This window comes from Mytilus edulis, chromosome 5 (genome assembly GCF_963676685.1).
Source record: "Mytilus edulis chromosome 5, xbMytEdul2.2, whole genome shotgun sequence".
Lineage (NCBI taxonomy): Eukaryota > Metazoa > Mollusca > Bivalvia > Mytilida > Mytilidae > Mytilus > Mytilus edulis.
This window is the reverse complement of record NC_092348.1, coordinates 38,931,996-39,004,084: the sequence shown is the minus strand read 5'-3', so window position 1 is coordinate 39,004,084 and position 72,089 is coordinate 38,931,996. Positions and strand designations below refer to the sequence as shown.

The 72,089-nt window shown below is 31.7% G+C and overlaps 2 protein-coding genes across 17 annotated transcripts; one reads left to right on the top strand and one right to left on the bottom strand.

The window, feature by feature from the left end:
• Window positions 1-31,986: 31,986 nt before the first annotated feature.
• On the bottom strand, window positions 31,987-50,022 carry LOC139523620 (uncharacterized). 4 transcript variants are annotated; one of them, XM_071317772.1, is made up of 9 exons: window positions 49,828-50,022; window positions 46,895-47,085; window positions 45,346-45,395; window positions 44,135-44,202; window positions 42,933-43,163; window positions 39,413-39,577; window positions 38,370-38,444; window positions 37,529-37,655; window positions 31,987-36,734 (listed from the first exon to the last, which is right to left on the bottom strand). In XM_071317772.1, exons 2-9 carry the CDS (start codon window positions 47,065-47,067, stop codon window positions 36,301-36,303), a joined length of 1,323 nt encoding a protein of 440 aa, XP_071173873.1. In that variant the 5' UTR covers window positions 47,068-47,085; window positions 49,828-50,022; the 3' UTR covers window positions 31,987-36,300. The 4 variants fall into 4 exon arrangements, with proteins under 4 accessions (XP_071173873.1, XP_071173874.1, XP_071173872.1 ...); XM_071317773.1 differs by having other exon boundaries at window positions 49,895-50,003; XM_071317771.1 differs by lacking the exon at window positions 49,828-50,022 and adding an exon at window positions 49,655-49,774.
• Window positions 49,956-58,079, top strand: LOC139523622 (programmed cell death protein 6-like). 13 transcript variants are annotated; one of them, XM_071317787.1, is made up of 7 exons: window positions 49,956-50,279; window positions 51,997-52,058; window positions 53,272-53,316; window positions 53,788-53,946; window positions 54,806-54,915; window positions 55,548-56,655; window positions 57,019-58,079. In XM_071317787.1, exons 1-6 carry the CDS (start codon window positions 50,173-50,175, stop codon window positions 55,647-55,649), a joined length of 585 nt encoding a protein of 194 aa, XP_071173888.1. In that variant the 5' UTR covers window positions 49,956-50,172; the 3' UTR covers window positions 55,650-56,655; window positions 57,019-58,079. The 13 variants fall into 13 exon arrangements, with proteins under 13 accessions (XP_071173888.1, XP_071173884.1, XP_071173876.1 ...); XM_071317783.1 differs by having other exon boundaries at window positions 50,049-50,279; window positions 55,548-56,671; XM_071317775.1 differs by lacking the exon at window positions 51,997-52,058 and adding an exon at window positions 50,954-51,015 and having other exon boundaries at window positions 50,099-50,279; window positions 55,548-56,671.
• Window positions 58,080-72,089: the final 14,010 nt, after the last annotated feature.

The window sequence follows — 72,089 nt, the reverse complement described above, 5'->3', positions numbered from 1 at the left end:
AAGCTCAACACTATTGCTGCCTCTAAAATACACAAGCTGCTTTAAGAAAATTACCAAAGAGTTAGAATGTTGATGTTTGTGTTTGCACAGTACTGAAAAAAAATTGGAAAACAACATGTTTAAAAATTTCTTTCATCCGAAGCGCTTTTCTGGATTTACCTTCATCTGGAACGCTCAAAGCCAAACATATGAAGTTCGAAGATGTATAAGTACCGAAACCGTTGACGAGATATATGTCAAAAATACCTAAAATAAATAGCTAAATTCATCTAAAGCCAACTTTGCCTGAGGGAGTTGAAACCTTAGTTTCTTAATAATTTCAAAATTTATAAACGGAACTGACTAGTCAATTATTTCTATTTGAATTGCATGTTTTGGTTTATTATGTATATGTTGTCTTGTCACACCACTGTTCCTGTTTGGAGCAAGGTATATAGCTAACAAACCGGTCAAACATGGACCTATTCACAATGTAATTGTCAAGCAAGAGCAGTTCTGGTCTTTTATTTTCAATTGTTTCACGTTTTATCATGTCATGGTTTTTTATAGCTTACTATACGGTAAAGGTTCGGTTTATTGTGTAATTGTGCATAGTTTTGTGTTTATTCTGTATGCTGTAAACTAAAGAAGACATCTGTTAAGATGAAACGGGATTCAATGTAATTCTTTTCTTTAGTTGAGTACATTATATTGATTTAAAAAGTGTTATTTTTTTCTGTATTCCCCCTGCCAAATTCATTTTCTACATATACTTTCTGTATTGTCCCTTATAGTTTCTTGAAAGAAAACTGACAACGCCATGGATAGAAATGAAAAAGACAAACATACGAACAATAGTACTCTTGACACAACACGGAAAACTAAAGAATAAGAAACACGAACCCCACCAAAAACTAGGTGTGATCTCAGGTGATCCGGAAGAGTAAGAAGATCCTGCACCACATGTGGCACCCGTCGTGTTGCTCATGTTATTACAAATCCGGTAAATAGTCTAATACGGTAGGTCACATTCATGAGGTGAAAGGGGATTGTAGTTACAACGTAAGGACTTTAAACTATCTGGTTAAAATTGTGAGATTTTTTTTTTTTACCATTTACTCATTTTATCTTCCACCATAAGCATGATATGCCTTTCGAATTTACACATTCACTAAATTTTGTTAAATATCATTTAAAAATAATACAGATTCATGCAATATTGGTTAAGGGATCTTCCGTTTAGAATTTTTTTTTTTTTACATTTTACATGTTTTTTCTTCCGTTACAGTTTTTATCTGAAAGATTGTAGACTTATGATAGACTGCAGTCATGATTACTAAACTGATGTCCTGTCATCTGGAATTTGATTTCGTGTTTTGTTTTTGACAAACCAATATAGTACTGCAACTGACATCGAAAAAGACGCTTATTTAACGAGTTTAATGGTCCGGAATAACACACGGCTGCAAATTGTTTTAAATGATAGAATAATATCTATATTTTAATTTCCGTCGGGTCGTAAAAAGTTTCTATGGTCACATTTTTGTATTTTATTCCTTTAATGGGGGTACCCCTCAATTTACGGTTTTGGATAGTTACCTTAAAATCCAAAAATATATTTTTTGGTTAAATTTCCCGCTATTTTCGTAAATATTTTCTATGCACATATCATCAAAGATCATCGGAATGATGAAGACATAAATATTATACCATCTCAAAGTAAAACTTTCAAACTTAAAGTTGGCTGTTTTTTAGATAGAAATTTAACGCGTTTTTCTTTGAAAACGAGAAAACATATGATTCAAAAACAGTATTTGACATTTGAGAGGACACAACATATTATTGCGATACTGCATGCAAATTTGTTGGACAAATTCCAAACAATTTTGTCAAAAACTCAAAAATAAAAACATCATTTGTACCTTTTTTAATTACGGAAATTTCCTATCCGTCAATCAGCTCCACCATTTATTTTTTCATTCACAATCAATTTGATAGTTTCGATGTGATTATGTAGATTTTGTAGGAAAAGTTAATTTATTTTTGAGTGATTTGAATATATATAGTAGTTCTTTCGTGTATTTTCTGTAAATAAGTTATATTTTTGTTAATAAAATTTTGACTTTATATAAAAGTTAACCAAATCCTTCGGATAAGAGGTTTTTCCGGATAATGACCATAGTTGACATTGTGTGAAAATACATTGTATGTCAATGTTTAACCTCAGAGCAATTAATATGCATGCAAGTGGTCGGGGGAAAAGTACTATTGAAGTTTCGCAGAGATTTGGTGTGTGACAAGGTAATGCTAAAACCAACTTCTCTTGATATTCTGCTTTCCGTGGGCGAATCATCAGTGATGTTATGAGACTTGCACCAGAAGGCAAAATTGGTGCGTCTTTAAATTAAATTGATTGATTGATTGTTGGTTGCTTAAAGTCCAGTGGTAAATATGTCATGCATGTTCAGGACGAGAACAAGCTAACAATAAAAACAATAGGTAGGTTTTGTCATAATAGAGGCCATTCGGGATGATGATCGGGAAAATTTAGACTGCCACTGGAAAATGATGGGATATTGGATTGGGACAGAAATTTTTCATTGCAACATGCCACCTACGGACCCCATAAAGAGTTGATTCAAAGGTTTATAATGTGCAAAGAACGTGACACTCCCTTTACACGAGGCAGCGGATTTAACGTCCCCATTCTGACCGGACGTGATTGCGAACTTGATACATCCCGCACAGCCAAACGGACGCCAAACTTCGTTTTACTGCCGGTCGGGGGAAGACCAAGTGACCATATTTCGTTTCCCCATGCACCCTTGGGGAACTTTAAATTAGAAACAACAGAAATCCATATATGTGATCAAACTGATTGACATGTAACCTCACAACCTGACACTTTTATACGATCTCGCGCTCAGTTTCTTCCTTGTAGTTTGGATATGAAAACAGGGTTTTTGTGTAAAAGAAAAACCTTTAAAAAAAACCAGAAAACTACGCAAAACTGAGTCCTCTAAACGTGTAAACAGTCTTTTAAGTTGTGCTTATTAATGTGAGTAATCATTTATCCATGCATAACCAAGTACTTATTGGAGTCAACACCTGTGCAATTAAGTAAAACAGTCACTGACAAAATAGAATTTGAACTTGCTGTCAGTTCATTAATAACGATTGTTAGTGATGTGATTTGTTTTTCCATAAGAAAAAGCCTTTCTCATGCATGTAGCACTTCCTCTATATATACCGATCAATTTTACTCAAGATTGTCTCTGATGCTTACCAAACTGCCAAACTTCAGAACTAACTAGATATTGTGACACCTTACAATTCAGGCACAGTGGGGCCAAGGGATATGAATTATAGAGTTTAGCTCTGAACTCAATTTAGGGGATGCCATATCTGCTGCAGGAAAATTGAAGTCTATATTAAGATTTTCAGAATTACACCAAGGTGTGTCTGAAAATATCAAGGATACATTAAAAGAAGAACAATTACTTCATCCTGCCACCAGACTGAGTGGTCTTGTGAGCTATGTCCTCGTTTTGGTATTTCTATGGAAATGATGCCCGCATAGCTTGTTAATAGATATCGGAAGATGTGGTATGAGCGCCAATGATACAACACACCATCCAAGTCACAATTTATAAAAGTAAACCATTATAGGTCACGGTCCGGTCTTCAACACAGAGCCTAGGCTCAAAAGTTCATTTGATAGTTAATCGATGAAAAATAACACAAAGGCGCTTCTGGACCGTATATTGTCCCTAAAGATAACAAAAATTCGTAAATGTATGGCTATTAGAAAATCAATCGTTTCTGTAGCAATTTCGCCCCTTTACATTTGGGACTGGCAGTGCAGATACATCATGCATATGCATATGGGAATATGGGTCACGAACATTGATCGAAACTTTGTACTCACATTTCTTTTGTGTTTCCTATGCAAAGGGAAGACTATATCTGACGAGTTTGACCAAATCATGACGGTATTTACGCTCCAGATAGCATTTGTACTAAAAAAAAAACTGTGTTTGCTTTGAACAAACTCTGTCCTGCGCCGAATTTGTTTTTATAAAAAAGGGAAGTGTCTTGTAATGCTAATGCGCGTACTGAATCCGCATATGATGACTAAGAGATTGATTCATGTCCATATTTTATGAATACTTGAGCTATTGTGTGTCGCTTTTAAAAGTTATATAAGGATCATGACTGAATTAGAATTACAACATTAGAAAATTGGCATTGCATTGTATAATTTTTTCATCCTTCCCTTAAAAAATCAATGAGTTAACTTTTTTACCAGGATTATCCACTAAAAAATGTTCATGCACCAAACTGACTTTGTTTTACACTCAATTTTTTTTAAACCTCGCATTCGCCTCGGGTGACAATAGTATATATTGTGTTATTACTGCTCTTTCCAGACTTTACAAATGCACAATATGTATTTATCTATAACTAGATACTAATTTTCACAAAATACACAACCTTTAAGATGCAAAATTAAAAACACTGTTTCAGCGCTTGAATTTTGTTTTTTTCAAAGATAGAAAAAATATTGAAATAATTTGATAAACTGGTGTTTTATACTTTAGAAAATAATTCTGTAATATACTATAGTGAAATACTATACACAATATGAAAGTTTATGGATGTGAAAAGGTCAAGGCCACTTCTTCTTTTGCTATGTCTTGAATGGAAAAAAATCAGAAGGTTCCAAATCGACGCCATTTTGTAATGGCAGCTCTTCATATAATTAGTCAAACTTGTCGTTTTAACATCGTTTATAGCATATGCTTATGGTTGAATCGTTTTTGTAGCATTCTATTGAATAAATATCAGAATATTTGTCCTTTTTGTTCTTGTGTTTGAAATATTGATATTTTTTGGTCTGACCTTTGACCTCAATTTCACAAAATTGTGACCACTCTGGATTTTTACGACCCAACTTTTCTTATTGTACACGTTGTCCTCTTTCCATCGATATATAATTTAGGTGTGTGTTCTTCCGGACCATTAAAGATTTAAAAAATGAACTCTGGTTGCAGTACTAATAGTATATATGTTTGTAAATAAGTTTATTGTATGCTTATTAGTACGTTTATTTAATTTAAACACTAATTTGTCTAGAAACACTTCATAGAATACGCTTCATAAGATATATTCTAAAAACTTAATGTAACTTTTTCAATTGTGTCATTCTCATACTTCGACGACGAAATATAACCACCTACTTATATAAGTCAGACAAATACATTAAAGGAATGACTGTAATATTTTTCTGTCTATGAAGAAATAACATAAAAAAATTGGTGCACTCTGAATAACGAGCGTAGCGGGTTATTTAACAGTGTGCACTACATTTTTTATGTTATTTCGAATAGACAGAAAAAATATTAGTCATTTCTTATAATTTAATTCTAAATCCAATTTTAAACCGTAGAAAACCATGAAAAAACGTTGATGACATCACGGTCACATGACTTAATTATGTGTATGGGCTCATAACAAAATAACATCAGCCAATCAGAAAACGCGTTACATCCAAAATTAAATTATATAGGTTTATTATCTAGAAATAATTGGTAAACATATACACGTGTGGTATCATTAAAAGTACTCAACTTAATGCAGATATACAAACTTGTCAGTTGCAATGAAACCGAACGGACTACTGCAAGCAAGCAAATCCCATTGTCCATAACCTCATAATAAGTTATGTCCAGCAGACTCGAGATTTGTGTACAAAACATACATCGATATCAGTGATGAGTGACGTTCGAAACAAAAAAAAATCAAATGAACAAATACGAAGTTGAAAGGCAATTGAGGACCAAAAACTCTCAAAGGTTTGCCAGATACAACTGTGGTAATCTATTCCGTATTTTGTTTTTAGTTTGGTACAACTAGATAATTTACAATCAATCTATTTTTAATATATTCCGCTGCTCTATGATGGCTGGGGTGCGGGTGAGACGAGTAAATGAGTTGTTTAGGTAATCTATTTGACGGATGGTACATTTTGAGAGGTTTAGTAAATGTTGCATCTGGAATGTATATAAATTAACTCGTCATGAATATCAGGATTAAGTTTTTGTTCGCCAAACGAGCGTTTCTTCCGTCTACAAAAAGGTGAAAAGGTTAAATTATATAAAACATATTGTACTGTATTCAAAACGATGTATCGTATATAGGTAAAGTAATTTTTATGTGAAACGATATCTTAATGATCAAGGGTACATTTTGATAAAACATTACAACAGGGTTTTAAGTTAGTTTTTAAAAAGATATGTTTTAATAACAGAACCAATTTTGTTGCATCAAATGCTGTACGACAAATAATATCTCGTCACTTATGCTCGCGAGACCAAACTATATTGGAATAAATTGTAAATTATAATTTCAAATAGACATCAATCTATATCAATTTTATGTATGAAAAATTCAGAATTTGATTTGTGCATGACTAGCTCTGTCTTGTAAATAAGTTAATAAAAATTAACGAAATTGTTTATCTTGCGTCTTTTTCGTCTCTATTATAATAATATAATAATATGACTTATTTTATGAATTTCAATAACACTTAATTACTACATGTAGTCAGTGCAATCACAGTTGTGTTCAACAACAATGTTTCGATTAGCATGATATTCGATCTTTCAGAAAACGTTGACTAGATGATATTTATTTTCCAACTTAATCATTCTAATACAAAATTCAAATTCTGATTCAAAATTAAACAGATAACTACACAAGCAAACGTACCCAAATATAGTATGTCAATTGAATACTCGTTAACTTACATCATTTCTGTTTGATGAAACATATAATACGCTCTATTTATATTTGTCAGAAAAATACCAAATTTGTAATCACATTAAACAAAAGATAACAATTGTCACGTTTGAGATTTTAAAAGGTAACAAAGTTTTCAAAAATATATACAAGTATAGGAGAAAATAAAATGTAATGACACGCTCTTCACTTATCAAGCAGTACATTATCGTATTCCAGGGATTTTAAATAGATGATAGGATGGATGCAGTTGTATAACATGTATAATTTTTTGGTTTGTAAACAAATAAAATGCATATTTTATTTTTGATTTAATTTGCATTGCTTTAAGGTGTCCTCTTATGCTTTTAATGTAGAGTTAAGAATCTAATTACACTTGGTTAATAGCCAGTGTATTTTTCAACAATTTACTGTTATCAAATGAATATCGTTCATTTTTAACGCCGCCGGGGTATATGCAATAAGGATATTCCTTTTTTACCCTCTCTGCCGTGGTATTTGCCAAAAAATACTTTATCCAACTGGACACTTGTAACGGCACGATCATCAATGCGTTTTTGAACGTTAACATTCGGTGTAATTAAACAGATAAAGTATGTTCTTGAGGGGTATTGGCAAAAAAATACCCCTCCTTAACATGATATATCTGTTCAATATTCAAATCTCTACATCAGATCATGAATGAGATTTTAGATTAGAATTTTAATCTATGAGATCAAAATATACCGTTATTTTTTGTACGAAACGAACGTAATACATTGTATGTGTACGTGGATTACATTTTTGTTACGTTGGATATCTCTCTCTCGTGGGTCAGACCATTTCTAAATATACGTTGTGAATTAAGTAAATAAAAAAAACATCGAATTTGGATATGCTTTTGAAACATATAATTTTGAATCGTATTTCAAAATGGTATACAACATTAATGTTACTCTTCTGTATTCAATTTGAAAGCAATGATAAATTTTCAAGATGAAGGCAGAATATTCTCCGATATGAAAGATCAAATGATGTCCTAGGTAAAAGCCAGAAAACTATCCAGAGTGAAAGCCGGAATATTATGCACCGTGAAAACCAGATCTGTTCTGGGTTTTTTTTTTCAGAAATTGTATTCAATGTTGTAAAGCATAAAAAACAAACATATAAAAACCTAGTGTTTATGAAATAATGATAAAATGAAAATTTGTACGTTTTGCCCATCAGATGAGAATGTGGTCTATTATTGGAATTTATTATTTTCATTTTAAAAGTAGGCTTTATTAGTTGTAATCAAATATCAAGCAATATCTGAATCTAGTGAATATTTTTCTATTTTCCTGTCCTTTCATCTGGTTCCATGCCTATTAATGAGGAGCTTATAAATATCTTTTGCAAAAAAGCATATAAAATAAATAGAAATAGTTATTTTGGAGTTTGAGAAGTCTCTTTTGATGTTTTGAAATAAAACAAAAACAGTTGAAATTCCATGAACTATCCAATTAGTTTCATACCGGCATCTAGTAAATTTTCTACACTTTGACATTTCAGCTACGATTCTTACTATTGATGAGTTACAATTAATCAACTTTTGGAATAATGCATATGAAATCAGAAGAAAGCTTCGACATCTCGAATTATATCTTTATACTACAACTGAACACTATTTTTATCAAACAAAACTTTTATAATTGAATGATCTTTGATAAATCTGGGCGTTATGTATTCGGGTTTAGTTTTCTGTAATTAGTTAATACTTCAGTTTCTTTATGTATATCTCTTTCATATTCATTTGATAAAATTTACTGTTTGCAATAGCATGAATTGTTCTATATAATAAGAATGTTTTTATCCCGGGGCATAAAAACAATGCCGTATTTGGCGAAACCTTTTCAACTTTTGATCTTCAGTGTTGTACAACTTTGTACTTTTTTCACTTTCGATCTTTTATATCTGGGCGTCACTTGTAAGTCTTGTGTTTAAAAGGCGCGTTTTTGGCGTATTGAATTTTAAACCTGATGCTTTTTGTTATCTATTAATCATGTTTTTCTTTGTCTAATATGTTCTATTAATTTGTATTGTAGTCCTGTAATATTATGTTGTCATTTCAATGTTAAATTTAACTTTGCCATTAAAGTGCGAGGTTTGGCATGCCACAAAACCAGGTTCAACCCATCACTTTTATTCCCCTTTAAAAGTGTCCTGTACCAAGTCAGGAAGATGGCCATTGTTATATTATTGTTCGTTTCTGTGTGTGTTGCATTTTAACGTTGAGTCGTTTGTGTTTTCTCTTATTTTTGAGAAATTGAGATAAGACGTGGCACGGTACTTGTCTATCCCAAATTCATGTATTTGGTTTTCATGTTATATTTGTTATTCTCGTGGTGTTTTGTCTGATGCTTGGTCCGTTTCTGTGTGTGTTACGTGTCGGTGTTATGTCGTTGTTCTCCTCTTATATTTAATGCGTTTCCCTCGGTTTTAGTTTGTTACCCCGATTTTGTTTTTTGTCCATGGATTTATGAGTTTTGAACAGCGGTATACTACTGTTGCCTTTATTTGACAGAAATGATTGCTAATTTATATACTAACTCACATAAAGCCTACTTATAAAATGAAAATTTTTATGATATTATAAAATACGACTGCATATAAAGTCGTTGTTTTGTTGCGTGTCTGGTTTGTTCCTCTTTTTTATGCTTTACAACATTGTATACAATTTCTGAAAAAAAAAACAGAACAGTTTTGGCTTTCACGGTGCTTATTATTCTGGCTTTCACTCTGGATATTATTCTGGCTTTCACCTTGAATAATTTTCTAGCTTTCAACTAGGACATCACTTAATCTTTCAAACCAGAGAATATTCTGGCTTAATATTGGAAATTTGTCATTGCTTTTTACCTTGAATATTGTTTGGCTTTCACCTTAGATATTATTCTGGGTACACCTTGAAAATGTTTCTATCTTTCAACTTGGCTGTTGTACTGTCTATCATTCATAAACATTTAGGAGTTTCAATTTAAAATATTCAAGTCAGACCTCGTTAAAGAACATTAAATAAAATTCATTTTAATCAAGCCAAAATCGACAACTTGGATGTTTAGTGCATTAAGAAACTGTCTGTCCATCAAGAGCAGCTTACTCAAAGTTTTATTGCAACTTATGTATAAATAAGAAGATATTACAGCATAATTGCACATGAGCCCGCTATCAGCAAAAGACCAAAATAAAGAAAGTTTCTACAAATATAGGTAACGGCACGCCTACAACAATTGGCTAAAACCCATTATGTTCAGTAAGCTATGAAAGTCTCCGAAATTACAAAATGTAAGACAATTCAAACAACATAAAACAATGGCCTGATTTATGTACATTTCAATGAAAGAATATCAAATACGATAGACAGAAACAAATGAAGTGTATTCGAAGAATCATATTATTTGACATCAGGATTGCATGTCTAATTATTAGGTTTTAGTACACCTTTTAGTTTTGACAGGTAGGAAATAAACCAATGATACATACAAGAGTTTTTGTAGAGAAAACATTTTGTCATTTACGATAACATAGAAAAAAAATTATCTTTGTCCTCGACATAAAATTTAACAAGATTACATAAAGTCATTAAACAAATGACAAATGAAAAACTAAAATGCGCATTACTCCGTTCAATGTATTATTCTAAAAATGATGGCTTTAACCTATGATATTATTGTACCATTTATCATAGGATATTATTACTTTCATTTCGGAAAATATTGCTGCTTTTACATTTGTACATTGGAAATTATTCTGACTTTCACCTTTGATATTATTCAGGGTTTCACTTTGGTTCATTGGACAGTTGTCCTTCGTTGCTAAGCGTTTTACATTTTATATGTTAAAGTTGTTTGCTTAAATTATCACGAAGGCCAAGGCCTAGAGGAATACATTCATTGGAAGACTTATTTCTTTTAACACGAATTGACGTTTAAAGAAAAATCCTCTTCTAATTGATTTGAAGACAACTAATCTCTAAGAGACAGCTGTTATTTGTTATTTAGCAAGGCCATGAACGAAGATAAACAGTATGGCTGTTTGAATGACAGCATACTCAGTATCCCAATCTATTTTAATAAACATTTACTTTATCTTTAAAAGAAGGAATTGAAGTAATTGAAGGCACTTAAACAAATTGTGTCAATCATATCATTGTATATACCTATAGATTTGGCGTACAATTGTATCTTTAAAATAACAGCTTTTTGTTGTTGTTGTGGTTAAAAGTATTAGTCTCAATTTGATTTATGAACACTTGTTTAAAGAGTTATCCTACGAATCCTTAAGGGAGTTCGCTTCTCAGTTTCAAAGTAATTAACTTTTCAAAACACTAGTTTATAATGATAGGGAATTAATAAAGGAATCAAAAGAGGGAAAAAAATATATAGGTCACCGTGCTTGTTTTCGAGATATAAGCCATTGGAATTTTGGCGGGAAAATATTCTCTCTTGACTTTTCATAGCTTTATCAATGACAGGTTGAAGTTCTCAAAAACTGTTAAAAAGTAATTAAAATTTTATAAGACTTTTACAGATTGCTTATCATTATACATGTAAAAGATTTACAAAAAGAAAAATAGGGGTCACCGGGCAAATTTTTTCAAGGCATTCAAATGGATAAAACCAGAGGATTCCGAAAATCTGACAAAAATCCAAAACATGACAAGCCAGCTTCCTTAAGTGTTTTTCTTGACCTAACCATTTTAAAGCCATCTTTGTGCAACGTTTAGGAGTATAATGTACCTATATGAAAAAGAAAAAAAGATTTTAATCAGACCAGCCAAAGCCGTATCTTCGCTTAAGTGCCTTTAAATAATATATTTAATTAAATTTTATTTCCATCAACATAACATTTTTATCCCTTTAACCATGTTTAAGGGGATAATCGACTACTTGTGAAGAGGATTTTTTTAGAAACCGCCTTTTACCAACAAAGATTTCGACCCCGTTTTGGTAAATTGAATGTTATATGTAAATATAGGTGTTTTATTACTAATGATTCTTTTCACGATAGATACAAATTAAGGTGGTACATAACACAACACGGAGATAACTCTGTAACATCAACTGAACGTTTTAATTACGTTATCTTGTTAAGAAAATTTGAAGCTTCTCAAATATCAAAATAAGTATTTTTCAGACTGCTATTTATCCAACTATTTTTTCCGATAATATGTCTGATTTAAATTTTTAGAATTTTGAAATTTTTTTCAAAGGGTAAAAACAAATATGTTGTCAAAATTTAATGAAATTAAACGAGCCGAATTAATTAGGTATTATAATAACAGAATAATAATAATAATAAATTCTTTATTAAAAGAGGGTATCTCAATTATAACTAGTCTAATTTTTATTGAGGCCCTCAGACAAAATACATGCATACACAGTTAACATTCATACATTCATACATTAAAATACAATATATATTACAATATATATTACTAGTATATACACAATTCTATTATTCAAATATACAAATGGTAATAAATGTCAATATTTGATAAAGTTTTGTTAAAGGTTTCTTAAATAATTCCACATTACGACATTTTTTTATATCGAGTGGTAAATAAACTCATCATAGATTATAAACTCATCATAAATTATTCCATACTTTGTACCACCTTAATCAGATTTACGGAACTATAGGTAATAGTGCGGTCTAAACCAACTAGCACCAATACAGTATGGTATGGTGCTATAAAATTCGGCGACATCTTATTTTTTTTTAATTTAACTAGAAAAACATTGCTTGGTTTATAAGCAAAACAATAAATGAATAGCAAATATATGTATGATGGCGAGAAGCCAACGACAACCACCGAATTGCAGGTTCCTAAATTTTTGCCTATTCTAAGTCAGAAACCTGACCAATTAAGCCGATTAAAATTACAATACTGGTGACCTTAAATTTTAAGTTTATTTATTAAACGTAATTTAGTTGAGAGCGTCATATGCTATCAATATATTTGATTGACAGCCACTTTACTACGTTCAGTGCATCATAGGTATACTGCACAGCATGTGGAGGTACCTCAAGAATATATATTAAAAAACGGAAATTTATTAACTATTCAATGAATTCGAAAAAATATATTTCAATCATGCTCTTTGAGTTTATGAATGCAACTGACATTAAACCAAAGTTCGTTGCAAATTCTTAGATTGTGCAAGAATTACAAAGATGTTAACGCTTCAAATAATAAATGCATGTTAATTTCTATTTTGAAATAAATCTATTTATTCTCATCCTCATAATCATGAATTCTTAATCAAATACCCACATGGTAAATTTGAACTTCAAAGACATTTAGGATAAGCTATTCATCTACTTGGTAAACTATTTGATTTTCAATATATTGTGCCAAAGCAAACTTCAATTTGCCAGATAATACAACATACTTGAAACACAAGATTTAATATTGAAACTTTACATGTCTAAGGATAAATACGTAATAACATTTCTAAAACAACAAATGGTGATTGTTCAATGAGTGTCCCTTACTTTAACCATAACAACAGGTGAAGATAGATCTTCTAGTGCTCAACCTTTTCCCTTTCTATTTTAATCAGTTGACATTTTTAACATTTAAAATTTAAAAGACATGTGATAAATTTGCCATTGATCGTTTTAAGCCATTTCGTGAATGTTTTAGGTTTTTTTGGTCTTTCTAGAGTGATTGAATTGAAATACTGTACATATCAATTGATCGTACGTAAACATGATACATAGAACTTGCTCAAATAAAAATGATCTTATTCTCATTGTTTTTGTTTAAAGGCACACGACAACAACAACAGCCCGACCATGGTACATGTAAGAAATCTTGCAAACAATATTTTTTGGGCATTTGTTTGTGCTCAAATTCATTGTATATCTTTGTTTTGCCTTCGGCTAAATGACATGTGTGAACCGTGCCATGGTATATATTTTTTCCTTTAAAAATGCCCTGTACCAAGTCAGGAATATGGCCATTGTTATATTATAGTTCGTTTCTGTGTGTATTACATTATAACGTTGTGTCGTTTGTTTTCTTTAATTTTTGAGTGTAAATTTACATTGCGATAAGACGTGTCACGGTACTTGTCTATCCCAAATTCATGTATTTGGTTTTGATGTTATATATATATATGTTATATTTGTTATTCTCGTGGGATTTTGTCTATGTGTATTACATTTTAGTGTTATGTCGTTGTTCTCCTCTTATATTTAATGCGGTTACCCCGATTTTGTTTTTTGTCCATGGATTTATGAGTTTTGAACAGCGGTATACTACTGTTGCCTTTATATATTATATTCAGGTACATTCAGATGTTAAAATGCAGGTGAAAAATGTAATTGTTGACGTCATTTCTGAAACTTTTCGAAAGACAAAAATATGGATTAAATAACACCTAATGATTCTCATTAATGATTAATCATTTACTTATCGAAAGATGATAATATGAATGCATTCTTCATTATGACGATTAATAGCTGTAGATTAGATGTTTGTGTATATATCCTTTGGTAATGGAAACAGATGCTTGAACTGCAAGAGAAAACGGACTGAAAAAACATGAGATAATAGTTTTACGCAGTTTAATAAATAAGCTAGCTTTTTCCTTAATGACCATATTCACAGTGTGGGAACGGAACTGTACGGTTTTCTACTAATTTGGTCATTCGGGAGACTGTCAAGCGGGGCTCCGACATTTGCAAAATAACAAGTTGCTTGATGAAAACTTTGATGAACTCTTCTGTTGCTATAGAACGTTTTTGCTTCAAGTTTTGATAGCTAAAACAATCTTTATGTAAATATGAACCAATAAAATAATAAGAAAGATATATGCATCCAAACGTTTTCCTAAGAATGGTGGAGCTCCGTGTAAAACGGTCAAAATCGTCACACAACAGCGATCAAAAATGTCAAACAAACATCGAAAAATCAATGTTTGCTACCTGAATTTCCACATGTACCTTTTCTGATATATAGTCTTACCTGTCTGAACGTTTCAAAGCCATTGTCCCAGTAGAAATCTAAATATATTCATTTTCTCCATGTCGGATATTTTCATTGACTGTACAATCGCTTGCATGTTTACTGTAATATCACTCGGAGCCTTCCTGTACTATCGCTTGGAGCTTTTCTTTTCATCGTTTGGCCAACTAGACTACTCCGAAAGGAGGGTAACATACTTTACCTTGTTATGACTTCACGGTCCAGCTAGCAAGCAAGCTAGTCAAAGGTATTACTTTTTCCTACACACTTATTGCATTTTTCTGTAATAGTTTCTAGTGGCATATGACTAATTATAACTCTTAAGTAGATAATGCTTACTACTATCTCTTCTGCCACATTCATGATCAGTTTATGTTTTCCATGATACTTTTGTCGTATAAATATTTATTACTACTGCAATCCAATACAATTTATGTCTGGCATGATTTTTTTTTATTCTGTTACGATTTAATGACAGTTATTTATTTGTATTGTTATCATTTTTTAAACCTAAATTACACACTCAAAATTAAGTGTTAATGATGTTTGAAGCTTTTATTTGAATGAATGCAACCTGCATTAGCGGATCCGGTATGCGAGGAGAGGGAGTTTTGGTGGTTGAAACCCCACTTTTTTCCGATTTTTTTTTATTTTGTGGACGTTTCAGGGTGTTCCCGTGGTCTGGATCCCCCTTTTGCAGAACCCCACCTGGTCTGATATCGTTAATGATAGTATGATGATCCGATCATTAATCTGATATTCTATATTTTGGTCTTGTGCTGTGCTAGTTTTGGGGAGAAATGAGCGCACACAGGCATTTTTTAACCCTGCCAAATTCTTTATGTACCTGTTTCAAGTCAAGTGCTCGTAGTTCAATGCTTGTCGTTGGTTTATGTCTGTCATATATGTTTTTCGTAAATTGTTTTATTATGAACTAGGCCGTCACTTAAATTCGAAAGGTATTGATTCTTATTTTTCATGTCGGGACCTTTTATAGCCGACTATAATTGCTTACATCTATTTATTTTTTTAACTTTGACAATCATATCACATCTCCTTATTTTTATATTGAAGATATAAATGTGGTTTGATAAAAATGTTGTTCTTACTAAATAAAACAACTGTTTCGTTCGTTTGTCGCGATCGGATGCTATAGTTCGGAATATTGAAAAGTTCCTGAATCGTGATATTGATATGAAAAAATCATGTTGAAGGATTTTGTGTTTTTCTCTGTCTTTCAGATAACAAGTCCTCTCCCATCCTTGATGAAATTTAATTTTACTGGAGCTTTTTCTACCAGTAGCTATAGCTTGTAATAAACATTTGATATCATACCACATCTTCTTATTCTAATATCATGTTTATTGACATATACGTGTCTTTTCTTGGATCAGTGGTTAGCTACCACCATTCCACATTCGAATTCTTTGTTATAGTGACCAAATTAAAAGGTGTTGGGTATATGTAGATATACCATAGGAGGAGCTAAATGTCATGAGAAAGCTTTGCTTTCGAGTGAAATTTAGTTTTTCCTATGGTATATCTACACATAGCCAATCACTTTTTTATTTGGTAAATGACATGTGTCAAAGTTAACAACTGATATCACAGGAAAGCAAATGTGTTACATTGTAGTTCTGGCTAAAAGTGTGAGGTATCTAACATACACCACATGACCATTTTCAATCTTCTGGTAAACCAATCAGAATGTCAATATGGAACTGTGGTGTATATGTCGATACCCTCACACTTTTTCAATGGAAAATCAAACAAACTATAGTACATATCAAGTTACAATATCCCGATCCAGTGATGAAAAATTCTTTGTTGTATTGTTCAAATATGTATTTATTATTATTTTTTAAATTGCTGGTAAATAATATATTAAGTAAAATTCAAAATATGCTAATTACCCTTCCAGAGAATTTAGTCACCTTTTCGGTATATATAAATATTTATTTTATACGATGATTATTTTCATTTTAATTTTAGATTAGATTGTTAACATATTTCGTACTGTCCTTTTCTTTTCGTCTTATATACTTATCCAGTGGTTGTGTATTTATGCGTTACATTTTTTCTTTTCGTTCATTTTTTGTACATAAATAAGCCGTTAGTTTTCTCGATTAACATTGTTATTTCGGGGCATTTTATAGCTGACTATGCGGTATGGGCTTTGTTCTTTGTTGACGACCGTACGGTGACCTATAGTTGTTAATTTCTGTGTCATTTTGGTCTCTTGTGGAGAGTTGTCATTTTGGCAATCATACCACACCTTCTTTTTTATATCTATTGTACACAATTTGTTTTTGTCTCTGATATAGTCACCTTAAAAGGGTTCCTTGATAGAATTTTAATTGTCAAAATGACTGGTTTTATGCTTATTTTCACTTCAAGTACCATAGATGAATTTGATAGGACAGCAAGAAACAACCAATGCAATGCATATGCAATGTATTTAATAAATTTGGCCAAGCAATTCTAAAGAAAGCTCCAAGCGATAGTACAGGAAGGCTCCGAGTGATATTACAGTAAACTTGCAAGCGATTGTACAGTCAATAAAAATATCCGATATGGAGAAAATCAATATATTTAGATTTTTACTGGGACAATGGCTTTGAAACTTTCAGACAGGTAAGATTATATATCAGAAAAGGTACATGTGAAAATTCAGGTAGCAAACATTGATTTTTCGATGTTCATTTGACATTTTTGATCGCTGTTGTGTGACAGTTTTGATCGTTTTACACGGAGCTCCACCATTCTAAGGAAAACGTTTTGATGCATATACCTTTATTATTATTTCATTGGTACATATTTATATAAAGAATGTTTAAGCTATCAAAATTTGAAGCAGAAACGTTATATAGGAACATAAGAGTTCGTCAAAGTTTCCACCAAGCAACTTGTTATTTTGCAAATGTCGGAGCACCGCTTGACAGTCTCCCGAATGACCAAATTAGTAGAAAACCGTACAGTTCCGTTCCCACACTGTGATATTGTACTCTATGACTGTAATCTATTTTCTAACAAAAAAAGATAAGAGAGTTCTGTTATAGATCATGAGTGCAAGTTCGTTATGCTTGTACATGTCGTATGAGTATTTATCACCATCACAGTTCGACTTCAAAAACTTTTAACCTAATATTTTTCACTTGCGCCGATGTTTTCTTTCATTTGCGCCGATTGTGTGCAGGTAAATTACAGGTCGAATGAAATGTTTAATTATTATTATAAACCTCTTCTGTTATCCAGTTGAACTAATGTTATGATACAATGAATGATAAATCTTTTCTGGCCGAGTATTCATAAGTTACACATCTGATATATTCCATTTATGTATTTTCATCTCTTCTTCTACTTGTTGTACTTGCAAATAACAAAGTCCGTCTTTTCTTTGTCTTGTTTGTGTACACAGCCGGTCATTTCAAAAGTTCTCATTTTGACATAATTAGGAAGGAGCCTCAGTCAGAATGTCAAACATGAAGCAGTCCTCGGTTTTATCTAGGGAAGGAATAGTAAAATTGCGATAGCCTTATACTCTGTGCAGATCCCAACAGGCTCGTTTTTCTCCACCAGTTCTGAGCCATGTGAAAACGACAACAATATATAGCCGGGGACAACAGTTATGTTACAATAGACAATATGTGTACAACTGTCAAACGGAAGAGGTTTATAATGATAAACAAACAAAAAATAGAAATCTGGTATTTACCTGTACACAATCAGCGGAAATGAAATAATCACATCGGCGTAAATTAAAGATCGAAAACGTTTTAAATCGGCGCAAGTATCATACGCCCAAACATTATTCGTTAATTAATTGGGAAAATCCCTTCAGCAATGTTATTGACATTTCAACAATGAGTCATAATCTATTTCAATGCCATGAAGCGTTGTTTTCTATATCAAAAGGTAAAGAATATTATTGTTGACATCTTTAATTGTTGTGATTTTTATGTTCAGAAAATTGTTAGATTTATTTTATCTAAACAAAGCCTGCAAAGGAACGGCTCTTAAAAAGCAAAAAAATATCATTCTATATATTTTTTTCGATATCTGGTAGCTAATGCCCCTTTAATACATTCATTTAAGTTAAAAATTAATGAATAATCAATAATGAACACATTTCAAATAATTGACATTAGTATGCATGGCTACATTTGTTTACATATTGCCGTGGAATACAATATAAGATTCTGGATAGGAGGTCTTTCATTTCCATACTTTTTTTATTTTTACCCCAATTTTAATTTCTTTGTATTTTTTGCCTAATATTCCGTATTCTTTATACTTTAGCACCCTAATATTCTCATTTCTTTATTTTTCTTGTCCAATTTTCCCAATTCTTTATTTTCTGAGTCCCTTATTCTCTATTCTCCATTTTCTAGATCCTTTTTACTGTTTTTACTATTTAATCATTCCACTTTTCTCTATTTTTAATTTTTCTCGCTCTGGCTCTTTATTCTGTTTCCCCTCATCCAGACCCTCAAATATGTCAAATATCACATGTGTTTAGAAATAAGAAGTGCAAAGTACATAAAAAATATATAGGTAAGATGCTAGTAAAATGTCGTATAACTTGGTTCAGGAAGAGTTGTGAATACAAAATAACAAAAATAAAGAGGTACAGAAGGACTAACAAAAAAAACTGACAACGGACAAAGTAACCAACGAACAGACTCTCTAGCTTCTAAATACTGCATGTATACAGGGCAAAATATGATGTATTTATGACATTGGAAGGATTTTTATGGTCATCTTAAACGTGTTCAAAGGTTTAGTTCTTAACTTACCAATTGGCCCAAATAGGTCACATGTAAAAATTACAATAACTGTAGCATGTGTAGTAAGGAGAATAAACCAAAATCATGTTTCAATTTTTTTTTCTCTATCAATTCCTTTGTTGTTTTACCTCAAACTTTATCTGTGTGTATTCAAAGATATAATGTACTATGCTTAACCTATATCATGTATATAGTGTTACGAACTTATCGAGTCTGATGCCTGACGTCTTTTTTACTTATTTTTATATAATTATGGTTTGCTCTTATATTCAACTGTTACATCACTGTCCAAGGGTTTAGAAAGGTTTAGCGCCTGTTAACATGTTGAACTCCGTCACATTGTGTATATGCCTGTCCCAAGTCAGTAGCTTTTTATTTAGCGGTTGTCGTTTGTTTCTTTGTATCATATTTTTGTTTCGTTCATAATTGTGTTCATTATCTGGCCATTAAATTTCTTGTTTGAATTGTTTGTTTTTCATTTGTTATTTCACGGCCTTGCTTTTATAGCTGACTATGTGTTTTGTTCATTGCTGAGGGCGTAAGGTGACATATGGTGTTGATTTATTTGTGGAGAGTTCTCTCATTGGCAATCACAATTGTTATATGTCTATTTATTTTACAAAATCGGGACACAATACGAAACATATACAGATTTTACCATGTTTCGGAACTAACTATTCACCAATTAAGTGTATCACATTATTTTTTATATCAATACGTTGTATTCACATTCACGTCGGATGAAATTTGCTCCATGGTTGTATTTTTTACTTTCGTTTCGAGTGAGCCAAATGTTAACGAACTTCCATTCGTCGATGATATATCTTTACAAAAGAACTGGAGATTTAAGAAGTCAACACTAAATAGAAAAGAGTAATGCAGTCCAGACATAATGTCCTGTTGGTAACAAATATTTGAAATGTTTATCTGAACATGCTGAATTAAATTTAAGGTCCTTTGTTGTTTGAAGATCCAAATACTTGTTGAAATAAATTATCGATAAACTGATGAGACATGAACAAGCTAGGCAAATTGAAAAACATCACCCACTTATACTTGAATATTTGAGATTAATTGTGTTTTCCGCTGAAAACGTTCTTGACATCGGAATTGCGTGTCTAATTGTCAGTTGACGTTTTAAAACGTAAAAGATAAGACCCACGATTCCTACAAAAGTTATTGTAAATATCCTTAATACATTCATAATATCATTAAAGATAACATAAAAAAAAGTAAATTATCTTTCTTCTTGGCATCAAAGTTAACGAGATTACACAAAGTCATGAAACGACTGACACGCATTTAAAAGTAAATCCGCATTACTCCGATTCGTCCTTTTATTCTAAATACAAACATCTATCAATATCTATATCATTGTTATTGTATTCGTTAAGTAAGTTTGGTGGATTCAATTACAAATTCCAATGTTCTTGTCTTCGTCAGATTATGTTATTGAGAAATCACAAGAAAGCAGCGACCAGTAACGATAACTCTCACAGAAATAGATTATTACTTGAGCATATGTTTGTTTTAGTGAGAACATGAAGGGTAGCCTTTTATTTATATATCAACAAAGACACACAATAATCAGTAACCATAGACAAGATATTTCTCCTCATTCAGTTGGATTGGTAAACTTATATACTGTATGCATGGATTGACGTTCGAAATAGATTAAATATTTTTTTGTAAAGTAACACCAATAAATGGAAACGAACAATGAGCGTCATTGGAAAAGCTTGTCCTTCTGGACTGATGGGCTTTACTTTTAGCTTTAATCGAAATTTCACTGTACAATCTGTATTTTTTCTGTGATGACTTTGTCAATTGGCATTTAAAATTTTATTTTTGGTAGATACTCGTGTTTTGAATCGTTTCACATCAGATAGTTAACTCTTTAGAAATCAACGGAACATTGTTATAATATAGTATTAGTAAAGAGAGATCGAGCTTCAAAATTTTCAAATTTAGTGTTTGTCGAACTGCTAAATATATGAAATATTCAATGAAATTATTCCTTGGTTAAAATTTCTTGAAATCTTCCTGTAAGTCAAGGTAAATAGTTAGTAAAAAATTTATGAAAATTAAAAGAGCCAATTCTATTAAAGTCAAAGAATAGGGTACCCCCTTAAGCAGACATTATAGGGATCAGAAACCAACAAACTCACCTGTTGCGAATGTAATTTATAATAAAAAAAATAAAGACTTATAAAAAAAAGTGTACCTATTGCCTTTTGATAACAAGTTTTGTTTTGTCTGCTTAATATACAAAAGTATACCTATTGCCTTTTTGATAACAATTTTTGTCATTTGATAATATATTAGAATCGCTCAACATATAGTGTTGTTATAATACTTTTGTGGTTGCAATTAGGCTTAAAAAATGTGTACCTATTGCCTTTTTGATAACAAGTTATGTTTGTCGGCTTATAAAAAAAGAGTACCTATTGCATTTTGATAACAATTTTGTAAATTGATAATATATTAGCATCGCTCTACATATAGTGATGTTTACAATACTTTTGTGTTTGCAGTTCATTACTTTACTAAATATGTACAATAATGTTACTGCGAATTCATGCATTTTGAAATTACTTTAAAGTTGATTTAATGCACCTGACAACGAAAGTTCGATTAAATTATTTTATTTTGAAATCGATGTTTGCCGATATGTAATAATTTCAATTCACAGCAGTGGTGTAATTTTTTGTATGTGCTTAATCAAAACCTGAATAGAATTCTAAATTTGATTGTGAAAAGATAATTGTATACCAGTTTCATCTGCACAATACAATGTCAAAACGTGCAGCAGGTGTTTTCATAATGTTATCATCAACAAAGAAATATGTGCTTAATTAGTATAAGAATTGGAACAAATATGTAGAATTTGAATAAACAGAAATACGTACATGTAGTTGCAGTGAAGATAATATAATTGTTTATCTGTCTTATGAATATGAGGCTCTGCATATTTAGCTAGTATGCTTTTGAGACTATTTTAACGTTATTGTATTCTAGGTATGCATGGTTGAAAAAAATAAGTCATAAAATTAAATTGATACAATCATGATCCAAAACCAAATTATACAGCAGTGCTCGGTCGGAATTGGAACTTTGAATCCGAATATCTTTGTACATGATATAAACATCTTGCAACAAAAATTCGATGATTTTGAAGGGTACCTGTTGAAAAGCAATGTGTTTGTGCATATCCCACGTACGCTAGAAGTTTAAAATATTCCTCCCTTCATTCTGTCGCCCACTTTACAAAACCTATCTTTCTTATGCATCATTACTTTGTTTATTATTTTGGCAAGTGTCTGAATAACGTCTGTGGTAAATGTACAAATAGAAAAACAGCAATAGCAAATATATAATTGTCTTCTCTCATAAGACACAAAATCCCTATCGATTCTCAGTAAGTTATACTTTTTCGGTCCAAAGAAGTATTTGTTCATAAGCTATTTAATTCTACTAAAACTTGTGCTGCAAGTCTGTCTTAAATACATGACATTTGATTTTGTTCTGTTAATTTTTGTTCTTTGGGTTGGTGTAGTTATCCCGTTCTTTAAACTAATTTATCTGCTATCAACAAGATTGTGCGCTTAAAACACGGTTTCGAGACGATGTATCGGAATTCGATAGATTTACCAAATTAATAAGATTTTCTTGTATATAGGTACCATGTTTTACAAAATACAATTGAATAATATTTTTTCCAGATTTTAACATTAACGGTGACGGAGTAGAATGAAATGGTTTGAATGCGAATGTCTTTGAAAAGATGAAAGGGCCTACTTATCCCTTTGTTTGAACCTTAGGGTCAAAATATGAAGGTAATTATATTCTACTGCATATCAAACATGTTAAAGAATCTATACAATATACCCTAATACGGATCTTAAAGACCTGTCCGATTCCTGATAGTGTCCTTCTATTTTTGTGATACGAATAAAACATTAGTTAGTCCATTCATTTCGATTGTATCTTCTTTAATTCTTGCTGATCAAATGTTTAAGTTCCTGAATTTCAATGAACATTACACGTTATAAATTTGGCTGCCAAAAAAAATAATCAATATTAATGCTAGCATTTCAGTTCAGTAACTCATATACTTTATATATTTTTTATATTGATATGGTTTCTGCAATTTCCTTCAGTCCAAAGGCTGTTTTATATACATGCATAAAATCTATATTCGAATTTATTTCACAATATAATTAAAAAGAGGGATGGGGAGAAACGTGAAATATATTAAATAGTGATAAATCGAGAAATAATGTTAACTACTCTCTTGCAGTTTGACAGTCATTACATTTTTTCTGTTCTCTTTTGAAATTTTCAATTAAATTTAAAGGAAGGGAGTTTTCACGAACCTTAAAACTCTGGTGATTTTGAAATTTGATAAAAAAAAAATGCTTACTTTTCTCACTTATGTCTGCTAAAGTAAATGTTTAATACACTATGTTTAGTATTTGAGGATAAGAGAAGTTATTGTTTTGACTTCAGTTCAAGATTAATTTGTGCTTCTAAAATTAATTATTTTATTGCTAATCAAATGAAATATTTCGCCAGTCATCTCCTCTTGGTCAATGTATCTACACTTTTGGCACTTATTTAACTGACAAAAATGAATACTTTGACCGAGAGGATGTGACTCTGTGGAAAAATATCTTTTCATATAAAGGAGCTTTATGTGTGATATAGAATGCGCATTGACTTTTTAGGAACTTTTGAAAAGCCAGTACTTCTCGTTGATATATGGTTCATTTTCAATCAGTCAGATATGACGTGAATAAACATCTGACAGTCTTCATCAAATGCAGCTTATACACAAAATATAACTGGTCGATAAATTATGGCAATCTACACCATGTCCAAAGTTTTCAATTATATGCTCGTGTCACAAAATTGACATACAATTTAAATGTTGATTATTTCATTTCAAAGGTAGACATTAATAGATACTCTCAAAAGTTTAAATACACACTAAAGTATAATATTTTGAATTTACTGTTAAATAAAAATATACTGAACAAAGGGGAATAACTATAAATATTTCAATTCAAAAATATTTTATAATTTAACAATACACATGATACAAGATAACAAACAGGGAAAAATGAAAACTTTTGATATATATATTGCTGAATACAGCTGAGTCATCCTTTCTGGTGATCATTTAAATGAGTTTACCAGTACATATTCCTATAATCCAAGCAACCATTTTTAGCATTGGTGTTTTTGTTAGATGTATTTTTATTTGTATCCATCTGATGCGTAAAGCCTTATTCAACTGATTTTATAGTTTGTTTCTTTCTACTTCTAGTACGCCACTGTCCCAGGTAAACGGAGGATTTGGTGTCCTCTAACATGTTTAACCCTGTCACATTATGTATGTAGCTGTCCCACGTCACGAGCCTGTAATTTTATTTCCTCCGTGGTTTAAATTAGCCTAAAAGTAAAGATCTTCCTATCATCGAGGAGATATGTACACAAACAAAACTGGAGATTTGCGAGGTCAACAATTATACAAAAAAAAGTAAAGAAGCCCAGACAGAATTTCCTGTTTGTTATAAATATTTTGAAATGTTTGTCTGAATTGAATTTATGTTCTTTTGTTGTTGTGAAGATCCAAATACTTGTTGAAATAAATTTTCGATAAAATGATAAGATAAAAACAAGCTAGGTTAATGGAAAAACATCTTCCACTTATACTTCAATATTTTAGATTAATTGTGTTTTCCGCTGAAAAACGTTGTTGTCATCGGAATCGCGTGTCTAATTTTCAGTTGACGTTTTGAAACGTAGAAGATAAGACCCACGATTCCTATGACAGCTATTGTAAATATCCTTAATACATTTATAATATCATTAAAGATAACATAAAAAAAGTAAATTATCTTTGACCGTGACATCCAATTTAACAAGATTAAAATGTCATGAAACGAATGACACGCATTTGAATAAAAAATCTACATTACTCCTTTTCAATATGTTTTTGAAATACGAAATTCTAATATCTATACCATTGTTAATGTAAACAAGATAAAAAAAAGTTTATTCACTAAATTTGATGAATTAAATTATAAATTCAAATGTTTTTGTCTTCTTCACATTATGTAATTGGGACATCACAAGAGAGAACCGACCATAAATCAAAAGATTTTTGCTTTAACATATGTTTGTTTTAGTGAAAACGTTAAGGTTAGCCTTTTTATCAAAATATCAAAAAATACTCTTACAAAAGTTGTTACCATAGGTAAATGTCTTTTTCCACATTCAGTTGGAGTGGTGAAATTATATACTGTATGCATTGACGTGCGAACTGGTAAAGAAGTTCGCAATAAAAAAAATTGTTTTGTTAAGTAATTAAAACGAATGAAAAACACGAAGCCTGCCACTAAAATAGCTAGTTTTCCTGGACTACCGGATTTTACTTTAAATTTTATCGGAATTTCACCGTACGATCAGTAGTTTTCTGTAATGATTTTTGTTGAGAGATGTTAACTTTGTGTTTTGGCATTTTTTGAATTTTATTTTCAATTGGTAAATATTCGTATTTTGAATCGTTTTAAATTTCGCCCAACACAATTGTAACTTTCATTACTGTATGAGCTTTGCCTTCATCGAATGAGGTGTAGATACATATTATGGTTTATTTCTTTGTCCCTTGAACTTTACGAAAATTTGTCTGATTGGCAATCATGCCACTTCTCCATATTACGTTTATATTATGTAGGAAATGTACAAAAAGTATGGCTTACCGTAATATTTTACTACTTTCTAAATTACATTTATATTTATGATTATAGATGACTTTTAAACTGTTGAAATTTTGGGTTTGAGCGTTTCTGGTGAAGATGAAAAAGGAAAAATCCTTCGGTGGTAGTGCTGTAGAAGCATTTTATCTATAAATAATAACATTTTTAGTTTGAAAATAACTAAAAAGTATTAAACTAATTTTCATTACAACTGTCATATCTGGTTCAAACTTGTGTCGAATTAATCAACTCAAAAAAATAATATATCTATTATGTTATGCAAAGCAGACTTTAAAGGACCTCCTTAAACCATCATATTCGACTGATACATGTATAACATACTATAAAAAAAAAACAGTTAATAAAAAAAAATAATGTTATATTGCCTTTTTGGTAGAAAGTTTTATCATTTTGAAAACCATCAGCATCGCTCTACCGTTAGTTTACTATACGTAACTATACTATTACGATTATGGAAGTTCGAAATCATATGCATTTTGAAATTAATTCAAAGTTGATCTAATGGGGGGGGGCATCTAAAACACCAGATAACTACAATTCGGTGAAAATATTTTATTTTGGAATCAAGATTGTAACAATTTCATTTCACAGCAGACATGTAATTTCTTTCTATGCGCTTAATCAAAAATGAAAAATAATTCTTCATTTGTACAATACGTCAAGGCGTGATGCAGATGTGTTCCTAATGTTCTAATCAACAACGCAGTATATGCCAAGTAATTTAAGATTTTTTATATACATTAAGAATAAGAATAAATAGGCATATGTACATACAGTAGCAGTGAAGAGAATAGATCTGGTTTATTTATGAGTATAAGGTATGCATACTTAATGACGCTATTATAACGTTAAAGTACTCTAGTTATGTATGATTGAAAAAATACTAGTTAACAAATTGAGTTTAAACAATGATCCAAAATCGAAATTGCACAGCAACGCCGGACGGAATTGAGACTTTAAATACGAATCCCATTGTATGGTAAGTTCATTTGGAAGAACTCTTGCTACATTTATAACTATTTGATGGATTACCAGGTGATCTGTTGACAAACCCGTTAATCAACGCAATATTGAATTTGAAATGATCATCCCTTTATCATTGTCCCTATTTTACAAAATCTATCTTTTTGATTCATATTTACTTTGTGTATCAACTTGGATGTTGTTAACATAACGTCTGTGGCAAATATAGAAACAGAAAAAACAACATGTAGCAAATATATGATGGTTTTCTCTCCTAAAACACATAATTACTACCAGAGGACGGTAAATTATACCCTTCAAGTCCTAAGTATTGCATGAACATCAACTTTTTATTTGTACTAAAACATTTTTTAAGTTCTATTCACTTTTGTTCTAAAGCATTTCTCGCTGGGTCGGTGATATTGCCCCGTTCTGCAAACTTATTAACTAGCATTAACAAGATCGTGTTCTTATACCACGGTTTCAGGTTGATGTATCAGTGTACGATTTGCCCTCTTCATACGATGTTCATAGCATAGGTGCTATACTATATAACATTTAATTGAAGCAGAAAGCTATATTTTTACACGTTTTAACATGAACTAAGTATCATGTGTATTTGGTTTTTTTTAATCTCTTGATTTTCCTTGAGGTTTCACTAAATTAATTTTTCATCTATCAATGTCGTCAAGTATTAAAATCTCAATCAATAAAATACTATAAGCGGTGAATTGCAATATTGCAGAGATATAATTGACACTAATTAGAGCCACTTACATCATGATTTCTCAGTTTATATTATGACTGTTAATCTTCTAACACTTTGAAAATAATTAGTTTAAAAAAATAAGGTTACTCGGTGGCCGAGCACAATGCAATGATTGGAATGTGTTTGGTAATACTTTAATTACAGAATTTTTTTAAAATAAGAAGGATTTACTTAGCCTGTATTTTTTTACACTTAGGGTCGATATGTATCGAAAGAAATTCAAAGCATACTGAAAATTGAATATTAAATAATCTATATTATATACTCTAGAATTAGTTTTAAGTACTTTCTTCATTTTTTAGTTTGCCTCCTGAATGATGTGTTTTTCAAAAGCAAATAAAATTGAGAATGGAAATGGGGAATGTGTCAAAGAGACAACAACCCGACCATAGAACAGACAACAGCATAAGGTCACCAACAGGTCTTTAATTCAGCGAGAAATTCCCGCACCCGTCGGCGTCCTTCAGCTGGTCCCTAAAAAATATATACTATTTCAGTGATAATGAACGCCATACTTAACTCCAAATTCTACAAAAGAAACAAAAATTAAAAATAATACAAGACTAACAAAGGAATAAGGCTCCTGACTTGGGACAGGCACAAAAATACGGCGGGGTTAAACATGTTTATGAGATCTCAACCCTCCCCCTATAGCCAATGTAGAAAAGTAAACGCATAACAATACGCACATTAAAATTCAGTTCAAGAGAAGTCCGAGTCTGATGTCAGAAGATGTAACCAAAGAAAATAAACAAAATGACAATAATACATAGATAACAACAGACTACTAGCAGTTAACTGACATGCCAGCTCCAGACTTCAATTAAACTGATTGAAAGATTATGTCTTCATCATATGAATATCAGGCACAATCCGTGTCATGCCAATATCTGGTTTTTCAAACTTGACGGGCGAAAAAATATTGCCAATCTTTCCTTTGATTTCTTTTTGATTTTTGCATTTCAGATGTTTAAGTTTTTGTGTAAAAAATTTCCTTACGTGTTAAAAATTTTGGCTGCAAATGAAAAAAAAAATTATCATTGACACTTTTGTTCAGTTCAACCTACAAAGTACAGTGACTCAAAGACTTATAAAGTACTTACATTGCTATGGTTTCTGCAATTTCGGTCAACCTGAAGTTTTTTTTTTATATGCATGCGTAAAATCTATAATGGGCTAAATTAAAAGGGATGGAGAGAAACGTAAAGTACATTAAAATAGTGATAAATCGAGAGATACGTTTAACTACTTCCCTGCAGTTTGTCAGTTATCAGATCAGAAAATTTGTCATAAATGTTTCTCATTTTCTTTTACATGTTTTAAATTTCAATTTCTAAATTTCAATTAAAGGGAATCGATTTTTCTCGAACCTTGTAACTCTTGATTCACATGCTGGTTTTGCAATTTGTAATAAAAAGGCCTACTTTTCTCATCTTTGTCTAATATAATCAATCCTCAACATGAATTGCCTAGAAGTTTCGGAGAAGAGAAGATAGCGTTCCATTCATCGTGTGTGTTATGACTTCATTTCTGGAATAGCTGAGTTCAAGGTTAATTTGTGGTCGCATATCTTTATCATTTTCATTAATTCATCATTTTGTAACTTTGTATTTAATATTGTCAGAAATTGATCTTGGAATTTCACTGCAGTTATGTTTTAATGTTCAATATTGACCCTTAGTTAACCTACTTCATTAAATGGATAAGAGCTGTGCTTGCTTGATCTGTCCATTAATATTTTTTCATTTTTTTTCCTCATAAATCCTATTAACTACTTTGTGATCATTGGTAGAGGCGGATTTAAGATGGTTTCTGACAACATAGGGGTGATTAACTACGAAACGTACGGACAATTTCCCTTTGTATTTTTTTGAACGAGAGACGTTTTCGCTAAATTCCTTAAATAGCATTGAAATGCAAAGCGTCACCATTGAATTCAGGCTTCATTAGTGTTTAAAAAAAATAGAACTTTTAAACAACACATTGGTGGGTTTTTTTTTCCAAAGACGTGGCCAATGTTCAACAACATCATGTCTATAAAAATAAAATAAAAATAATATTGCATTAATACTGATGCTGCTGTTGGTGGTTGACTTAATTAGTAAAATATATATAAAACAGGTAATAAATGTATGAGGTTACTGTGCAATGCTTTATCGCTCATCTTTTTCTACTACTTTGTCTCTTACTTTCAATTCGTACTGTTTTTAATTTCTGTTTTTCTTGTGACTTCTTTACTGATTCTGAAGCAAGCTTGTATGAATCAACTAGCCTATTCTTCAATCCTTTGTAGTTTTTCTTACTTTCTCTTTAACAAGTACAAAACCTAATTGAATTTGCAGCTATGGATGTCGGCCAATCATGAGAAAATTTGATTATTCTCCGGTTGCCATCAATAGTCTACCGAGTCTCAGTAATACCGCTGCACAGTCTTGGGTATGGTGCTGTTCTTAACTTTTTAATTCCTATGAGCTGGTAGAATTTTGAAAGATTTTATTTTCGAGCAATTAACATTTATCTTAGACAATTTTATTAGTTACCCCTTATGCACGATGGCGTTACTTAGTAAAGCTTCTGTGGTTTACGTTGGAGTCTGGTTGTGTGCTGGACTATCTTGTGCAAGACGGGATAAATAGTCGGTGATTACAAAATGTCATTAATTGCTCCCTTTAATGGTTCTTCGAGTCAAGTTATCAACACAAATAAAGTTCAGCTGTTTTGATGTTGACTGGTGGTGCTCCTCCAGAATCTTATTACTTTTTGAGGATGTTTGCTCCTCCATTTTTTTATTTCTTGCCAGATTTTCGGAATCCTCTGGTTTTATCCATATATAGTCATTCAAAAAAATTTGCCCTCTAACCCTCACTTTTTTTTCATAATTTAATTACATAAAGTTTGAAAAGCAATATTTCAAAATTTTATAAAAATTTCCAATGGCTTATATCTTGAAAACGAGAACACGGACCCTTCATTTTTTTCTACTTTTTTAGTTACTTTATTTATATACTATCAATAGTCTTTTAAAATGCTTGTTATTTTTTAACAGAATAGCGAACATCCTTAATGGAGTGATCAATATGTTTGTTCATTCCAGGCCAGTAAAGTTGTTCTCTAATACAACTTGTGGTTTTTACTTAGCCAGGATAATTATACCGATGGTTAAGGATAGTAGTACTACTAAGTAGTTTATGTTTTTTTGTCGAAAATACTAATGACTATATTAAATCGGCAAATGAGTTGATTAACAGAGTGAGTATGCATCTTCATATTTTCATTGACAATCTAGATATTACAACTGCGACTTCATTTGTCTTGCCTGTTCGACAGATGATAACAAATCGTACGCAGCTAGTGCAAAGAGAAAACAATGTCTAGTGCCTATTTGTTTTGCAGACGTAAGTACATATTTGAATGCATTGTTGTCTATAAGAACTCAAAATGTGTGCCATAAAGTAAGCATGAAAATCCAAACATAATAAAAATGGCCAGTAAAAGACATTTTAACTTGACACATGACTAAATGAACATAAATAGAGTAGAATTATAGTACTAAGAAGTTATAAACTACTAATAACATTTTATTGCATCAGAGAATAAAAGAAATGTGAAAAGCTAATACTTCTTGTAGATATATGATTAACTTTGAAACAGTCAGAAATGACATGCATCAACATGTGCCACGTGTGTAGAGTCCTTATCAAGTGCAGCAAATAAAAAATGTAACTGGTGGGTCAATGAGAATGTATTCCGGCAATCTGCAGGATGACCAAATTTTTCGCCTGTATGATCGTCTCACAAAACTGCAGTACAATTTAATCATGCATATACCAGAAAATAAACTGTTGTTGAGATAACTTATGTAACAATGATTAGTGATAAACAATGCTATAAATAATATATAGAGACAAATATTTATTTAATTTTATTCAATTTCCTGTTATTTTTAAACAAAATAAAATCTTTCACTAATATACATAAACATGTTCACCCTGACAACCAATTACTTTGAGAAACAAAATAAACCTAACAGTTAATTTACATTTGTATTCAAACATTGTGATTCTGTGGTTATCAAGTTTCAAAATAACAATAAATTTTAAATGACTAATTATATATTATTTAATATATGTTATTCAGTCTTTTCTACACTAGAATGTAAATGTAAACAACTTTCTTTTACCAGAATAAGAAAGGATTATTTATGGAAAGTTGGGGAACCATTTAGTTAACTTAATTAAAAGAGGGGGAAAAGATAACAAAGGGACATTCAAACTCATAGATCTAAAATAAACTGACAATGCCATGCATGGCTAAAAAAAAGAGAAACAGACTAACAATAGTTCAAAAGACATAACATAGAAAACTAAAGACTAAGCAACACTAACCCCACCAAAAACTGGGGGTGATCTCAGTTGCTCCAGAAGGATGAGCAGATCCTGCCCCACATTCCGCATCTGTCGTGTTGCTCATGTTAATACAAACCTTATAAATAGTCTAAAATTCTTTTATTTCGTGAGAAAAACAGATTCAAATTAATTTATCCATAACCAACTACAGATAACACAATTTTCAGGTTTTGAAACTATTATTACATTGATTCTCCACTTATTCAATTTTGTAACTCACGGGGTTTTAAATTGGTTATAATCCATATCAAATGTTAAATGCAGTAGCCAAAAATTGGCTGTAACAATAGAGTTTTTGTGAACTTATAATATCACTGGTATTAAAGAGATAATCGTAACTGCAATTACGATTATCCCAATATGGCGACGGTAGATATAGGTAAAATCTTTACACTCATTTTTCTTAATTGTAGCATGTTTTTGTCAATAGTTACTCAGCTGCAAGGTTTATCTATACCATTTCACCATATTTGAATCGTAACGGTGCACTGGAATTGTCTAAGAGCTTTGAAAATAGCCGTCGAAAAATTCGGGATGATAATCGTAACTCGGAAAAAAGATAATCGTAATTATGGTATTTAAAAATAAAAAAGATAATCGTAACTGGAAACTGTTTTATTGATATTGACACTAAAAACGTATATCTGATAGCATATTATGAAATTATGGCGATGAATTATTTACGAAACGTCCCAACATCTTATGACATTTCTTTTTATGCATATATAATTAATTGTTCTTATGAAAACAGCTACATACTAGTATATTATAAAATTGGAAGGGTGAACAAGCTTCAAGAAATTTGGAAATGGGAAAACACGAACTTTGTTAATATACAGAAATTTATTAAACTAGGTATGCCACAAAATATGTCAATGAGCGATGGAAATTATGATACATGACAATAATTGTCAGGCGACACGCATGTGTCACCTTACATCATATTTCTGATTAAGACAGTAAACAAAAAATAATTTATCCTGAAGTAAATAGTAAATATAGTTAATATTGTTTAAATTATTTTATTGTAGGTGGTTATATGTGCTATTTCTGCCCCCGGGAAGCCACTGCTGATTTAATTCTAGAACATACCCTATTATGCCATAACGAAGTAGGAAAGACATTTAGTATTCGTCAAAAACCGTTTGATATACATATTTGAGTTTTTTTCGTCTGTCAAATGCTTCGTAAGACTATAGGTAAGGCTAATAAAAACAAAAAATAAAAGTAACAATAAACAAAAGTAACAATAAACAAAAGTAACAAAAAACAAAAGTGACAATAAACAATAGTAACAATAAACTGGTAACTATTCTAGATCCTTTACCATCCACACTGTTTAAAGAAACGTCCTAAAATACATGGGAATTTGATCAAAACATTTGAATTTAATTTTTAAAATCATATATCAGTATAAAATAGAAAAAAGTGAATCCAAAGGAAAAATATGGACGGCTGAATTTATTGATAAAAACTAAATCATCAGCGTATAACAGATATGATATATCATTATCATTTAACTTGGGTGGTTCACATGTTGAGTCAAAAATAGATGGTAAATCATTAATATATAAAGAAAATAATGTAGGGCTTAAAATACACACTTGTTTTACCCCAACTGAGGAATTAAAAAAATCAGTGATACCTTCCGAGATCTTTACCAAGTACAGATCTTACATATCTTTCATTATACTAAAAAAAGGGACCATCTATGTTGTAATAAGACAATTTGTAAAAGAGGGCATCTCTATTAATAGTATCAAATGCCTTCCTGAAATCAATGAAACAGGCATATATCTTTTTTGACATATGAAAATGTGGTATACGTGACTTTCATTTTGAGCAATGAATTGAAAGGATTGCACTTTTGGAATATGGGATATAGCTAATCCACCCTTTTTCTCATCAATTAGAGATATATAGGTAAATTCATCCTAGATATTAACATGTAAGTTTCTTCATTTATTTTTATATGCGTTAATGTCATCGTTTAACTGGGCATTTACATTTTTAACACACAAAATACCATTGAAATGCTGAAAGACACATTTATTGTGTTTCAGTTACTATTATCATATAAAGAAAATTACGATTATCAAAGATGAAAAATACCATAGAGTTACGATTATCATCCCGAATTTTTCAATGGCTATTTTCACAGCTCTTAGACAATTCCAGTGCACCGTTACGATTCAAATATGATGTAATGGTATAGATAAACCCTGCAGCTGAGTAACTATTGACAAAAACATGCTACATTTAAGAAAAACGAGTGTAAAGATTTTACCTATATCTACCGTCGCCATATTGGGATAATCGTAATTGCAGTTACTATTATCTCTTTAATACCAGTGAATATGATACGCCAGATGAGTGTTTCATCAACATAAGACTCATCAGTGACACTCAGATCAAAATAGTTAGAAAGCCAAACAAGTATGAAAGTGAAGAGCATAGAGGACCAAAAATTCCAAATCATTGTGCCAAATAGGGCTAAGGTAATCTATGCCTGGGATAAGAAAATCCTTAGTATCTTAAAATATGATCCAAATCAGAATTGCAAGATGGGAAAATTTGACACTTTGAAAATTTAAGGTACAGACACTAACTTTTTTTAATAGAATGTTGTACATTGCCATCCAGCACTTTTGCATTTTCTCCTAAAAACAAATAATTTGGCAAGCTTCTATTAATGTTAGAGATTCTAATTTAATATCTATGTGTGTATTTTACCTACAGATTTTAACAGTTTGATAATATAAACTATAAATATAAAGTCAACTACAAACATCAGGTTTTTTGTTGAGAAGGTAAGATAGTTTACTTTTACCTAAACTAAGCTCTTTAACTGAGTTTGTATCAATTGCAAACTTGAGTTTTCATAGGAAACACGTAAAGATTGACAGTTGGACAGAATGATAAACAATGATAATTGTAACCTTTTTTGCAAGCAGTACTAAAATAAAATACAATATATCAACATTTATGATTAAATTATACAATACAAAATATCTATAAAGCTTTCTTTTGAACTATTTCTAACATTATTTACAAATGACTATCATCTAAAAGGACTAGCACTAAAACATAAAATACATAATCCCTTAACAATTAGAAAATCATCAAACAATGCTTTAATCATTTAGCATGAAATGTAGGTCACTACAATCGGACTGTTGCAAAAGTTTATTTATTGGCAGACAAAGTTAAATGTATATATGCCAAATTACAGTCATTCTTGAAAAGAAAGAAATTCTGTTTATTTGTCTTAGTTCATATGCATTAAAGAGATGTAAGATATAAATCATTAAGACAGCAACCAAACAAGGTTAACTGTGGTCAGAATACAGTCTTCCACAAAAGTCATGTGGCTATACACTATGAATACTATTAAGATATTTGCCTTGTTCTCAATGGATCATCCACCAGTAGGTAGTTACTATGTTCAGTTTCAAATTTTCTGAATCTAACATCATGGTTATTTTGAAGAAAAAATGATTAAATGGATTATACAGACAACGATGTACACTAAACAATAAAAATAGGTTAGGCTTTGAAAAAACGTCCAGACTACCTATATAAGCTAAGTGATACCCATGACATATAACTAGAAACTAAATAGGTTGAATTTCATTTAAGATACTTGAATAAATCAACCTCACAGTAAACATTAAGCTATTGTAAATAAATGTTCAAGATAATTATGTAAAATGTGGATGGTTTCCTTGGAAATTGCAGAAAATAGTACAATAAATGCATGAAATACACAAATGTTCAGCTATTTTCTAAAGTAGAGACTTATGTTAGATAAAATACATTATGACACCAAACCATTTGAATCTATGCCCAACTTCTTTTGAAGGTGTATTGCATTTTTCTTAAAATCTCTTTCCATTTCTTCCATAGTTTGAAGTTCTTTCACAAATTTATCAACATGTGCTGGTCTCTTGACTGGTGCAGACTCAACCCTAACTTTTATTGGTGGATTTCTGAATTCTTCAATATCAAAATCAGAAGAATCATCCCCAGAATTTTCACAAGCATTGTCATTTATATCGAGATGTTTCTCATCTTCAATATCTTGATTACTCATATTGACTTGGAATGTGGGAAATGGTTCTAAAGTCTTTCTACCCATGTTAGGTTCACTGGCAGATTTTAAAGTGGAACTTTTCTTTCCTGGAGTTTTGGCTGACACTGGTCTTGTGGTTTCAAATTTCATTGGCCTTTCTGACTTCTGGGTCATAAATGCTGCATAAAAAGAAAAAAAACATTATCAATTGCTATTGAGTAAAGAATGTACTATTTTCAATATGTCAATTGCAGCATTGATACTATAGAAAACTCGTGAAGTAATTTAAGGATAGCAAGTATACTATTTCAATCTTTTCTGAAATCTTCTGAAATTTTTCAAGGATCTAGGTGGAAATCTGTTGGAGGAGGTAATTATGCAGAACTAGGACCATTAATCCTTTGTAAAAATTTCAGAAAAAAAACTTGTTAAAATTCTGAAAAAATTAAGAACAATTCCAATAAATGTGTTAGCTTCAATGTGTATTCAATATTTCCCATATATATCTAGGATCTACTTCATGTACTTGGAGGTTGAAAATACTAGAATCTGTTGACATAAAATATGTATGACGTCACGATGATAAAGGCTGAATTTTCACTTTGTGAAACCTGGCCAAACTGTTAAATATCTGTTTACAATAAACAAGATTCAATACTATTTTTCAGTTCTAAAACTTTCAAATCAGATTACTTATGGCTGCATGCTACAACTGGTGGCATATTGAAAATCTTAAGAATATGAGGCTACATGTGTTTCCTGCCTCTCCAAATTAATTCTATGATAATACAAGTACTTTGGATTCATAATCATTCTTTGGATACCAATGTTTAGTAGATTCATTGGTTACCTGCAGGGATGCAGATTTCGGCAAAACCACGAAATCAAATATCCACGAAAAATAAAAAATTTCCTCAATCCATAAAAATTGGTACACACAAAAATAAAAGAATCCACAGTAACAGAGACTTACTTCCATGTCCACTTTGTGGTCTAGATTTTGATTGCTGACCTCTCGGTATAAATGCACTAGCAGGTCTCTGAGATTTTCTGTTTTCATTATCTGGTCCAAACACAGCATCAAGATCAAATAAACTTTTCTGTAAAATTAAAAGAATATGGTGATCTTTATATATCTTCATAATGGGCTAGTCAAATATGGGTGACCATGACAGCTATCTATGTTGTACTCTTAGCTTATTTGTAGCCTTAGTTGGATAGATATGCAATGTAAATAATATGATTCCCCTTCCTCAGCAAATTGATAAAACTGATATTTTTTTAAAGTTTTAAAACCATCTTTACTATGTCTGTATGTTAAGTCTGCTTTTATATTTTTAATCATATGATTTTTACAAACTCAATTTACATCACATTTAGATTTACAATATGGTTGCATGATGAGGTACTGGATGTTTTATATAAACATATCACATCAAAACAGATCAAATATTTAATATCATTATATAGAGGCAGTATCTATGAAACTTTTTAACAATAAGTAGAAATAAGTCATTTTCAGAGGATTTAGAGGGGGCAGGGGGCCCGGGCCCCCATTTATTAAAATTTCTAGATCCGCCAGTGATTTTCAAGGACATAGAACATTACAAATATAATGTGAAGGAACCAAGCATATTTATCTTAATACATGATATAGGATATAGAATTTATGATTTATCTTTATCAGTTAATCACTATTTTCTTATTTTGATTTGTATCATTAAATCAACATAAGAATTATAATAATGTTCTTGACTTTACAACTGTACAAAGGATATGATTTCTTTAATAATATTAACATTTCATGTACTAACTTGACCATATCTTTGTGGATCATCATAGTCTAATCTATTCTTTCCATAAGGATTTCCACTGTTTTGAACATGCAACTACAAGTATATGAAAGACAGCATTTTTTTCAATTTAATTAAAATATTCTCCATCCAAATATTAAACAGTTTTATTCTAATAGAAAAAAATCCTCAAAAACTTTCAATTTTTAGTATTTTCTGTTGATGAACTATTGGTTAGTGCTTTGCAATTGGTGAACTATAATTATGGACTTTTTTATTCACAATGTATGGCAACAAATATGTAACAGACAATTTCAGTGCATTTCAAATGTACACATATACAATCATTTCAAAATATAAGTATCTGGAGAAACCATATCTTACTGTTTTTGAATCTTGTCTTACTTTGTGTCTGTCTTAGAATTCTTATTTTTCACCTCCCACTTTGATGTTGGTTTGGTTTCCTGTATCTGTTAAGTTTTCTATCATCTCTGATTCAATTTATGTGATCATTTACATCCAGTATTTTTTCAATCATATTTTATTTAGTTAGTGTAATGAATTATCTTAAGGTGGTACCAAACACCTTGACTGAAATTAATTTGGCTCTTTTATTTTTCATCAAACTTTGACAGAAGATTTACTTTCAGTCTTTGACAAAAAATATAAAGATTTCAAAAAATTTGAACCACCCATTTCATTGAAAAAATTTCATTAGATATATATAGCATTTTGACAAGCACTAATTTTGGTTATTGAGAATGTTAATGTTTCTTAACAATTGAATGCTATTGAAATATTCGTTATTAAAATATTGGGCTGATTTTTACAGATTTATCTCCCTGTAGGGTTATGCACCACCTTATTTAAGTTATGATACCAAATTATTTTATTTTCACAATTTATGGGCAAAAATGGTAATCATTGATTTTGATTTTAACAAATTCAAAGGTAACTAAATATGTATGGCTACACGAGAACACTTTTTCCTACATCCTGTCAGTACTTAATATTCCTTCACATCTGTTTAAAACATTCAATGTCACATAAAATAAAACACTCACAGATTTTGTCTGTGGGTCTGTAAAAGGAATCTGTGGCTCTCCATTTCTATTTGACACAAACAGGTCTTTCATTTTTACATTTGCGCCATTGACCATATCTTTGGCCGTTCTAGGTCTTGCTGGTGCAGATTTGACTCTCCCTTTTAATCCTCCTGGCTGTCTAGTCTACAAAGGGTAGAGAACATCATAATGATAATTATTCAATTACTTTTAAGATTGTACTTTTCTTCTAGTCAAGGAGAAATGAGAGAAAAAATATTTTCATGAATATTTGATGTCATAGTTTGACCAAAGTCATTATGCAAACCTTAAGATTTGATTTTGATTTTTTGTGTTTTAACGCCACTTTTAAGCACCGTAAACTACAAAAACTACTACAATGAATATTGTAATTAAATTTTGTGGTTGACCTCTATCCATGAAAATTGATACCCCAGAAAAATAATGAAATCAAAGTACAATGATAACAAATTCTGCCACGCTTTCTCATAATTTAAACAAGAATGTGTCCATAGTACACGGATGCCCCACTTGCACTATAATTTTCCATGTTCAGTGGACCGTGAAATTGGGGTTAAAACTTTAATTTGAAATTAAAATTAGAAAGATCATATCATAGGGAACATGTGTGCTAAGTTTCAAGTTGATGTGACTTCAACTTCATCAAAAACCACCTTGACCAAAAACTTTAACCTGAACGGACGCACGGATGCACGAACAGAGGCACAGACCAGAAAACATAATGCCCCTCTACTATCGCAGGTGGGGCATAAAAAAATATGACCATAAAATATGTAGAACCAAGCACTAAACTTTCTGTGGTTTTAGGTTTTAAACTTATAATTATGACATTTGGTGCTAACTATATTTGTAGTAGAAAGGTTCCTAAAATTATATTAACCTTATTTATAATAGGCATAATCTTCAAGCAAATCTTAAATATTCAAGATACACATGAACAGTATCAATAACAGGCTATTATTTGAACTTGGAATTATTTTTAATTATGGAATTTGCTTGATTTCTTGTTATTGAAATTGTTAATAAATTCCATGTTTATTCTGTACTGAAATGTTCTGTGCTGCGCACAACACTTTTTATTACAAAGAAAATAGTATATTTTCAATAGAATGTACTGTGCCGTGCACAACACTATCTAACCAAAATACATTTTATGGAAAGTGTTATTAACCGCTCAAAAGATTATATTACCAAATAAACATGGAATTTATTAAAAATATTAAACACAAGAAATTATGCAAATTCCATATTTAAAAATAATTCCAAGTTCAAATAATAGCCTGTTCAATGTAAAAAATTTAAAAGCAACTTACATCAAACTTCAAATAATATTTTTGGATGTCATGTATTTAAATTGAACAGTACTATCTATCTGTCATGTCTATTGTAGATACAATTTACCAAATACTTGATAAAAATCTGTGATTTTCTTGTTGTCTAAGATATATATATTTACATCAAGTAAATTGACAAAAATCAGCCATATCATTATTCTATCATGCAAAGCAACATAAAAATTAATATGCTTTTTCTTTTATAGTGATGCTTGACTAACAATGCCTAGGACTAGTGTTTACTGTTCAATTTTTATTTTTTCAGCCTTTAAATGCTCAACCCCTTTCAATGTCAACTAATACATCATGCAAAATGTTTATACTTTGATCTCTTTTCATGTGAAAAAGCAAGTAACACAAATAAGGGTGGAGAGGTACATATATATACTAAAATTTGTTTTAGTAAAAAATAACAATACCACTATGAAATGTCCACACTACTCTTTAGGCTGAAAATTATACCAATATAATAAGGGATAGAATTTAATCAAATTCCTAGGGAGAACTGTAGGGTAAAGATTGCATTCATTTTGCAGTGGGTATTAAAAGTTCAACATTGCATTGTATTACAATAAATGATTATTAATTAATGTATAGCAATGGAAATAATATTTTGAATTGGAGATCTATTGTTATAATTGGTTCAACTACAGTTATGAACCAAATAACTCCAATGTTAATATTACCTTTAATGGTTAATTTCTTTTTTAGAACAGTATTAATTTTACAAATACAGTCTTTACCCCATAAATAAATCTACAAACTATATAAAAATCAATATTACAATTTTGTATTTAGAAAACTGTGTAGTTTGGAAGCGCATAGGAGTGCTTAGAACTTCCTAAAAAGCTTTACAATACCATAAATTAATAAAAAAAAAAATAATCTCAAAGACAACCTTTATAAATATTCTAAGCTACAGATAGACCAGAAGCTGTAGTGTATCTGTTTAAGGTTTCTATGTGCAGCCAAAATTTTAGCCCTTTAATTTCCAATCCATTTCAATAAAATTTTGTCCAATCGCTGTTCAATTCATGTACATTTCCATCCATTGTTTATATTCACATTTCAGAATTTGTTATCTTTTTAACTCTAACCAAAGTTACCATGTCATATTTTTAGATTGATCAAACCTTAAACAGATTCATGTTTTTTACTTCTGTCTTAAAATAATAAAGATCAATAATCTACCGAACCTCAGTGTACAAATGACTTACTCGAGGTGTTGTCTTATTGCCTCTATTATCTTTTTTACTCTTGTCTGTCATTACAACTTTTTGAAACTAAATAATATGTCATGATCAGGAAATTTCAAGTCAACTGTGTTTTGCTTCCTTGTTAGTATATTTGTTCATTTGTTTATAGGTAAGTACATGTTTATACAAAAAATAGTTTACAAATATCATATTTCATACTAAACTTTTTTTAAGCTTATACATATGTTATACATCAGACTTTCAAAGAAATCTCAAATCATAAATTAGTCATTAATTCAAAGGAGAACCAATCGACAGAGGTTATATTTAAGGATGGCATGGCCATATCAATTTCACAGAGTTCAGTCTTGAGAGCAAAAGGTAATTTAAATACAAAAAATATATAATTTTTGCTGATTTGAGAGGGGGCGCTTGCAACACCCCCTACTCCAGATACTGTAAACATTCATTTCAAATTACTAAAAAAAATCCTTTCCAAAATAACCTCATGTACAATGATGTATAGAATTAAAGTTTAGTAGATATAATAAAACTTTTGAAATAATTTGAGCTTCCATAATTTTGGGTCAATTATAAAAATATGTCAATAGAATATTATAGCTAAAACATCCTTTAAAAAGAATTCAGTATATAATTTTTAGTTTTGATATATCATAAACAATTTAATATTCAAAGATCAACTTTTTATCTACAAAACAATCCCAGAATTTAATTTTTTCTCAAACTCAAAATAAGGGAGATAATGCATAATAGATATCCATCTGGGAAATTCATTTGTTTATTAGAAATCATATATATAAGGTTTGATGAACTTCAGTTACAATTAAAGCTTTATACAATATAAAAGCAGCCAATACACATTTAAATTGCATATAAGCTATTGACTGACTACAATAATCTGAATGATCCCTATTTAGTTAACAATATTAGAAAAATCTATACCCATACCTTGCTGTATGCATTAATAAACCTCCTGTCCACTTCTTCATAAGTCTTGGAATTTTTTCTATTAGGTGCTTTCCCCATATCTATTTGATGATGATGTAATACTTCATCCATGTATAGCTGGCGATTCTGCATATACAGCATCTGTCTTTGTCGGATTTCTTCCTGAATCTCTGCATAGTTTCTGTCCAATAACTTTATACTTAATCTTTCCCAAAGCATTGCTGCTCTTGCCTGCAAAAATAAGAGTATTGACACATATATATATGAACATGTGGAAATTGAACTCTTGTATAAGTGCATAACAATGAGTGTTCTCTTATATTTCAAATCTAAACAATATCTGATGATCTGGATCTTATTTATACAATAGAAAATAATAAGCAAAAGGTGCTGAAAAAAGGGTGAAAAAAATGAAAAATGGAGAAAAATAGGCTTAAAATTTAAGTATATATAGAGAATAATGGGTTGCTGAAATATACAGAATACACATTGTTATATAATTAACGCAAAAATAAACAAAGAATTGAAAAAAATGGTATAAAAATTAAGGTATAATGAAATGAAGGACCCCCTCAGACCCTCACTTCATAAGTTCTTAATGTTGATTTTACATACCAGTAGATTTTAGTTATTCCTGAATTCAAAATTGATAAAAGCTATACTGACTCATGTGTAATGTTACAACATCCAGTTGGAAGAGTGCATGGAAAATATAATAATTGCAATATCTTTTTACAGGTGATCTAATTCAAAGCATTTTTGTCCCTTCCAAACAAACTCATTTTTTTAGTAGCAGCCCAAATTGTTTCCCCTCATTTTTACATGTTCAATCGTGCTTTACTCATCCTCAATATGCATGAAATATTTGCCACTGAGCATTCAACAAAAAACAATAAATCAATAAATTTCCTTTTTGCTAAAAATAAAATGATCTTTGTTAGAAAATTTCAAACAGTGCCAAGCTAATGTTCAATATTAGGCAATGTAGGAAAGGTGTAGACATAAGAGGTCTCTAAACACATAAGCTCCAAATAGAACTTTAGTTAGTAGAAGCCATATTAATTATGTTCAATATTTGATGACCAGTCCCTATACTAATACTTTAAACTTTTTAATATATAAGTATCTGTTAAAACTATCGTTTGCTATATCTTACATTTTTAAGTTTCTTTTAATTCATGTACCATGCATAATAAACTTACAGATTTGTCAGGAACTGGTGTATTCGTTAGATGAGTGGCTCTATAATCAAACTCTGGCGGAGGAAGTCCTACAATTATAAGATATAATCTATAAAACAAGTGCAGAATATTAATACAAATTAAACCACAAAATATCATACCCATGAACATCATGCAACAAGGGTCTACAGAAACTATTATCATAACAGTATTATGGATATTATCTTTTTAAATCTTTAATAATCATACAATGCATGTACATGTATATGTCAAATTTAAAGTTTCAGAAAAATTAGGTTACTTATCCCCCTTATTGATAAACTGATGATCACTCTTTGTTCATTTTGAAACTTCTGAATAACAATTATATGATTCCCATTGTTATGAGTGAACTTATGACATGATTTATATATATATAAATGGGGCGGGGGTAGAAGGGGTCCTGATCCCGAAATCCAGGGCTTAAAAACATGAAATCCTGAGGTCCCGATTTTAAAAAATCTAATTCCCAAGTCCCGAAATTAGAAAAAAAGAATTCCCTGATCCCGAAAGGGTCAATCCTGAAATCCCGAGCTTAAAAACACCCGATCCTGGAGTCCCGATAAAGGTCCTATCCCCCCTCATAAATGGAAGTTCGCAAAGTTTGATGTGTACTGAGGATTCTTAAATATTATACGTAGGATACTGATTTTTCATGGATTTTGTGGGTCAACATAAACCATCAATTAAAATGTTCAACAAAGTATATATTTTTTATAGGCTTTTTGCAGAATATTGAACAACAGGGAAATCAAACATCCGCAAAAATACAAATTTCACTCAATCCACTCAAATTGTTAGCTACAAAAATAAATGAATCAACTGTGCATCATGTACATGTGGCAGTTATTTAATAAAAATCTATAAATGTTGAATTTTTTGTTTAATTTAAAAAAAAAAAAAATATAATAAGAAATGTTACTAAATGTAGGTACAAATGTATTTAAAACAATAATTGTCTAGTTATAAAAACTTGGCTATTCCTCAATCCTACAGGAAATGTTATTAGGTAGTTGAAACAATATAATATATGATGTTTTATAAATATGTGTACCAGTTTTGTATGTTAATCATGTTAGCATGGTTAATGACATATTTTTATTTCTTCTAACACGTGTATGGTGTAATATGTATGATACTTTTTAAGCAGATAACTTAGGATGTAAATAATATATTATATATAATGAACTCACCCACTATATTGGCTAAATGTAAGGATGCATTGTAATCTCCAGTCCATGACCTTTGAAAGCAGAAAAAATAATTTATAATTTTCAAATGATAATTTTAGTCAAAAATTTAATCAGTCAGGGGCATTACTTAAACAAGTAACTTTTAAAATTACCTATATAAGTAATGTTGAAAACGAGGCAATTTTAAACATTACTTAAATATAAGTAACTTTTCTACATATTATTTTTATAGGTGACCAATTATACAAATTTAAAAATACTAGTTTTAACAAATTTTTACAGTCATCTGGTTATTTTTCCCATGAAATATAAAATCTAATCCTTCTGAAACACTATTTGCTTTTCTGACGCACTTATCTTTGATATCAACGGTCAAAGGTTGGTCTCTTGGGACTATTAAAATATCATTTTCCTTCAAAATCTTGAAGGTAGACAGATATAAATAGATAGAAACTTATGAATTAATTAAGACTAGAAGTTATTTATAATTTGTAACCCAAAACAATTACATACTGTATGTTCCTTAAATAAGTATTATTACTAATTCTTTCAAAGATGTACAAAATAACTTATTTAAGTAAAATTTTTGTCATTATTTTTAAAGTAACCCTTTATGTCTATTCTCCTCTCAAATCTTACATTCTTAAATTTATGATAAAAAAATTATAAAATGATGTAAAAATTTATGAAAACTACATTAAGTCCCTGCTTCTATTGAAATTAAAAATAACTCTATTGAATAATTTTATATTTTTTAAAAACAAAAATCACCTATATAAGTAACTAAAAAAAGTTACGCCCCTGACTGTTAATAGATAATATCTTTAATACCAGACTAAAATCATAAGTACATTTTTTTTAGAGAAGACATCATTAGACTTTATTCTGAACTTAACTATATATACATGTATAATAAAATAAATATTATCTTATCATATCTTATATAGCTACTACATGTACTAGTTATATGTTGAATCCTTATGAAAGTGTACAAAATCTAGTAATTATCATTGCCAGAGTTAATGTAGAAATTGTCAGCATATATTCTATAAATTTTACATGAACCTTATTAAAAAAGAAATGTGGATTCAAAAAAATGTAACAGCAACCAAATAAAACAGACGTACTTCATACATTAATTGACTAAATTGAGAGTCTGAGTAATGTGGCGAAAGCTATAAGTCAAAATACAGCAGAATTTAATTGTAAGATTTTATAAACCTTTATAATAAATCTTAATAAAAACAGAAGCTAAGGTGAACTAGAAGAAGTTTTCTGAACCACTGTATTGTAATAGTCTGATATTATATTTGTAAATTTTCAAATACCATGAATACAGTATATATATATTGAAAAGTGATGTTTATTTTTCTTAATATTTTGAATATTTGAAACAAAAGGAATAATGAGGACCAAAAAAAACAAAAATGATAAAAATGGTCTAAAAATTAAAAAAATTAAAAAATAAAGCCCCCAATTCTTAAGTCTCTTATTTATACATGCTTTTTTGTGTGTTCCCTTGATAACTCTTCATATTGACAGTGAATACCTCTTTATTAGTGATATCAAACAATTAAGCTGTTCTATGGCTGCATTCTTTTCATGTTGACAAAGTTTTACATCCTGTTTGAGTTTAGTAATGGTATCCAGTAATGCTGTTGTGTTGTGTGGATTACCAGGAGAACTAAAAAGAGGCTCCACATGGATTCCTTTGGCCTGCATTATTTTCTTTTTGAAGTCCTTTGATAAAAATAAAATGATTGAATTACAAGCATTTTTCTTATATATATATGTACATGTAGAATAAAGCATTTATGCAAGTGAACCAACTTTCTTCAAAGCAGTTTGCAGTCTGCAGATAAAAATACAAGCATGCCATTAATGAGCTGTATCTACACTACTGAGCAAAAGTGCAATTAATTAAAAATAATTCATAAGATAAGAAGGTTATAAAATTTAATATATCTTGTATATTCATCACTTATGAGTCTTTTTACAGTACTTAAGGTGAGGTTTAATTTGTAAAGAGCTGGATGAAGATCTCTTTTTGTACTCACTTTATTAACTAGCTTTGACTTATCAGCATACACGTACATACAATTCAAACTGACTGATAGTTCGAGTTGAAAGATCATAAGTTTAAATATTAGGGATGGCAACGAGTACTCGAATACTTAGGTACTCGCTCGGAAGGCAGAGTACTCAAGTACAGTTTTAGTGCTTGGATACTCGTTTGTCTGTTATAAGTCTTGAGATATTTCTCTTCACATATCCACTCACTTTAGTTCCGTTGAACTACATGTATCCCCTTCGTAATACTAAATAAAATCAATTAACATTTCATAAATATGGTTATCCTGTTGCTACTGTTTGTTATAGTAGTACCAGCAACGTCCTGTGATTCCGAGGGAATGTTTTCATGTGCACTACTCGTATTAAAAAATAGAAAGTCAAACAGTCTTTGGTTTGAAGTTGTAAACCAAATCATATTTCTAAACAAGAAGAAAATCAATTTCACCTGCAGTGAACTCTACGCAACTGATTAGAGACATTTTTAACGGTATTTGTACACGAATCAACACTTTCAGGGATTTAAAATAATTAACTCATCACAAGCCGTAAAAACTCACCTTTGTTTGTTAATCAAGACTTCTATGCAAACATGATTGGTATGAGATGTACATTTGAATTAATTTTATTACTCTGTATTTGAAACTTAACTATAATTGTTTAATTTACAATTTAAAGATAAGCGAAAGTACAAGAGCGACATTCAAACCTAAAAGTCAAAAATAAACTGACAACGTCATGGCTAAAAAAAAAAGAAAATCAGACAAATGATAGTGCAAAAAAAAATAACAGAAAAAGCACAAGTTATAGTCCAATATTGTTGTTGATAAATTAATGGACAAGTGGTATTATAAAAAATACCAACTCCTCAGGAACAGATGAAGTGTTGTTGATTTGCAGTCATGAGGATAATAAAAATTAAATTCACTTTAAAAGTGTAATACCTCTAAATCATGGTACGTCACATCCAGTTGTATACTAAAATAGGTTAAAAAAAATATTCCCATGAATTTGACAGTTGTAGGTAATTAATCCTACATTTCATTGCACATGTAGTTGAACATTTTCTGTGTCATAAACATATGTCTTGGGTATTCAGGCACATAGCTCCCTATACGCTAACACGCAGTTGCGTGCACATCGATTTGGCATGTTAAAGGAAACACCTATGTTGTCACTTTTTTTTAATTGATGAAAATCATTAAAAAACGGCATTTGGTTTCAAAATAGAGATTATGACAAAATCGGACATTAACTTGTATCTTTAACAAGATTTGAATTTGTAATACTCAGTCTAAGACATGTAGTTTTTGAGCACATTTTACAGTGTACGGTTCATAAGTTCGGAATGAGATGTACGAATCGGCATTAGAAGTATCAGAACCCTTCAATATCATTAAAAATATGCTGAGGCGATGTGGTCGACAGACTACCAGAGCAAATCACCCTGCAATCACGCCAAAACAGTATTGGAAAGTCTCATTATTTTTTGCGTTCATAGACCATATAATAAGGGAACTGGAGAGTGGGATCGAGTCGCGTCTTATCAGAAAATCTGAATGTCTAAGGGACATAACTCAGCCAAGATTTTTTTTTATCTATACAAGTAAATAAAATTCACTTGTATAAGTATCCTACAAATTTACTTATATGTGTATATTTTTTTTACTTCTTCAAGTAAATAAAAATTACTTGAATAAGTTGTACCCCTGACTGCCTCCACTGTAATGATGAGAAAATAAGGATAGAACAAATAAAATAACAGGCACTTGTTTCTATCCATGGGAAGAAATATATGTCGATGCTCTTTCGATATTGAATCTTCCCATGCATAGGCGGATCCAGGGGAGGCCCCCCCTTTCGTGGGAAAATTTTGGTTGATTATATAGGGAATCACTGAAGCATGACTGGAGTAGGCCCCCTCTTAGGTCAGTCAGCGCCCCCCCCCCCCCCCCCCTATGAAAAGTTCTGGATCCTCCACTGCCATGGATAGAAACAAGTGCCTGTGGACAAAATGGTGGATAAGAAAAGGGTTTGGGGGAAAAGGGGGAGGGCTAACAAAATTGTCATGTCCTAAAGTACTTATGAATCTTGTTACACTGGCATATATAAAATGCATGTATAGCACTGTTGAAGGAAGACATGTAATGTAGGGTAATTTTGTTCAAGTAAAACTTCATAATCATTGCACAATTTTTTGAAAACTATTTCATCTTTAAATTTTACAAGGTGTGTATACCCTTAAAAACACAATTCTTGATGACCCCAAAATACACAGTCCAGACATCTTCGCGCGACAGTGAGAAATACGAGTACAGATAGTTCACAGTGAGAATCACATGTGACATGATAATTTTCCAAGGAAATGTAAGAAGTGCACTCCACGACTAATATTTGGAGTTCAACTCGTACCTTTTTCAAAAATTTAAGACATACGAATTACTCTTCTACATAGGTTCAAAATAAATGCTTTGTTTACTCTCTGATTTTTAGACTTTATCTGTTATGTTGTTCGTCCAGACAGTTCACATATTTCTACATAGATTAGACGCCATGTTGTTTACATCAGCGCTATGCATTCGGTATTCTCCAGGTTTTTAATTACAATGTGCGAAGATCTACAAAAGCTCGAAGTTTAATTATCGTAGTCAATAATGTGTTTACCAAAAGACAATATCAGCTTACTAAAAGGAAAAATAATTTAACACTGACCAAAATCAAATACGGAACAAGAAAAATCTGTAAAATATTTTGGGAATGGCTTATTACGGTCAACAACAGCAGCCTCCTGCAGGATACTATAACCAACCTGGTGCTCAACCTTCACAGAATGATCCTAATTTTCTATGGGGCGTCTTTCAAAGGTTATTTTAGATATTTATAACTGATAATTTTCAAATCAAACTATGCAGTGTCACAAATAATTTTTGAGTGACTCAACTTTTGTATTACGAAATATCTTCATTAAACTCAAACTTATTCATTTTCTTGAAAACGACAGGAATGTCTGAATGTCTGTTAAAACCGTGTTATATGTCTAGTCCTTTATTCTTTTGAGTTTTGTGGATTATTTGTCCATACACCTTATTGCTAATACCGGCTGACCCGGCCGCTTGAACTTTTGACGCATACAATAATCACTTTTCCATTGTGGCGTCTGATATTTGTTTTGTGACATCAAAATTTTACGGGAACCTGTGTGATATCCAGTAATGTCGGACAAATAGCGATAAGGTGTATAGTCACCTGGTCATAGAGTGTTTTTGACTGCCTTTTAGTCCAAGTAACTACATGTGTGACCATGATGACGTCTTCTATCAAGGAAGCACAAATTACTTAAGATTTCTGGCATAAGCTCTCAAGCGAGAGAACGATGTAAAGAATGGAAAAAAGTGATAACTAAATACAAAGTCAAGGAAAGGAAAGCTATATACAATGTAATGCATGCTACGGCCATTGTCAGTTAGATTGTAGTTGTCATAGTTGTAAAACAAATCCCATTAACATATTAAATGAATGATTATTTTATTTGTTTTAGAGTTGATAAAGACAAAAGTGGTCAAATTAGTGCTAATGAACTTAGCGGTGCTCTGTCCAATGGTAAGTGGTTGGTCTATGTCCAACCTTGTGATTGCACTAGCTGCCCTAATGTAGCCCAGTGAAGTCTGTTTCATAATTTGCAGTTAAACAGGTCTAAAAAAAGCTGTCAGAACTCATTCTCATATCTTGTTAATTATTCCCCCTGTCAAAATATATTTTTTGTTAAATGGATACAGTGATATGAATAAAAAATTCAATAAAAATCTTTTGAAAAGAAAAGTTGTAAACATTTTCTGATGGTTTTGTTCTCCAGTTCCTGAATTGGATATTTTAGATATTGTATAGACACATAAAAGTTTGTTACTTTGTGCATGTCAGTGTTTTCCCTAGACATGTTTTGAAGGATGGTGGGATTGGCTGAATGGATGGTGGGCATGAATTTTGAAGGATGGGGACTTGTATAGAGACTGAGTAATAAAGAATTTCAAGATTTGAAGGATGGGGGCCTAAATTAATGCATGGGGGTACGTACCACCATGCATAAACCCTCTAGGGAAAACACTGCATGTTCTATATTAGATCAGTTTTCTGAGAATTAGACCACTGACAGCTTTAGATATATTGTTAACTGCAAATTATGAATTTTTGCATGTAAAATGTACATGTACAGTTGTAGCTTTCCTATGTTTTTGGGCAGGTTTTTCATGGAAGTAAAACATCATTTTTCAAACAGCTGTGTTTTATTTGAAAAGATTTTTGTTGCACCAAATTTTACCAATATAGTGCTTACCAAAATTTTAGCTTGTTTATCGTTGATTTTTTTGAATGGAGACATATATATTTGCAATTTTTTCAAAATATTTTGCATGATTTTCACAGCTCTGTTTGAAACATTTGATTTTTTCCAAATGAATTTGCTTGTCATGCAAAATCTGTCCTGCTTCTGTACTAAGTAATGATAAACCTGGGTTTTTTAATAGGAAGATTGGTAAAGCTGGTTATTAAACATGTTAAATAGGATTTTTTTTATCCTTTTATTAGGATAGATAAAGACAGAAGTGGCTCAATATCAGGAAATGAGCTTCAACAAGCTCTCTCTAATGGTAAGCTCTGTGTGACAGGAAATATAAGGAAATGTGTATTATAAACATGATGAATTCATAGTCATTGTTCTTCAAATGTTCTTTAACATAAGCCTTTTTAAATTAGAATTGTTAGATGAATAATAAAATCATTTCTTTAAAAACATAATTACAATTGATCATCAATTCTTTAAATGATAATTTTCAACTTTTCATTTTTGACCAGGATTCAAAATTAACATAAATAAATCTAAGCAGATTGAATGCATCTTGTATGAGTTAACATGGTCAATAGCCACTATACTCATGCCACTCTATTTATATCTCTATTCATTAAATGATCATTTTGGCTTGTGGCTTTGCCTTTAGGCTTATTTTAGTACTATGGTCATGATAGTACATTTTTAATTCAAACTTAATTCCAATACTAAGCTTTTTTCCAAAATTTCTTTCAAAATCAAATTTTATTTTTCCTCATCAATTGGTAAATGTTTAGTTTTCTTGGTTTATGTTAAGTTTATGTGACAGTTGTAATAAAGCTTTATATTTAGGACTATCAACATAATATTGATGATTAGCAATTAAAGAAGGTGAGACTGTGTGCACTCTTGTTATTATGAATCTTATAATTTTCTCAAAGAACTACATGTGTTTTATTATTATATAAAAATGTTGTAGAATGAGCAAAACTAGAAACACATCTGATTCAAGTCTTAACAGACACATTTTTAAGAACTATTTCATCTTGTCAGAAAAGTCTAAAATATGAAAAGAACAACTAAACATGCTGATCCATTATGAGACAATTAATCTTTAAATTTCATTTTCATGGTGTGTTTCTATGTTGTTAATCAATGAGGATTAATGTACAGATTGTACATTTGATGGACATATTTATATTCTTATATTTCATTGTTAGGAGCAGACTCAAATTTTAAAGTTAGAACAATATATGTATCTTATTGAAAGACAGTACTTAATATAAATCTTTTTCCTTTTATTTTAATTTTTGTTTGGGGAGATTCTTTTTTTATTAGTTCCATATGGACACTGGATTGTCCTTATCTTGTAGCAAGATCAAGATAATAGAGTTCATGGTTTAAAACAAATTTGCAAATGTAAAGAAGGGGGAAAACAAATAACCATGATAACTGAAATACACAAATTAATTTAAAATTTTATATTTAGTCTTGTGACAAGCTGCGTATAATTATTATTAACATTTACTTTTTAGGAACATGGACGCCATTTAATCCAGAAACAGTTCGTCTTATGATAGGTAAATTATTGTTTACAACAGCCAGAAACAAAATTTAACATGTTTAAACAAGGAACTGTTTTCATTTTCTTCTTTTATTTTCAAAATTTGTCTTTCCATGCTAAATAAAACTGAGAATATAAATGGGTAATATATCAAAGAGACAACAACCTGATCAAAGATCAGGAAACAGCCAAAGGCCACCAATGGGTCTCCAATACAGAGAAAAGTATTGACCTGATAAAGATCCTTTTTTTGTTTTTGTTTATTTGATTATGTTTATAATTTGTACTGACATCCTCCAACACTTTGTAAATAATTAGAGCCTTACATTAAACATAATTTTTTTGTGAATTTAATATTTTTTTTGTGAAAAATGATATCAGGAAATATATGATATAGGAATGACTAAGTTAAAAAAAAAACGCATAGTCATGATAGTGAGTGATACAAGTGCCAGCTTGTAATTTTAACTCTGTTAATTTTTTCCAGGAATGTTTGACAGAGATCGTTCTGGCACCATAAGCTTCCAGGAGTTCCAACAGTTATGGAAGTTTGTAACAGATTGGCAGAATTGTTTCCGTACTTATGACAGGGATAACTCTGGAACTATTGATAAAAATGAATTAAAAACAGCTCTTACTGGATTTGGTAAGACTTCAGATATTAATTCCATTCTTCTATTGAATCTAAAACTTCGTCTATCTTATTATTAAGAAGATGTAATTTTTGAGTGCCAATAAGACAAAATCTCCAACCAAGTACCAATGTATAAAATGTTAACAAGTATATAGGTCAATTTACGGCCTTCAACAATGAGCCTTGGTTGACACTAAACAGCAGGCTGTAAAGGTCCCCAAAATGACTAATGTAAAACAAATCAAAATTTATGTTATGAACAATAGACAATTCATGTTACTGTTACCCAAGCTGTAAATCTCACCATCTTTACACAAATTTTTTTTTTTAAGCATTGTAGAATGTGCAAAATATGGATGTTGGTATCACTTACAAATAATAAGATGACTTTCATCTGAATGTAAGATAATGCAATTCTACAAAATCTATCAAATAACATGCATCAGATGTCCAAAAAATAGTCTATCCCACATCAGTAACGGAAGACTCCACTTAATCAAATATTGGCTAAACAAATATTAAAAATGATTAAGGCTGTATTAAAAAAAAAATCAAAATAGCAAAAACCTGGCTTACATGTTCAATATGAATTTTATTGTGTATATGAATATCATGAATATCTGATACAAGAATATACTGGCAAATCATACAGGAATATTCATGAAAATATTTAACATGCACAACTAGGTATTTTCAATGTTTGTCCGACAGAAAATGAACCACAGGAACTGGTCTCTGAAAAAGTAAAAATAACACAAGGTACCCAATTTGAACTCCCTCCCAACCTTTCAATATATTTTAATTCCAGGTTGTTTATCTCACTAAAACTGTTATACTAAAATGTTATCAATGCATTATATATTTTTTGTAGGCTATAGATTATCAGACAGATTCTTTGATATATTGCTGGTAAAGTTTGACAGACAGGGTAGAGGAACAATAGCATTTGATGATTTTGTACAATGCTGTGTAGTCATGCAGGTAAAGGTTTTAAATAAATAAGTGACAAATCCAGGAAAGACATCAGTTGACCTTATTTTTGTTATGAAGCATCCAACAACTTTGAAGCAGATGAAAGCAATAATAGTATCCATTCATCCAATAGTTTATACATGTATAAATCTTTTAAAAGTATGGATTTATGACTCACCTGCGAAGAAAGTCATAGAAAGCAGAACATAGATATTGCTTTTCCAGCAGCAATGGCTAGGGAGAAGGGTGTATCAACAATGGTTAAGGGTTCTGCTTTCAGTCAGTTTGATATAGTTAGTTTGATAGTAACTGCTTGTATTTGTTCACTGATATTTTGTATGAAGTTGCATTACTATCAGTTCATATCAGTTTGACAACTATTTTTGGGCCCTGTCCCCTCCTAGATCAGTGGCCAAGGACTTTTGATTAAGAAGTGATTTTCAATGTTAAGTTGTCTGCTTAAGTGAGTTTGATAGATCAATGTTATTTTTTTACTATTTCATTGTATTATAGTTTAAATCTTGACATGTCTACAAATACATGTACCATATATTGAAATTTCATGAGAGTGGGTGTTTTTCTCTGTTTATGTTGTTAAAGTTAGAAGTTCTCATAAATAATTTATTGCTTGTTAATTTCAGACTTTAACAAGTGCTTTCCGTGCCTATGATACAGATCAAGATGGCGTGATCCAGATCGGCTACGAACAATTTCTTACACTAGTGTTCAACCTCAAATCATAGTTATAAACGATGTCATTAACATATATACAAAGACATTGTATTGTGTAATACTGCAGTGTATAAGCACATTTTTCTTAGGAAACTATTTAATTTTTATATATTTCTGTGTAATTGTGTCTTAAACTGACTGTCATCAATGGTGCAGTTGCGTATAGTTTTGTGTAATTTGTTTACTTGCAAGTTATTTACTTTTTAGTGACAATACACAATTATTTAGTGTAATCATTCAGGTTTAAAGAACTGCTTTCATTTACAATATTTATCATTTGATATGAGTTACGAAATGATATTCTGAGATTAATTATTTTATTAATTTTTCAATTATCTTTCTATTTTATCAAAATTACACTTTTCTATGATATGTTTCAATATCTAAAACAATGAAAAAAAAGCATTTTTAAATATAGATCAAAATTTGTGTGAAGATTAAATATGAATGCTAAAAACAAACATTTGATGTTATGAAATAAAAGACTTGTAATTATGCAACTTTTGTCCTTAATATAGATAATAGTGTAAAAATTGAAATTTAATTGATTAGACTAACTTGTTGTATTTATATCTTTATGTGAACTCCATGTAAATTTAATGAAAGCTACTAATAAATGCAATAATTTTTTTTAATTTTTTTTTTTTTTAAAGTCATCAAGCTGGTGTTAAAAAATTAATGTATAAAGCTAACATTGTTTGATGTAGAAAATAACATTGTCCTAAAATCACCATATCCCACAATCCCAAACCTTAACATATACCCATTGTCTGTAGTAATGTATAGCATTTATCTTTCTTTACTCATTGTCAAATTGACTTAAAAAATGTAGATTATTTTGGACCAAATTTTCGCAAGTCTTTTGATTTCACTATTAAAGCCTAACTATAAATAATTCAGAATCAAGAATAGATTTTTAAAAATAAATTTTGATTTACTTTTCAAACATACCAAAAATAATTTTTAATGTATCAGTATAATGTGCATTTTTTTTTTTCTTCTAAAGGAGTAAGTTCAGTAAGACCCTTTTTTGGCCCAAAAATATAGCAGTTTTAGAAAATTGTGAAAATGTAATCTTTAAGCTATATTTTGGAAAGCAAAATGTTTCTGCTACATAAATATGAGCTGTTTTTGACAATACAATGCACAAATATCGCGTTCTAGCATCATTGAGTCATGCTTAATTACTGAAATCTTCAAAATTTTTGCATTTTGGTTAATTTTTAGACGGTTTCCGTCTAAAATGAAAGTGGCCGCATTCGTGTTCATTCATGATATTGAAATGTAAGTTGTATTTGATGATAATACAGAACATATATAAAGGTTGAGGATGAACCCGGATGTGGCCACTTTCATTTTTGACAAAAACCATCTGAAAAGTGACGTTTGTTGGCATATTTGATAGATTTTACATATTTAAGCTTGAACCAGTGTGTTTTTAATGACTAAATCAGTTAAAATCTTTCACATACAATAATCGATTCAAATGAAATAGACACTTAAGTGTTTAAAATGTGTCCAAAAACTTTCGTTAGATGAACCTGAAATTTGAGGCCACAATCGGCCCTTACCGGACCTACTCCTTTGATTTGCTTAACAGCTATTTCCTTTGATGAATAATAGAAATATTTAAATGTACACATTTTTTAAGAGCTATCATACAGAATATAAGTATAACATCCCCACTTAAGGGCACCTTTAAGCCAAATTTCGTTGTTGTGTATACTGGTAGCTGGAGCAAATCTTTCTATTGGCTTTAATTGTGTGTGTGAATAAGTGTAAATTTGCAGCAATTATGTGTTATTGCAATATATACTGCTGTGCAACAATATAAATTTTATGAAATAAATATACTTTCATTATTATAAATATAACAAAAAAGATTATATACTAGGAAACTTATCTTACTTTTAAATCCTTCATATTGAAGATTAATATCAAATTATTCTGCAAGATGCAACTATAAATAAGCAAAACTAGATGGAAATATTGGGGTTTTTTTTCATTGAAAACAGAAGGACAAAACTGAGAATTTGCTATTTCATAATTAGAAATTAACTTGCTTAAATGCTTTTTTATTACTAAAACTATATTTAAGTAGATCATGATATTGGGGACCTTTTTTTCAAAAGCAATATTGACCTAATTGAATTTTCAATTGAAAATATTTGTCACCATGGAAAATAACTTTGCACTTTAGAACAAAGTATTTTAGAAAGAGATTCCCAAAGTATATTATTATATGAAATTGATAAATTAATCTGAATGCTTGAATAAAATTGTAATAAGAGTCATTTAGTGCTAGAATTTAAATCAGATTTGTTTCTGATGTGAGAAATGAGTGCTGTGTAATCAATAATAAGAATACAATGTAGTGACATATCCTTGAATTATTGCAGAACATTTTTGTATATCTAACTTAATAAATCATCTTACTGCTACACATGTACATGTATTTTTCATATTATAACCAGAAAGAAAAATTGCCAAGGTTTCAAGCAAAAACCATAAGTCTAGTAAAAACAGATAAATCACAGTTAAAAAGAAAAACAGTTGTCCACAAAAAATTACATAGAAACTGTAGATAGAACAAAACAAACCTCACCATAAACTTCAGACCTGTGCTCTAGAAGGGTTTACAGTTTCTGCTCCAATGGTAGTACCAGGCCTTGAAGGCATAAAACTTTGCTTAGTGCTCGGAGCACAAAAATCATGCTCGAAACATGAAATCCAGCAATTTGATTGGTTGATTTTCGAGTCATGCTCGAAAGTTTTATGACCGTGAGGCCAGAAGTGTTACTTATTACAAGTAAAATTCTCTATGCTTAGTTTTTATGGTAATTTTACAATCTTGGAAAAGAAGACAGTATTGTAAATACTAGTATCATGAATAGTGGTCATCTGTGAGACAGATATCCAATAAGGATTAACCAGCTCATGATGGCTTCTGTTAAACTATTGAAAATATTATCTCTGTTTGCAATGCATTCAATAGCTTCCTTGTGAAATGAAATTTAGGAAATTGTGCATAAATCTCCAGAAAATCTTTACATAAATGCCAAAGTGAACAAGAGTGCACACACTGAAATGTTACCCAGCTGCTCTACTGACCATTGATTTTATGCTAAAATTCTTAAAGTCTTAAAGATAATGATTTTTGTACGACCGCTATAATGCTATCATGTTGTCACCGTTGTCTGCATCGTCGTCTGCCTTGTCGTCCGAAGACGAATTTAGTTTCCAGACAATAACTTAAGTTTTAGTGAATGGATCCTTACAAATTTTTACCAGAAGGTTCAATACCACTAAAGGAGGTTATGGTCCCAACAGTTTTGGAATAAGGGGCCAAAAAGGGGGCCCAAAATAAGATTTTTTTTTAGTTTTCAAAAAATATAACTTGTGTTTAACTGTTATGGATCTCTCTGAAATTATACCATAAGTTTCCATACCGTGAAGGGATAGTTATTTTTCGAGGTTATGGCTCAGAATATATTTTGGAATTAGGTGCAAAAAAGGGGGAAAACTAGGTTTTTCTGGTCAATGGACAATTTAGACAATTTAAAAGCCATGTAAGGGAGGTAATTCATAAACATTTAACATACAATGTTGGGTATGTTCAGATTTACCTCCCTTATACTACTTGTTAATTATGTATAAAGAAATGTCAGGTTATGGACTAATTGAAAAAAAGGGGGGGTGGTAGTAGTTTTTAATGGTTTTTTTTTCAAATTTCTCAAATTTCAAATTTTTGAAAAGTTTGAAGAAGAAATTTTTAGTTGATATGTAAGATCTTGACATTTGTTTTGTGTAAGAAACCCATATAATGTAAAAAATTTGATCACAATCCAAATTCACAGCTGTATCAAGCTTGATGTTTTGTCCATACTGGCCACAACTGTTTAAGGTTCGACCTCTGTGGTCGTATAAAGCTGCACCCTGCGGAGCACCTGGTTGCTCCTAGTATAACACAAACTTAACAAGACATTTACAACTTACAATTATTTCATATACGAAATACAGCTGACTGACTGCTATTAGTATATAATATATTTGAAAAAGAGACCAAACAGAAGTAGTTACATCGACCAATTAATCTTGAAAGCAAGGTCAAGGTCAGATGATACCTGCCAGCCAGACCTGTACACCTTAAAATCGTTTCATTTACGGATAATTGACATGCTGCTGATAGTACTAGAAAAGCAGAAAACAAAATCTTTACATTAACCAATGAACCTAAAAATGAGGTCAAGGCCAGATGAAAGCTGCTAGACTGACATGAACCCCTTACAATCATTCCACACACCACATATAGTTGAAATACTGCTTATAGTATCTAAGAAACAGACCTTTATCACTTATCCATGAAGTGAGGTTGAGGTCAGTTGAAACTTGCCGGGCTGATACGTAGACGTTGCAAGAAATCCACCTACCAAATATAGTTATCCTACTATCCATGATAAATAAGAAATTTACATGACCATGAAAATGGGATAAATGACAATAGAATTATGACAGACAAACTCCGTGACACACAAGTAGTGTATCTGCCTTAGATATATGTAGCATTCAAATCTTCTACCTTCTGAAATATGAAGCTTTGTATAAATTGTTTACGCCGGAACCTTTGCGTGGCAAGGCGAGACAAGATTGAATATGTTCCAATTGACTGACTGAAGGAACTTTTTTGTGAACAGACTTAATTGAACAAGTCGTATATATGTGCTATAATTAGAATGAGTCGGTTTGGATCTTAACTTTAAGATCATCAAGATATTTCAACTTAATATACCCATTTTGGTTGTGAGCATATGTTATATTTGTGAGGCCGTTTTTATTTTGCCGTCACCGACTCTGGTTAAAATATATCTGTACATATTCAAGCCGGAAAAATAGATATTTCTATAGCATGTATAGAAAAGGCTATTTTACCGGCACCAGCGATATAGTGAATTTGCCGGTTCTTTAGAAAGAGTGAAATTTAAATATTTTCTTTCGAAAAGTACTATGAAAATGTTCACTGTTAACATAAAATAATCAAATGATTACTGATATACATGTACCAGTTGTTAAATAAGAAAACAGCTTGAACAAAATTTGAAACACATATATGGGTCATTTTCAAAAAATGTCGAATTTTGAAATTGAAAAATTTATTTAAAGTTACTTATTCAAACAACCCTCTACATAAGCAAATCAAAACAAATAGTACTTTAAGAACAACATATTAAAAGATGCAATCTTAATGATGTCATACAAGAATATCTTGAAACATTTTTTGATCGGTGGTACAATATTTTGTCTATCCTGTTACCATTTTCAAAAGAAATTTTGGGTTATTAAGAAAAGGTTTAGATAAAATGTTAAGCTTGTTTTACGTTACCAATTAGATGGATTTCAAGAGAATAAACTTCTATATATATTCATTCTGTTAAATAATAGATTATTTGCCAATTTTCTAGGTTGTACTGAAAAAACGGCTCTAAAAATTGGTTTTCAAAGGTTGTAAAAATTACCACCAGTAATGCAAGTCTAAAACAGAAATTTATATTGTTCGGCCTTTTTTCACCCTTTCAAATAAACCCAACATCAAGTAAATCCCTAATGAGGGCCCTCATGGGGTTTTTGATTATGTGATTACTTGGCCTTTTTTTTAATGATTATTTGATTATTAAGCCAAATATTTCATGATTATTTGATTACCTAGGACTGTATTTTTAGTTTATGATTATTTGATTACTAAAGATAAGCAAATATTTAATGATTATGTGATTATATTGGCAAAAAAATGGTGATTATGTGATTACTAGGACCCCCCCATGAGGGGCCTCCCTAATAAAATTTACTTTTCTCTTTATTTCGTTGGTAACAGGAACGTACGTTTCTGATATATCACTATATAAAAGTCTATCCTGTTACCTTTTTGTCTATCCTGTTACCGATATCAGTATTGCACCTGCAAATGCTTAATTGGGAAGATTAAGACGTTTTAACCTTAAGATGAGTCACGGTGGGTATGGATGTCCTGCGAGAGAACGTTCTGTGCTGGTGATTTGGTCCTGTCAGGTGCTGGTGGGTCCTGATTCTGTGCTGGTGGGTTTGTTTACATTGTATCAGAACGGCAATAAAACGACAGTTTTGTTGCTTAATTTTCCTCTGATGCGTCATAAGTACCATGCAAAGTATATTACAACAATATTATATTGCAAAAGTCGTGCAAGTTCGTTAAACGGAATTGTCCTGACGCTGTGCTGGTGATAAGAAAAGCGGTCCTGGTTCTGTGCTCCTATGTCCTGGTTCTGTGCCTTTATATTTTAGTTAAAAGTGTCATATATTCAAGATCATTGATGCTGTACTGTTATTGACTAATTAACTGTTGTCTGCTTTCTTGAAATTGACATTGTTGTGAATCTGTTTACTGTTATTATGAGAGAAAAAATACCCCTATTTTTTTTTTTTTTTTTTTTTTTTTTTTAAATTAACTGTAATCTTATTTATTGGCCTGTTAATGGAACCCTTCTTGCCCCCTTTTAAGATAAGAAAATATGTTTACGATTTTCGGGATTACGATCATTTTGCAAGATCACCAAAATACGTTGTAATTTATACAATACTTATATAAAGTAGATGATGTGGTATGTTTGTTGTCAATGGACTTTCCGTAAGAAACCAAAGGAAGTATGTGTTAACAATCATACGTCATCGTACGACCTTCAACAATAACCCATAAAATAAAAATGTAAAAGGTTTTGCATAAAAATGGAGAGCAAAAATATAGAACAAGAATCATATGTCTTTAGCAGCTTAAAACACATTTGTTTGTGAACAATTTAGTGCTGACTATAAGAATGACAATAGTATTGCGGGTTTGTTTGGTTTTTTTTTGGTTTTTTTTTGGGGGGGGGGGGGGGGATAAGTTAGAGCGAGGTTACAGTGAAAGTTTTAAGCTTGGAATAGTTTCCCGAAAGATTTAAAAGTTGTATTTTAAAAGAAAAATGTATCTTATAGCTATTAAGAACCACTTGCTGTATCTGTAAGATGTTTTCATCATAATTTTTTTGTCTGAACGGTTATCAGGTATTTTTTTCGAAAGTTCGATAGAACACTAAAAAAAATCACTATTCAATGAAAGGGCAGACTAGAATATGTCAATTTCAAAAATTAAAATACCTCGTAGCTTCATACTACCAATTGAGTATAAAACAAGTATATAAGATTAAAAAAGAAATTCTTAGATTAAACACCTACATTTAACTTTAAAAGGTCATAACAGTTTAAAACAATACAAATCTACGCACACACAAAACTGGCTTAATTTCAACTGGTTATCAACCCGAATCGCTATAAGATCATATATAAGCTCACCTGTGTCGAGGGGTCGTGTGAGGTTCATGTATTGTCTTGGCGTCCGCAATTACAAAAAGATATAATCTGAAATTACTTGACCAAATGTTACCAAATGATTTTTCAAGAGTGAATCTAGGAAAAACAATATTCATTAACAAACATGACCACTGTCTGTTAAAATGTATTCGAGTTTTTAGTTACAGCCGATTCCATTGAGTATGTAGGCAGGGGTTATATCTTTGGTTAGCTTGCAGCCAAATTGCTTGTTAGCTTAACCGTGAAGTCGTTGTTAGGTAAGGTATACTACCCTCCTTTCGAAGTAGCCTGGTCCTACAGACAGAAAGATGTGTCATTTGTCGGACTAGTCTACTCTTAAAATAGGGTAGTTTACATAACCTAACAATGTCTTTTCTGTTCTGCAAGAAAGATAACCAAGGATATTCCCTTTGTCTACACACTCATTGAAATCGGCTTTAATATTGAAAAAGTTCAACCAATTAGGGCAAAACTTACCGAGTAAAAAAAAATCAAAAGGCCAATGTCTATCTACCTTGCACATTTCAGAAAATTCAGATCAGATAACGAAACTGGGTCCAGCAACATTTATAAGCAATTTAAGATTTTGACCCTCATAGTTTCCATTCACCACAAATATTCTCGTTACAACGAATCATTTTAAATACAAAAATACCAGTTGCAGCCTTTTGTTTATCTATTAATATATGTACACGGATAAAGCTATGAAAGGCAGCAGGGTCACCAGAGTGAGGAGTCCATGTCATCTGAAATAAATGCTAGTAAGCATAGATCTAGAAAGCGACAGATAATCATGACATTAAAAAAACTCTCTTCTTTTCGACTTTTTCAAACAAATTGACACATAAAATGAATTATATAGTATTGTGGAATTTTTAACTTCTGTTAAATTCATTGGTTACACCTTTTACTTGGATAACAATCCTGTCAAGTATGAGCTGGGTAAAATATTTCAGAAAAGAAGATGGAAATGTGAAAGTTTTAGACTATAGTCATAAAGTAGGACATTAAATGAACAAAAGACAAACCCGGGACACAAAAGTACAAACAATAGACCATCAACTCTCTGAAAACCAAAAGTAAAATAGAAACATGGATCACTGACAAAAAACATGAAGGGGCGACATCAGCTATTGAAGAGAACTTGCTTCTTGCAAGAGACACTCCGTGAAAACAATTTGATATGAAGAAAATCTTTTGTTTCAGTTTTTTTGTTTGTTTGTTTTTTAGAAATTTCCATCATGAGGCATTTGCCTCATTAGCCTCAATGTAGTTATGGCCCTGGTCAATCAAAGTTTTTTTTTGCATGCTTTTATAGAAGAGCTGTACTATATAATACAAAGAAGCGTTTAAGTCTTTCGCCAAAAAATACTATCAATTTCTTTTTGTCCTATGTAAACTTCCGTACCATTTCCTTCCATTCATGATCATTAAATTGAACTGTAAAATATTTCTTGGTACCTTCTTAATTCCTTTATAAGTCTTATGTAAACATAATAATCACAATAACTGTTGTGAGCACAAGATTCACTGCACACTTTTAAAGTTCTGCTTCATCAAACATTAAAATGTGAACTTAAGTTTTGAGACTTTTTTAATCGACACGATTGGGATTTTTGTATATGAGATTAACACGGTTTATCTATTAGTTGAAAATGCGGCTTTGAACTAGCTTTCAGTACCTGCGAGCATTCGTTGTTCAATAATGTGTGTCTTTGTGTTATTATTTTATGTGATAAATTGTTGTGTTGGTACACCACTGTAACAATGAAGGAGGAAATGAGGAGGGTTGATTGGGTGGAAGTGGGGAGGGGTATGCGGAGCGCTAACAAACATGTCTATGCGGCATGGGCTTTGATCATTGTTGAAGCATCAATGTAAGGGGCATTTAATATCTTAATAAAACTATTCTTATTTTAGATACTATATCTTGTTACCTGATATTGGACGAAAGATTTTGCCCTTTTATGTAATTATGTAATACAAGTTACGATCATTTGAAAACACATATTAAACAGCCAAATGGATGCACAAGAGCTAAAATAGGAGTCATAGATCCTATTGACAACAATTATCTGCCCAATTTTATTGATTTTTTAACATTTGTTTCAAATATGACTAACTTCTTATCCAATATCACCAGCACCGTATCAGGACCCACCAGCACAATGACAGGACCCACCAGCACAGTATCAGGACATGAATTAATTGAGAAAATGCTAAATTTTAATAAATTGCAATGTTTTTTTTCACAAAATAGTTTTGTCGTGTGGATTGCGGTATAGAAAGCGGGCTCTATGAGCATTTTTGTTTTATTTTTTCAGTTCTTGATTTTCTGAAAATGAGCATTTTTGTGTTACGCTTACTGAAACAGTTTAGAGGGTCAACTTTTTAATGGTTTACATATGAACCAATAAGAAACAAAATTGAAAAATCTCAACTGTTTTCTTCAATTTTTTATGAGTGAAAACGTCAAAAATCATCATTTTCGTCTTTGTTTACATTTTTTCATTGATCACCAGCACCCGTCAGGACCGAATCACCAGCACAGAACGTTCTCTCGCAGGACAACCATACCCACCGTGTGAGTTCAAACAATGAAATATTTCATTCGTTTTCCACCTACATGTTAAGATACAAAATTTAACGACGTTTTTGTCTTTAATTGTCTATCCTGTTACTGTAACCATAGCAACCATATAGTAACAGGATAGACATAACAGGATAGACAAATTTCTTCGTTTTTGATTGCTGTTGTGAAATAACTACTCCCTTTGGTGAAGTGATTATGGTTTTCTATTGTGAATTTGGTTTCCAACACGTCATTGCACTTTTTACAACCATACTGTTAGTGTAATTAATCAAAATGGTTGGTAACAGCATAGACATGAAAAAAAAGTACGCTCTATTTTTTTCACTAAATGTCTTGAAATTTCTTTTCTCTACACTGTCGTTCAAGAAACGAGGCGTTTTAAATGTAAAGATTACGTTGCATTTTTGAAATCAACACTGACTATTTCAATATTCATAGGGAGAATAATTTAACGATTGATTTAAGTAGCGGTAACAGGATAGACATGAACCTCCTGTACGCTGATTGAATTTAGTTTGTAGATAATCTGTTACATACAATGATAAAGAAGCTACGATTTTTCGTTAGAATTATAATAAATGTTCTTAAAAAGTCCCTTTTGCAGATATCAAGGCGATCAGAAAATCGGTAAAAAATCATTTGAAATGTGTTTTTCTGACAATGTACGCACACAAATACCCCCAAAATCTGACTTAAATGCAGTTTAATCTTATCAAAATAGATGTAAGCTTAAGGTGTGTTTATTATTAATGTTCTGAATCACAAATCCGACAAGCTTTCATTTAAACCATTACAACTGAAATTTCCATTAGAAATAAATTTTTTAGCATGGGTGTACTGAAAATTCGACATTTTTTGAAAATGACCCATATAATCGTTAAAGAATACTTTTCAGTCAAAGTGTTTTTAACATGGTAAAATACTTTAAAAAAAATTCATAGCAAGATAAAAAAAAATATTGAGCATATGCATCCCATGACTTGTTGCATTGAAATCATATCTAAACATGTAGTTGAAACTATTTCCAAAATCAGTCAGTGTATTAGGGTAAAATCTCAGATTTTTTATCTGTCTGCTATAAAAATCACTAAAAGTAAAAAAAAAAATCATTGCATTATAAATTTGATACATATAGCTTAACAAATCGAAAATATTTTAAACCTGCTTTTGAAATATGATTGTTATAAGTAGTTATAATTTGAAATGCACATATTGCTGCATGGTCCAATTAAAAAGCCATTTTATAGAAATAGGATCTTTTGACGGCTTGAGTAAAGATATTGTAATAAGAGCCGTCAAAATATCGAATTTGCTATTTTGCCGATGCCAATGAGTTGTATGCTTATAATACGCTCGTGTTGCTTAAAATACGCTCGTATTGCTTATAATACGCTCGTATTAAGCCAATTATTCTGGATAGTAAGTTTCCGTTATCCAGGCATCGCTAGCCCAGGGTTACGATCTACTCCCTTCCTCATTGGCTAGCGAAGATAGAATATCAGAAGGTGTGGACAGTGGCGGATCCAGAGGGGGGCGTAGAGGGCGTACGCACCCCCTCCCTTTTTGCTCGGATTTTTTTTTTTTTTTTTGTAAAATGATTAAATCAGACTAGACTTCGTGAACTTTGCCATTTCCCGTGTACTACTATTTAATTTTTATGCGACAATATTCTTGACTTATCATTGAATATTGTTTTTATTGGTATAAATATTGACTAGTGTGGATCTAGCCGGCGTTAATATTCATGAGGCTAGCCGTCAATAATATTCATGAGATCAAAACCGCGTTCGATGAAATGTTTTGGGTAGTTATTAGATTGTGACAATAAAATAAATTTTGATGTCAATATCCATTATGGTTATGCTATTTATAGCAATATAAAGTAATTAAGAAATATTAAGCCAATAGGTGTCTTCTGTAAGGTCCGCGTCATTTAAAATGAAAGTAAATGAAAAGTTTAATTGCATTGCCTCACAACACAAAACAATTATGATCATTAAAATGTTGTTATTATTGAATCAATGTAAACTTTAGTAATTAAAACAAGATGATTAAATAGAGGGTAATTAAATGGAATTAATTGTCATATGGGCATTCCATAATCTGTTCGTTGTCTACAAATATAGTCCAATTCTAAAACTAAAATATACAATACATATGATAGTATCACACAATTAAAAAGATCAGAAAAACAAGAAACATAGTTAATTGAAGACATATAATAAACAGAAAAATAGAAACTGTCAATTACTATTTCAATGACATAATTCTTCAAAATTACGGAGATCAATAAGAGTCTTTAATCTTTAATTCAGTCTATATTATTGCCTCTAAAATGGCCCATATCACTTATGCCCTAGACCCGTACGAGTTAGTCAGAAAAGGATAAGGGGGGGTACCCTGGTATATCACAAATTCGAAAATGAACTATTGCCGGCTGGCCAAACGAAGAGATTCTCCACGTGGACAATGATACCAGAGGAAGAGGTACTTATTGCCTTTAAAATGGCCCATAGCACTTATACCCTAGACCCGTACGAGTTTGTCAGTAGAGGGTTCAAAGGGGGGATATGGAATCCAAGATACAACGAATTCGAACTGAACTATTGCCGGCTGGCCAAACTAAGAGATTCTCCACACCAACCATTATACCAGAAGTAGAGGTTGGTATTGCCTCTAAAATGGCCCATAGCACTTATGCCCTAGACCCGTACGAGTTAGTCAGAAAAGGATAAGGGGGGGTACCCTGGTATATCACAAATTCGAAAATGAACTATTGCCGGCTGGCCAAACGAAGAGATTCTCCACGTGGACAATGATACCAGAGGAAGAGGTACTTATTGCCTTTAAAATGGCCCATAGCACTTATACCCTAGACCCGTACGAGTTTGTCAGTAGAGGGTTCAAAGGGGGGATATGGAATCCAAGATACAACGAATTCGAACTGAACTATTGCCGGCTGGCCAAACTAAGAGATTCTCCACACCAACCATTATACCAGAAGTAGAGGTTGGTATTGCCTCTAAAATGGCCCATAGCACTTATGCCCTAGACCCGTACGAGTTAGTCAGAAAAGGATAAGGGGGGGTACCCTGGTATATCACAAATTCGAAAATGAACTATTGCCGGCTGGCCAAACGAAGAGATTCTCCACGTGGACAATGATACCAGAGGAAGAGGTACTTATTGCCTTTAAAATGGCCCATAGCACTTATACCCTAGACCCGTACGAGTTTGTCAGTAGAGGGTTCAAAGGGGGGATATGGAATCCAAGATACAACGAATTCGAACTGAACTATTGCCGGCTGGCCAAACTAAGAGATTCTCCACACCAACCATTATACCAGAAGTAGAGGTTGGTATTGCCTCTAAAATGGCCCATAGCACTTATGCCCTAGACCCGTACGAGTTAGTCAGAAAAGGATAAGGGGGGGTACCCTGGTATATCACAAATTCGAAAATGAACTATTGCCGGCTGGCCAAACGAAGAGATTCTCCACGTGGACAATGATACCAGAGGAAGAGGTACTTATTGCCTTTAAAATGGCCCATAGCACTTATACCCTAGACCCGTACGAGTTTGTCAGTAGAGGGTTCAAAGGGGGGATATGGAATCCAAGATACAACGAATTCGAACTGAACTATTGCCGGCTGGCCAAACTAAGAGATTCTCCACACCAACCATTATACCAGAAGTAGAGGTTGGTATTGCCTCTAAAATGGCCCATAGCACTTATGCCCTAGACCCGTACGAGTTAGTCAGAAAAGGATAAGGGGGGGTACCCTGGTATATCACAAATTCGAAAATGAACTATTGCCGGCTGGCCAAACGAAGAGATTCTCCACGTGGACAATGATACCAGAGGAAGAGGTACTTATTGCCTTTAAAATGGCCCATAGCACTTATACCCTAGACCCGTACGAGTTTGTCAGTAGAGGGTTCAAAGGGGGGATATGGAATCCAAGATACAACGAATTCGAACTGAACTATTGCCGGCTGGCCAAACTAAGAGATTCTCCACACCAACCATTATACCAGAAGTAGAGGTTGGTATTGCCTCTAAAATGGCCCATAGCACTTATGCCCTAGACCCGTACGAGTTAGTCAGAAAAGGATAAGGGGGGGTACCCTGGTATATCACAAATTCGAAAATGAACTATTGCCGGCTGGCCAAACGAAGAGATTCTCCACGTGGACAATGATACCAGAGGAAGAGGTACTTATTGCCTTTAAAATGGCCCATAGCACTTATACCCTAGACCCGTACGAGTTTGTCAGTAGAGGGTTCAAAGGGGGGATATGGAATCCAAGATACAACGAATTCGAACTGAACTATTGCCGGCTGGCCAAACTAAGAGATTCTCCACACCAACCATTATACCAGAAGTAGAGGTTGGTATTGCCTCTAAAATGGCCCATAGCACTTATGCCCTAGACCCGTACGAGTTAGTCAGAAAAGGATAAGGGGGGGTACCCTGGTATATCACAAATTCGAAAATGAACTATTGCCGGCTGGCCAAACGAAGAGATTCTCCACGTGGACAATGATACCAGAGGAAGAGGTACTTATTGCCTTTAAAATGGCCCATAGCACTTATACCCTAGACCCGTACGAGTTTGTCAGTAGAGGGTTCAAAGGGGGGATATGGAATCCAAGATACAACGAATTCGAACTGAACTATTGCCGGCTGGCCAAACTAAGAGATTCTCCACACCAACCATTATACCAGAAGTAGAGGTTGGTATTGCCTCTAAAATGGCCCATAGCACTTATGCCCTAGACCCGTACGAGTTAGTCAGAAAAGGATAAGGGGGGGTACCCTGGTATATCACAAATTCGAAAATGAACTATTGCCGGCTGGCCAAACGAAGAGATTCTCCACGTGGACAATGATACCAGAGGAAGAGGTACTTATTGCCTTTAAAATGGCCCATAGCACTTATACCCTAGACCCGTACGAGTTTGTCAGTAGAGGGTTCAAAGGGGGGATATGGAATCCAAGATACAACGAATTCGAACTGAACTATTGCCGGCTGGCCAAACTAAGAGATTCTCCACACCAACCATTATACCAGAAGTAGAGGTTGGTATTGCCTCTAAAATGGCCCATAGCACTTATGCCCTAGACCCGTACGAGTTAGTCAGAAAAGGATAAGGGGGGGTACCCTGGTATATCACAAATTCGAAAATGAACTATTGCCGGCTGGCCAAACGAAGAGATTCTCCACGTGGACAATGATACCAGAGGAAGAGGTACTTATTGCCTTTAAAATGGCCCATAGCACTTATACCCTAGACCCGTACGAGTTTGTCAGTAGAGGGTTCAAAGGGGGGATATGGAATCCAAGATACAACGAATTCGAACTGAACTATTGCCGGCTGGCCAAACTAAGAGATTCTCCACACCAACCATTATACCAGAAGTAGAGGTTGGTATTGCCTCTAAAATGGCCCATAGCACTTATGCCCTAGACCCGTACGAGTTAGTCAGAAAAGGATAAGGGGGGGTACCCTGGTATATCACAAATTCGAAAATGAACTATTGCCGGCTGGCCAAACGAAGAGATTCTCCACGTGGACAATGATACCAGAGGAAGAGGTACTTATTGCCTTTAAAATGGCCCATAGCACTTATACCCTAGACCCGTACGAGTTTGTCAGTAGAGGGTTCAAAGGGGGGATATGGAATCCAAGATACAACGAATTCGAACTGAACTATTGCCGGCTGGCCAAACTAAGAGATTCTCCACACCAACCATTATACCAGAAGTAGAGGTTGGTATTGCCTCTAAAATGGCCCATAGCACTTATGCCCTAGACCCGTACGAGTTAGTCAGAAAAGGATAAGGGGGGGTACCCTGGTATATCACAAATTCGAAAATGAACTATTGCCGGCTGGCCAAACGAAGAGATTCTCCACGTGGACAATGATACCAGAGGAAGAGGTACTTATTGCCTTTAAAATGGCCCATAGCACTTATACCCTAGACCCGTACGAGTTTGTCAGTAGAGGGTTCAAAGGGGGGATATGGAATCCAAGATACAACGAATTCGAACTGAACTATTGCCGGCTGGCCAAACTAAGAGATTCTCCACACCAACCATTATACCAGAAGTAGAGGTTGGTATTGCCTCTAAAATGGCCCATAGCACTTATGCCCTAGACCCGTACGAGTTAGTCAGAAAAGGATAAGGGGGGGTACCCTGGTATATCACAAATTCGAAAATGAACTATTGCCGGCTGGCCAAACGAAGAGATTCTCCACGTGGACAATGATACCAGAGGAAGAGGTACTTATTGCCTTTAAAATGGCCCATAGCACTTATACCCTAGACCCGTACGAGTTTGTCAGTAGAGGGTTCAAAGGGGGGATATGGAATCCAAGATACAACGAATTCGAACTGAACTATTGCCGGCTGGCCAAACTAAGAGATTCTCCACACCAACCATTATACCAGAAGTAGAGGTTGGTATT

Coding starts and splice junctions, on each gene's coding strand:
- LOC139523620 (XM_071317771.1), bottom strand. CDS start 49,702: ATGTCTGGACTGTGTATTTTGGGGTCATCAAGAATTGTGTTTTTAAGG. Junction 47,086..49,654: donor CAAGAATTGTGTTTTTAAGG/GTATACACACCT, acceptor TTTTTATCAAAG/GACTTCAAAAAGAAAATAAT. Junction 37,656..38,369: donor ATCCACAAAGATATGGTCAA/GTTAGTACATGA, acceptor TTAATTTTACAG/AAAAGTTTATTTGATCTTGA.
- LOC139523622 (XM_071317787.1), top strand. CDS start 50,173: ATGGCTTATTACGGTCAACAACAGCAGCCTCCTGCAGGATACTATAAC. Junction 50,280..51,996: donor CTATGGGGCGTCTTTCAAAG/GTTATTTTAGAT, acceptor TCCTTTTATTAG/GATAGATAAAGACAGAAGTG. Junction 53,947..54,805: donor AACAGCTCTTACTGGATTTG/GTAAGACTTCAG, acceptor TATTTTTTGTAG/GCTATAGATTATCAGACAGA.